Source organism: Carassius carassius, chromosome 49 (genome assembly GCF_963082965.1).
Source record: "Carassius carassius chromosome 49, fCarCar2.1, whole genome shotgun sequence".
Taxonomy (NCBI): Eukaryota; Metazoa; Chordata; class Actinopteri; order Cypriniformes; family Cyprinidae; genus Carassius; species Carassius carassius.
In genome coordinates this window covers 17,996,476-18,066,609 of record NC_081803.1, presented here as the reverse complement: position 1 = coordinate 18,066,609, position 70,134 = coordinate 17,996,476, and the positions used below count along the sequence as shown (strand labels likewise).

The 70,134-nt window shown below is 39.0% G+C and overlaps 1 protein-coding gene and 3 pseudogenes across 1 annotated transcript; all 4 read right to left on the bottom strand.

Moving 5' to 3' along the window:
- Positions 1-11,997: 11,997 nt before the first annotated feature.
- Positions 11,998-16,273, bottom strand: LOC132132385 (trace amine-associated receptor 13c-like; annotated as a pseudogene).
- A 21,875-nt stretch (positions 16,274-38,148) lies between these two features.
- On the bottom strand, positions 38,149-39,156 carry LOC132132795 (trace amine-associated receptor 13c-like). The gene has a single exon (XM_059545326.1). It carries the CDS (start codon positions 39,154-39,156, stop codon positions 38,149-38,151), a length of 1,008 nt encoding a protein of 335 aa, XP_059401309.1.
- Positions 39,157-42,373: 3,217 nt separating this feature from the next.
- LOC132132596 (trace amine-associated receptor 13c-like) lies at positions 42,374-43,435 on the bottom strand (annotated as a pseudogene).
- Positions 43,436-67,563: 24,128 nt separating this feature from the next.
- Positions 67,564-68,625, bottom strand: LOC132132560 (trace amine-associated receptor 13c-like; annotated as a pseudogene).
- Between the last annotated feature and the right edge of the window lie 1,509 nt (positions 68,626-70,134).

Sequence of the window (70,134 nt, the reverse complement as noted above, 5' to 3'; positions counted from 1 at the left end):
AGTTGCTTGCTGTGAGTAATCAACTCTTTTATAGGTCTGATACTTCTCTGTCATGTGATACTTTGCATGACAGCATGCACCTTTTACAAAGAAACATTACATGGATCGACCTGTCATAGTCAGAGTGCCTTTCATTTGACAAATTATTGACAAGTAGACATTCCTGAAAGTAGAATCCTACTGACAAGTGAGATACCACCTAAGATTTATAAGAAATAGTGTATCTATTCTTGTATTTTATGCTACAAGCAATGTCTGTATTTGGTATCTGAGAGATAACTGAGGGACCGACCCATGTCAGGATTAGGTTAGATTAGATTAGATTAGATTAGATTAGATTAGATTCAACTTTATTGTCATTATGCAGAGTTCAAGTACAGAGCTAATGATATGTAGTTAGCATCTAACCAGAAGTCCAAGAATATAGTTTTGTATATACATATAAGTGCAGAGTAAGTGAAGCTATGATTTACAGAATGTACAGTGGAGTTGCTATATACAGTATTAAGCAGAGTATGTACAGAATATACATGGGAATGCAATGTAGGATTATATATACATTATGAACAGCATCAACGTAAGACAGTGGTAATAAATACAGTTGGTTGAGTGTACAATAGTATTGTTAAACAATGTATTCTATGCAAAATAACAGTAGTGCAATTATATTTTTATAGAAATAGTCCTGGCCTGGAGACTCCGCAGTCTCCTCCCTGATGGCAGCAGACTGAAGAAGCTGTGTGATGGGTGTGTGGGATAACCTGCAGAGGGCTTTGCTGGTGAGAAGGGTTCCATAAATGTCCTGGAGGGAGGGGAGAGAGACACCAATGATCTTCTCAGCTGCTCTCACTATGAGTGGCAGATTCTTCCAGCACAGTGATGCAGCTTGTTAGATTTTTTTCGATGGTGCCTTTGTAGAAAGTGCACATGATGGGGGGCGGGGGTCTGGCTCTTCTCAGTTTGCGGAGGAAGTAAAGATGCTTCTGTGATTTCTTGGCCAGTACTGCGGTGTTGTCAGTCCAGGAGAGGTCCTCTGTGATGTGCATACCCAGGAACTTGGTGCTGCTCACTCTCTCCACAGTTGCACAGTTGATGATCAGAGGAGCATGCTGAGTGTGTGCTTTCCTGAAGTCAACAACCATCTCCTTCATCTTCTCCACATTCAGAGAGAGATTGTTGTCACTGGACCACCCGGCCAGCGGCTCCCCTCGCTCCTGAAGTTGGTCTCATCTTTGTTGCTAATAAGACCCACCACAGTCTTGTCATCCGCAAACTTAATGAAGAGGTTGGAGTTGTGTGACGGTGTGCAGTTGTGGGTCTGCAGAGTGAAGAGAAGGGGGCTCAGCACACATCCTTGGGGGGCCCTAGTGTTCAGTGTGATGGTGCTGGATGTGTTGCTGCTGACCTGTACTGCCTGAGGTCTTCCAGTCAGAAAGTCCAACAACCAGTGGTACAGCTAAGTGTTGAGTCCCAGCTAGACCAGTTTGTAAATGAGCTGTTGAGGTATGATTGTGTCAATATGTGTGATATTTGCATGCATTGATCCTGCTGAAGGATCTCCTCATGCTGTCTGGGGTCAGCATCATCGCCTGGTCACCGGGAGTAGGTGGAGTCTTCTGTGTAGTGGTGTTGTTTTGTTTCTCAAAGCGAGCGAAAAAGGTGTTCAGCTCGTTCAGCAGAGAGATGTTGCTGTCACAAGTCTGTGGTGGGGGCTTGTAGTCCGTAATGGTCTGTATCCCCTGCCACAGGCTCTGAGTTTCTCTGGTGTCGCTAATTTGATGGGCTATCTGCCTGGAGTGCTGTCTCTTAGCCTCTCTGATGCCGCGGGACAGGTTGTTCTCAGGCCCACCTCATCTCCAGCTCTGAAGGCAGCATTCCGTATCTTCAGGAGTCTATAGACCTCCCCTGTCATTCATGGCTTCTGGTTGGCCTGGACAGTGATGGTCTTTGTGACTGTTACATCATCAATACAATTGTTGATGTAGGCAATGACAGTCTCGGAGTACTCTGTGGTGTTATTGTATGTGACAGCCTGCTTGAACATATTCCAGTCACTTGTGTCAAAGCAGTCTATAAGAGCCTCTGACGACCCTTCCTGCCACACTTGTATCTGTTTTCAAACTGGTTTGGTGACTTTAAAGAGTGGTCTGTATGCAGGCATTAGCATGACAGTGATGTGGTCTGAGGCTCCTAGGTAAGAAAGGGGCAGGGTTTTGTAGGCTCCTCTCTGTGTGGTGTAAAAAAAAGTCTAAAATGTTATTACCTAAAGTCAATGTGTTGGTGTATTTTTTATACACACTCTTTAGGTCTGCATGGTTGAAATCCCCAGCTATGATGAGAAAAGCATCAGGGTGGGCTGTCTGCTGTTCACTGATGTGCTGGTACAGTTCATTTAGTGCATCATTCCTATTGCTGTTGATGTTGTTTGGAGTATATTGGAGTATATTCCCTCAACAGATAGAATGGCCGGCACTTAATAAATGTAAACTCCACCAGGGGTGAGCAGTGTTTGCAGACCACAACAGCATCGCAGCACCACACATCATTGATGTAAACACAAAGCCCGCTGCCACAGGTTTTTCCTTGAGAGCTCTTGTCTGCTTGATATCATGTCAGCTGATCGAACTGAATAGCACTGTCTGGAACGCTGTTGCTAAGCCATGTTTCTGTAAACACAAAAACACAACAGTCTCTTACAGTCCTCTGAGTTGAACGTAGTAGTCGGATGTAGTCCAGTTTATTGTCCAAACAGCATACGTTAGCCAGTACGATGGTGGGGATAGATGACTTGTGTGGGTTAGCCATTAGCCTAGCACGGATACCTCCGCACTTACCCCTCTTCTGCTTCCTCTCACGCCGATTGTGGCGCCTCCACTGTGGGCGAGATGCAGTAGAGTATGTCGGTGATGGTGTAGGCCTGCATGCAGTTTAACTCTAAAAATGCGGTTCTGCTGACATCCAGCAGAAACTCACGACTCTATGCGCACTTAAAGACAGGTAGAGGCGATGAAGACGTACTAAACACTGCGACTCACAAGACAAAAAACACAGATGTTCTCAAGAGGGATCATCAGAGCTCATCAGGGAGGGAGGCAGAACTTGAGGGGGGCACAGTGTTAGGTGGTTTGTAGTCTGTGATAGTTTGTATGTCTTGCCACATACACCCTGGGGTCTGAAGAATTTAAGTGTTCTTCAGTCTTCTTTTTGTGTGTGTGAGTCTGGCCTGGCAGATACCCTTCCTCAAGTTGGATCTGGCTGAGCTGTAAGCCTCCCAGTCTTCAGACCTGAAGGCTGCATCTCTTGCTTTGACGAGAAGGCGAACTGTTCATCCAGGGCTTCTGACTGGGGAAAAAAAATAAAAATTGTGTGGTCACTCTGTCCACACATTTGTTAATGTGTTCCAAGACAGAGTTGGCGTACGTGTCAATGTTGATCTGAGAGTTTGTGGTGGCCTGGGCAGAAAACTAACTTGAAGTGTGGAGTCAGCACCTTCCAGACAGATTTTAACAGTTCTTATTGATTTTTGTTTATTTCACACATTTGATAATCAGGGTATACTTGGGGAGCAGGAACAAAGAGAGGTGGTCAGACTGACCCAGGTGGGTGAGGGATGTGACTTTGTAGGCATCAGTCACATTAGTATATATGTGGTCCCATGTTTTATGTCCCCTTGTAGAGCAGGATACATTTTGGGGAAATTGAGGATGAACAGATCTTAAAGTGCAGTGATTAAAGTCCCCAGCAACAATAAATTCTCCATGTGGTTGCAAGGTTTGTACTTTGCTAATAGCAGCCCACAATTCTTTCATAGCCACATTAGCATTAGCATCCGGCGGTACATAAACTGCAGCAGCAACAATGCCAGTAAACTCATGTGGTAGATAGAATGGTTTGATAATCACTTGATAATCAGGAATTTCTGATCAGCAGAGCAGTAGGTATCAACAATGACAAAGTCTGTACTCCATGATTTATTTACATAAATGTATACTCCACCACCCTTTTTTATTTACCAGAAGTTGCTGCTACTCTGTCAACACTGAAGAAAGAGCATCCATCCATATGCACCACGCTGCTTGGGACATCATTACAGAGCCATGTTTCAGTGAAGACATTAAGAAGACATATAACATTGCAGTCCATAAGTCATTTCTGTGTAAGGGTCCAGACCTTTAGTTCGTCCATCTTGTTCATCAGAGACTGTACATTGCCAAGGAAGATGCTAGGCAGAGCTGGTCGATATGGGTTTAGCCTTAGCTTAGCACGCAGCCCTCCACGCTTTCTGCATCTTTGTTTGCGATCTAGATGCTGACGCTGACGCCGAACACTTCCGGTCGGTACAAGTGATCCACTTGTCCGCTGTGATCTCTGTAGCTCCGGCGGGAGTTCGCTGAAGTCAAAAGGATGATCTAAAACTATGTTGGAACACCATTTGTTGATGTCCAAAATTGACTGTTTACTATAGCTGTAGTTTGCATTACTGAATCGAGCACAAAGGGAATAACCAGGTAAATTAACACTATTTTCCGAAATCTGGTAAGACGCTGAGCCTCGCTATGTGTTCGCATTGCCATCTTGCCGCTGTCAGGAATGCAGTTTATTCAACTTCCAGAGAATAAATATGTATTTGTTTTTTAATGTTTAAATATATGAATATATTTCATAGAAAAAGTACCATCATTAACAATTCAACTGTAACTTATTTTATTCTGTGCTTCTCATTATAGCTGTATAAGACATCGTTTGTGCCTATAGGGCAAAGAAGGTCACTAAAGCACCGCATGTATCAACTTACTCTCATGAATGCTAAATACATTTATGATTGATTTTAAGGTTTATAGCAACATTAGTTGCTATAAACTATCAGTGAATCATGTGTAGAAGTTTGTATCAGTGCAGTGTGAGTGTATTTTTCTGTTCCGGTGATGTGCTGCTGCTCAAACTTGAAGGGGAAAAAATTATAATTTTGACCCAAAGACCCAACTGGCTGAGGTGCCAAAGCAGGTCCCTGTGCTCGCACAAGTGATCTTGTGACTTTGCTTGCAAAAGCCAATCGTTGAGATAGTTAAGGATGCAAAAACCCTGCTCTCTGAGGGGAACAAGAGCCCGGTGATTTTCAGGAAGACTGGTATGCAAGTCATTCTAACACAAATCACAAAAATAGTCTGTGGTGCAGAGGGATCAACAAATGAAAGTATGCATCATTCAGGTTGATAGCTGCAAACTAATTTTGGGGATGGATGCACCCGAAGACGCGTTTCTGTTTCAACATCTTGAACGGTAACTGGTGAAGGGCCTGGTTGAAGACACAGGTCCAAGATTGGTTGTAACCAACAGCCTTGGCGTGTTCCAGTCTTAAAACCTAATGCACAGATCTAATGTATAACATATAGTTTTTTGTGTTGTGTATACACTCAGTGCAGCCATGTTATAGTTCTGCTAATCTGCTGTGATCCTGCTATTGTCTAGAAATGTGTTAATTAATATAGAACAATGCCATATGTGGAATGCCATATATTCTGGGCCGTTTTTCTATGGTGCATCCCTACTCTTTAGAATCACTGACATCACTGTTGATGAGCCCCAATTGTTTGCTGTGAGTATTCAACTCTTTTAAAGGTCTGATACTTCTCTGTCATGTGATTCTTTGCATGACAGCATGCATCTTTTAAAAAGAAACATGACATGGGTTGACTTGTCATATAGACAGTTCCTTTCATTTGATAAATTAATTTAATAATATCAGACAGAACCAAATCATCTAAAGAAATCCACTTGTGTGGCTTTTTGATATTTCAGAATAATCGTGGTTTACACGATACAGAAAATCCACATATATGTATATAGCATTTAATATATATACTAGTTCATTTAAAAAAATCATTTATTTCAGTAATTCAACTCAAATTGTGAAACTCATGTATTAACTTTTTTCAGTGGTTTGAATATTCTAGCAGAGTGTTTTTTTAAACCTTCCCCCTTGCTGTTCCCATAGCGACACATCGGGCTTTATTCGCTTTTATTTAATTTTTCATTTTTTATTTAAAATATTCAAATTTGCATACCAGGTCATGAACAATCTGATATTCCGACTCACAAATATGTGTAAATGAGTGTGTTGGGTTGTTTAATCTTTTGATCGTGATCTGTAATGTGAGATGGGCGCCGCCATGTTTGTTCACGCTGCAGTTCAGTGAGTCCTGTCAGTCGGATTTACAGAATGTGAAATCATCAATTTCTCCCAAAATACAAGTAGTAACTGGCCGGTGAACTGGGTGAAGAATAGAGTGAACTTTATAGTTACTTACACCGTGTGTATCTGATATATACTGTGGCCGAGAGAGCTCAACGCGCTTCAACTGCAGAAAACACATGCAAATTGAAAAAACACTGTATGACAAATGGATTGCTTTTATTTAAAATATTCACAAATTTGCATACCAGGACATGACCAATCTGATATTCCGATTTATAAATATGTGTAAATGAGTGTGATTTGTTGTTTAAAACCCTTTCTAAATGATCTTGATCATGATCTGTAAGTCTTGTAGGCAGGGGCGTAGCACCAAATTTTGGGCCCTGGGTACAAACCATCTTGCTGGGCCCCCAATACCATAGTGATACCAATGGGTAAGGTATTGCATTTTTATCATAAAAACACTTAAAATGTAAACAAAATAGGCCACACTCTGATTAATATATTTTTGTTTTATTGTCGAAAGTACTACTTACTGAGATGACAAAAGGTCTAGCAGGTCCAAACCTGGACTAAATCAAATATACTGTAAAGCAGTTCTGAAAATGACCATACCAAATGAGAAAAACTTTGGTCTGAAACACAAACTAAATAATGTCAGTTTTTACTAAATGCCCATTGACGGGTCTTTGCATGCGCAAATTTGCTGATCAGGTCTTTAAAGTCCAGTTTTTTGCTAGCATTTGAACAATAGTTTTCCTGTGCTTATCAGTAAGAGTTGTTGGCCATAATCCTGGGTCCTCTGACAATCCCTCTCCAGTATCCCTAAGTCTCTCATTCTCTTCTCTTTCCTCTTCAGCTCTGTCCTCCTGCTCCTGACTACCTTCATCACATTCTTCACTTTCCCTCTGATCACTTATATGAATATCAACCTCATCTTCTATTTCTGCCTCTGCTACAAGAGGAAATAAGCAAAATGGGTACATTGTTATTGTACACATTTAAACTTTAAACTGTAAACTTTAAACTGTAATTAGTAATTACACTTTAAAGTTTAAATGTGTACAATAACAATGTACTAATTTTGCTTATTTCCTCTTAACACTTAATTACTAATTACTAAGTGTTAAAAAGCTCACCTTGTCTCACTGTCACACTCACATCCACCTCACTGTCACTGCTTTCACCTAGCCATGATGAGGGGCCTGCTGCTGCAGGGTCTGACTCGGAAACTGAAATATATGGCTTCAAATGGTTGCTTAAATATCCTTTATTGTCACAATACCTTTTTTTTTAAAGTGTAGGCTAAGTACAAGATAATTGATGATTATTTGTCTGTTTAAAATAAATGCAGACTAGACTATAGAATCACAGGGTAAACTAACCGCCAAACTAGACATTCAGTCTTTGAATTATGTTTTAAAATAAGTCATTTTTCAATCATTAAGATGTGCATTATTATACTGAGAACAATCCTGTACTTAATGTAAGAGCGTGTGCGAGCTAATTTGCATAACAATGCGGTAAAATAGGCGCTAACGATCTGTGTTTTCTCGGGTGTTAGATTTTGACAATGGAGGGAAATATACAGTGTTTTCATGTAAACTTCTGACTCTGAGAGTGGGGAGAACTGCAGCAGAAGAGGAGACAAGCGTTTAGGCAGCTGCCTGGAGTGGCAGTGTGTTGAGCTCCGTCTGCTTCTCACTCCCTGTTATTTACGTAAGGGATAATGTATAACGTTAGATTACATTATCCTCCGCTTCGTGTCGGGGTCCTGTTCAGCCTGTCGGGGTTGTTATTCGCTATAACGACCGCCTCTCTATACATTATCCCGCTTATTACATGGCTACCCACAAAATAAATAAATAATTTGCCACGAATTATTGATTTAAAAGGGAGTTTATTGATTTAAAAACAATTGTATTGCTTCCGCCAAAGAAAATAGTCCGTTCCGCGTCCATAGCAACGCGCTGTTTTTCATGGCAACGGTCTGTTATACTTCGCAGCGGTCTGTTATCAAGAAATAACCAGTGGTGTCAAAAGTATTGACATTCATTACTTAAGTAGAAGTATAGATACTAGGGTTTAAAAAGACTTTTGTAGAAGTTGAAGTATCAACTCAAGCTTTTTACTCAAGTAAAAGTGTAAAAATACTGGTTTAAAAAACTACTTAAAGTATAAAAGTAAAAGTAATGTAAGGGAAAAAAATGCCATTTAGAACAAAAGCTTAGGCCCCACCACAGTGGCCTATTGTGCACTACCCCACCTCCTCAAAAAAACATTATTCTAAAAGCCATAGGCCATAATGACTATAATGTTATATTAAAATGTTCATGTTGAAAAATTTGGGATGCACTAGGCTACCTGTTTCAGCCGCATATTACCCATTGAAAAAATGAACGTACTTTAGTACAATGCAAATACATTAAAGAACTAGAGATATGATGACTAGTTGCCTAGGGTGACCATATGAGCCATTTTCCCAGGACGCGTCCTTGCCAGAATTTCTATATTGCCTAAAACATCCAAAGTAGTTTGACCAATAACATGCAGGTATGTTACATAATCAACCAGTCGTGTCGTGTGATAAGGTGAGATCTACAGAGAACGATCAGAGTAATGCAAATACACGTACATGTTAGGTGTTTGTTCGTTCATTCAACTTGAAGCGTCGCTGCGCACCGATCATTGTATGACACCAAAGTACCAAGAGAGTGGTTTTAATGCATAAGGAGCCATCTGCTCTGCTCTCTATAGCTCTTATGAATGCCATACAATGATCGATCTGCAAAGCACAAACAGCCAAAATCTGGATATTTTAGGCAATATAAAAATCCTGGTAAGGACGTGTCCTGGGAAAATGGCTCATATGGTCACTCTATAGTTGCCTATAAGTATTGTTATAGTGCAAAAAGTCAAACTTCAGAGGCATGTCATCAATAACCTTTAATGGAATGTAAATGTACATCCAAGTTTAGCTGCAGGAATCTGCGAGGGCAATGGACAAGAACATTGGTGGAGGCTAAAAAACAATTAGTCTTGTATGGTTGTCTATATACAAGAAAGATTATAGTGCTGTCAAAGTGAATGATTAATCCAAGTGATTAATCAAAAACTAAAAATGAAAAAATAACTCATAATCCTGATACCTTCTTGATTGATAGCTTCCTGTATTTGCTATGTCCAGTCTGTGTGTGTGGGGGGGGGGGGGGGGTAACGAGTTACAAAGTTGGTATAGCCTACTTATCACAACATTGTCAATCGCGTCGTCAATCGCAAACGATAATTTATTAAAACGTCTCGCTACCGAACTACCTACAGTAGCTTAATTTGTGGAGGACGAAGAGAAAGCACCCATTTGGTAAATGAGCCAGTGAGAAATAATCCAGTGCCATTTTGATACTTTTAAAACGGTACCGGCGCCTAAACGGTGCCTGAAGCGATACTTTAAAAAAAAAGACCCACAAAAAAACTATGGATAACATTAAAGAACATTACAAATATTTAAAATAAATACATAGCTTTCACTTTGGATGCTCTTATTTCCCAAGTTATGCTTAATCTAAGGCTAATAAATGTATTTCATAATCTGGGTCATTATACTTAACACAAAAACCACACATAATGTTTCGACTGTATCTCTGTCACTCACTCTGATATTTAGTTAAGATGAGTGCTGTCTGTCTCTGTCTTTAATCAGTTCTGTGAATGACTGTATGCTCATTCTTTATAAAGTAGCAACAGTCGTTTGTAAAGTAGAGTACTGTGCAAAAGTCTAAGGCACATTAGTATTTTCACACCAAAAAAGGGTTTTAAGCCAGTTATTTATATCTTTTGCTGTAGTGTGTCAGTAGGAAATATCAGTTTGCCATTAATTTTATTAATAATCTAGTGCGATTTTGAATGCACAAGCAGTCTGACAACGGCGAAATGAATGTTTGGAAATTTAAACAGATATTTTATACTGAAACAGCAAAGTATATAAATAACTGGCCGAACACCATTCTTTAGTGAAAATACTAACGTGCCCAAGACTTTTGCACAGTAGCTGGTGTATGTATAAAGTACGTACGATTAAATTAAGTATATTTAAATAAGAGTGAGTGTTCGTTCATATGTGTTAAGGGCTAGATTTTTGCTGGAGGAAACAGCTGTTTAGTGATGAGCGGTGAACGCAGCGAAAACTTTACAGAAGATGAGAAACCGACTGCTCCCTCGTGACCTTTTGTAAACTGTATTTATGACAAAGAACTGCACAGATACGGATATTCTAACAATCTTTCGATAAACACATACCTTGTGTCCTCTGTGTTTGTTTCCGCTCGCACTGCTCCGCCGCGGTCTGCGGATTGAAGAGCGCGCTGAAAGACGGAGAGGAGACCGGTCTGACGCCGGTTTCATATGAAACTTAAGGGGACTGACTCTGAGGCGATCACAAATTTGTATACAGTTTATGGAGCTAAATGCTACAGCCCCGCTAAAAAAGCCTAGCGATGCCCGTGCTTCTTGTGTACATTTCGGAGAACCAGGACAAACATTTCAATCGAAACAGACCGCATTCTACATTGGAATTCAGCCAAGCCATGTAATAATCAGAAACATTGTTTGCTCGCTATGAAGGGTGTGATACTATAAAGTATTGGTATATTATTCATAAATGCAAACATAAATGTATGCTATTCTATCGGGAGTAGATATGTTAAAACAATGTCAATGCTTGATGATGCATTTGGAGCTCACCTCTCTTTTCAAAAAAATTTGTGAGCAACTGCTTGCCCTTCTCTCTTTATTCTGCTTCTGCTTCGTTTTTGAGCCCCTGATTTTCCTTTCTTAAGGAGAGACATGACTCTTCACGGCTCACTCCAGCTCCTGTCTCATCAACTGATTCAATCACCGCGGGTCCGCAGCAGAAGCACCTGACCTGCGGGTCGTACCATTTGCATTGATTCGAGAGGGGTGTGGGGCCCTGCACAGCATGCAAATGACTTTTTTATACCAAACCAGCGCCTAACTACAAGTTTAGTTTTGCACAGGAACTTTATTAGTTGTACATAAATGCTATAAAAATGTTAGTGCATGAATATGTATGTATAGAAAACTGACTTCTAAGGGCCCCCCCCCCCGGCCTCGGGCCCTGGGTACTCGGTACCCTTTACCCCCCCAGTCCGACGCCCCTGCTTGTAGGTGAAGCTCTATTGTAGGTAAAGGTGATTTTATTAAATGAAAAACATAAAGGAAAAAATGGAAAACTAAACAGGATGATGAAAGCATGAATCTCTTTGGTAATTTTGATTAGTGCTGACGGAGTGTATCATCTTTGGGGCCTTGGTTGCAGCAACATGGATACCACAGAGATGCCAGCGTTGGATTGTGTACATCAGTTTGAAAAAAATAAATGAAATCCTCACAAACATAAAATGTCTATAAAATGTACATATGTGATCATACTAATTCAAATATTCTAAACAGTTATGATGTGTTTTAATAATGTTATATAGCTAGTAAAATAAAACAAAGAGGATTCAGACATAGAATTCAGGTCAGCACACTAGGTCCATGTTAGAATTTGTGATATGGTGGAGGAGATTTTTTTTTTTTAAGACAACAGTCCATCAAAGCAGAAAAGAACTGTCACAGTTAATCTTAATGTCAGAGCTGATTTGCTTTCAGATTTCCTCCTCACTGAACCTGTCATTATACGTTTACCATTCCTTCACTTGCTGATGTGCAACATCCTCAGATACAAAGTAACTTTCACTATAGAAAGAAAAAAAAAAGAAAAAAAAAAATAAACTGGTGATTTACATATCCTCTGGGAAAAGACTGAAGTATTCTGATGATGGCTTAAATATTTTTAGAGTCATTATGTGTATAGCTGATTTTCTAAACCATTTATAAAACAGTGCATAAATAAGCGGATTCATACAGGAATTCATGTACAAAATCCAGCATGTTACATTAAATTCAACAGTTATTTCCTTCAGTAAGACTCACTATATAGTAACACATAAAGTAAACCATTACCACAATCCCCAAAGTTTTTGCTGCCTTTCTTTGTGATCTGTTGACACCTGTGACAGAATGTACAACCTTGGCCTGTTATTTTGCAACAAAGAAGATTTTCAAATATATAGACATTATTACATAAGAAGGGGCAACAAAAGTAACTATGAGGTCTGTGACAACATGTTCAAATTTGAAAGAAACTGAACAGTCTCCATTACACCTGTCTTGCGTCTCTGGATAGAATATAGAATTATATAAGATAATGAAAGCATATATGCTTGAACATAGCCAGTTTATAATAATACAAAAAACAGCTTTATCAGTTGTGACCCTTACTCTGTATCTCAAAGGGTCACTCACTGAATTGTAATGATCTATGGATATAAAAACTAAATTACCAAGGGTGCTGAAACTACGGAAGTTCTAAGCGGCCATGCTTTATAATTTTTTCCTTTTTGTTTTCTTGTTATAACGACTTAACTTTTTTCGTTATCTCGACATAAAGAAAGTCGTTTTCTCGTTATAACGACTTAATGTTCTCGTTATCTCGACATAACGAAAGTCGTTTTCTCGTTATAACGACTTAATTTTCTCTAATAAGTTACAAAACTGAGCCAGCAGGTGGCACTATAAACCTGAGTATAACTGATGGGGTGTTGTAGCTACACTGTCCACTTTACTGAACGCGGACCTTCCTCGTGATCGCTATAATTTGTGCAGTCTTGTTCATTACTGATATTTAATTAATTCATAAATGGTAAATGCTTTAATCAACATGATTATTTTGTGTATTAAGTTCTTGCTAGATGCATGAGTTTCACCAATGCGTTCTGGGTCATAAAATAACTGCTTATCAAAACCAAGGTTGATGTCACTGTATTCTGTTTGCACCTATATCTTTATTTGTGCTTCTTTTAGGCACATGATTAGGTAGTTAATTAGCAGAAATGTTCTGTGTATCTACAGTAGGACAGGATTTAACGATGTAGGCTATTTGTGATGTGCTTTTTTTCCTTATAATCTTTATTGTTAACCATATTGATGAGAAATGTGATTTATATGTAAAATGCATAGGCTAATTTAATTCAGTTTTGTTCTATAATGTTGTAATCATTTTTTTTTCTGCACACACACAGATACACTGCACATGAACGATCTTTTCAAACAGAAGCTTGTAATGCACATGATATCTGCCACAGCATATAATGACTTATAAAAATTACAAATTATATATAATTTTATTTCAAATAAATGGAAAATTAAAAGTGAGTTTAATCCAAGCAGCTCAACATCTTAGAATAGTTCTGCATCCTTCTGAAGGCACTCCGTCTGTGTTCGCGGTGTTGCCATTTAAACATGTTAATTACAAAAACAAAAAGTTTGGTGTACTGTCTCTGGAAAAATCAACAGTGATTGATCAGCCTTCATTTATGTACAGTATTGTAGACGTTATTACCTAGGCGAAGCAATATTTGCTGAAATATATGCTACAGTAAGAGCGCCTGCATGGTTGTCCATCAGATGCCTGTCAAAGTTGAGTTCGTTACTATAGCAACAGTAAAACTGTCATGTCGTTATAACGAGAAAACAAACTTTCGTTATGTCGAGATAACGAGAAGAATAAGTCGTTATAACGAGAAAACAACTTTCGTTATGTTGAGATAACGAGAAAATTAAGTCGTTATAACCAGTGTTGGGGAGTAACTAGTTACATGTAACGGCGTTACGTAATTTAATTACAAAATTATTGTAACTGTAATTAGTTACAGTTACTAAGAAAAAAATAGTAATTAAATTACAGTTACTTATGAAATTTTTAACGATTACAAAGGGGATTACATTTGAATACATACAGATTTAACTGATTTCTTTCCCAAATTACACTGACTATTATGAGACATACATCCTAATAATTTCCTGTATGCGGAAATACAGTCTAGTTCGTAGAATCCAGTCATAAAAACGTAATGCCTATAACGCGGACGGAATATGCCACATTTTGGATGACTAAATCAAAAGTAGGTCAGTACACTTGAATCAAAACATGACATCGACTAGTGTCTGTAAATATTAAGCACAAAAAATCCAATATATGACTTGCACATTTTGCGTGTTGGAAATCAGGCGCGGACTGGACACCGGGAGAACCGGGACAAATCCCGGTGGCCTGGCAGATGATTTGCCCCACTATTTTAATATTGTTATTGTATAATTGCACGCCGAATGTACTAAATCTCTAATAAGTCATGAAGTGTTAGTCATGACTCGCGCGCTCTCCGCGCCTCCGCCAAACGGTTTGGATCAGACTCAGAGTAATCAATGCGAGAGAGAGAGAGAGAGAGAGAGAGAGACTGAGAGAGAGAGAGACAGAGAGAGAGAGAGACAGAGAGAGAGAGACTGTGGAAGCGCACAGCTGGAGCAGAGAAGCAGAACTACTGTTCAGGGTTTCAGGTCAGTTTTATCTGTAAAGATGCTTTTTTTTTTTTTTAAATCAAGCAGCAGATCGTTGCTCATCAGTCATCACTCAAAATACTATATAAAGGTCATCATTAGTATCTGTTGTAATGTTACAGTAGTAATTTAGCTGAAAAAAAAATCAGATTTTTTTTTTATATAGATTTAGGGGGAGCTACGATAGACAACAACACAACCCTAACGAAAATTAACATTTTAAAATTTAACTATAAATCCAGAGAAAATTGTAACTATTGTTTAACTGTGGTAACCAAAAATGTAAAATTATTTTACAAATGTATTTATTTAAAAATAAATACAAATCCATTTGCAAAAAAAATAAAAAATAAAATAAAAAAAGGTTATTTTACTTTTATATAGGCTAATAAAAGCATGGTTAATTTTTGTAAGGGAAAAACATGACTCGTGTACAGTATTAGGATTTTTCAATAAAGATATTGTAGTATTGTAGAGTATTGTATTGTAAAGTATAGTTTTGTTCAATCTTGAGTATTAAAGTCATGAGAGAGATGGATAACAGGGCAAAATAAAAAGACTGAAGAGAAAAATAGAAGTGAAGGTGCAGTTCAGGAGAGAACTTTTAATTATTTTGCATGTCCCCAAATTAAAGATTTAAACCTTTTTTATGTCAGGTCCATACAAAAAATAGTTTTGTCCATTAATTTGTTTGTATGAGTTTGAATTTTCCTGTCTGAATTTTTTTCCCAGTCCGCCCCTCCTGTAAATTAATGGCAAAGACATGGTTTCATTTACTACACATAGGCCTACTGAAGCTCGCAGTGTTTTCAACCTCTGCTGCCTCAATATAGGAGTACACGAGCACATAAACATAATTTCTAGAACTGCTCTGTGTCACTTCATGTGCATTTTACTTATTTTGAGAAAACTATCATCATATACAGAGACAGCAGTTTAAAAAAAACACCAATGTTTCAGGAGTTTATTACACAGAATACGACACATGCTTATTAGATAACTGTATTTAAGTTGATGTATATGCTTTTATTTATTATTCTTTAATTTTCACAAATTTAGAAAAGTAATCAAAAAGTACTCAAAAGTAATTAGTTACATTACTTTAATAAAGTAATTGAAAAAGTTACACTACTATTACATTTTAAACAGGGTAACTTGTAATCTGTAACCTATTACATTTCCAAAGTAACCTTCCCAACACTGGTTATAACGAGAAAACAAAAAGGGAAAAAAATTATAATGCATGGCCGCTTAGAACTTCCATATGAAACAACCATAAAAGCAATGAATAAAACAAGAGAACAAAATGCCGCTCCAAAGTACCAGCATGATTCTATGAATGTGATGTCCATTATCGGTATAACAATCAGTCCCACGATTAGGTCTGCCACAGCCAGAGAGAGAATGAGCAGGTTGGTTGGAGTGTGGAGCTGGTCAAAGTGAGAGATGGAGATGATCACCAGCAGGTTCAGAAACACAGTGAACACTGATAATAAAAAATGAAAATTTTTAAAATAACATACTCCACTACATGTTTGATTTGTCTGAAACATGACAATTGTTGTTTGGAAAGCAATATTGGATTTCTTGACTGTCGTCCTCCATGATAGTCTGGTCAAATATTTTTACAATTGATTATATCCTCATTTGTAGCCTGCCTCTGTTGTTTACAGTGTTCCTCAAAGCTGTGGTACAATGTTTCAGTTGTCAGTTTGACTTTTTACTTTCTATCACTGATTGGATTCTAATTTATATGTACAGAAAACAAGGACATCCCATTAAATGTGAGGTTGGATTTTACGGAATTAAACCCACCTACTAAATAAATATTCATAACATTCAATGATGAATTAGATGGTGTCTATAATATAATATTTGTGAGTGGGCAAATATTTAATAAATACAAACACTGACATTTAATCTTAGTTTTTGTATTTAAAGCTTTTAATGGGACATCTTCTTACCTTTATGACCTTCTGAATATAAATGTCTCTGAGGCCATACCGGAGACTTTAAACATATAGGAACCACCCAGCCCTCTATCAGTTCTCAAGGATTCATTGAGTGAGGGCCTGGCACAAACGGGATGGAGGAGCTCGACAGGGTCTACAGTATGGACACTCTGGAGTGGTTTTAGCAAGCTGACACTAAACTGGGGCCTTTCAGTGCCTCTACCCATTTGAGGTGAGAACACAGGAGAATACCAGCTCCACATGAAAGATTTTAGCAAACGTGTTGTGGGTCGCCCAGATAGCTGGTCTAATAATATCTGTCAGTGAGGTGCCACGAGCCAGTGCCTAGGATGATGCAACACTAGTAGAGTAAGCTTGCAACCTGAGCGAGCAGGGCACACACTGTGCCTGATAAGCCAGGGGGATGGCATCCACAAACTGCTTTTAGACAGCCTTCCCCTTCTGCCGGCCACGTAACAGACAGAGAGCTAGTCTGAGGTCCTAAAACTTTGTGTCTGGTCTATGTAGCATCTCAAGGCTCAGACGGGACAGAGCAAAGCTAGGGCTGGGTCTGGCCTCCTCCAGGGGCAGCGCTTGCAGGCTTATCACCTGATGCCTAAAGGGAGTAGTTGGAACCTTGGGCACACAGCCGGGCTGGGGCCTCAGAATTAACTAGGAGTCAGCCAGCCCAAACTCTAGGCATGAATCGATGACCAAAAATGCATGCAGGTCCACTACCCTCTTGATGAAGACAAGTGCAAGCAGGAGCAGAGATTTCATTGAAAAAAAACTTTAGCTCAACTGACTGCAAAGGTTTAAATGGGCCCTGCTGTAGTGTTTTAAGCACCAGAGACAGGTCCCAAGAGGATATGGAGGGGAGCCATTGAGGATTTAACATACTTGCCCCCCAAGGAACCTGATGACCATGTCATGCTTCCCTACTGACTTCCATTCCACTGTGTCAAGGTTAGCAGCAATCGCATTGCTGCAAAAAGAAAAACATGACCCTAATCACGTTCCCACCCTGCTGCAGCTGTCATATGCCCCAGGAGCCTCTGAAATAGTTTCAGTGGATCCGCTGTCCTGCCCTTGAATAAATTCAAGCAGATCAGCAGATGTCTTAAGCAGAGGTTCCTCTCTGAGGCGTGTTGTCTGTTTGATCGAATCAAACTCCATACCGAGAAAAGAGATCCTCTGCATCTTGGAGAGTTTTCTTCTTTCCCAGTTGACCTGAAAAACAAAACTGGCTGAGGTGCCGGAGCACCAGGTCCCTGTGCTCACACAACTGATCCAGAGACTGTCCTAGTATAACGCCGGAGTGTAATATATTTTTGGCCATTTTTCTATGGTGCATCTCTACTCTTTAGGGTTACTGAAATCACTGTCACTGTTGATGAGCCCCCATTGTTTGTTGTGAGTATTCAACTCTTTTAAAGGTCTGATACTTCTCTGTACTTCTTTTTTGACAAATTAATTTAATAATGTCACCGGCCAACCTGTTGTTAGTGTTTTTCATTGTCTGAAGCATACATTGAAAAACACCAACAACATGTTGGCCGGCGACAGCCTATGATGTCACAACCGGTGCGACTATAATATAAATAGGTACCGGGAGAAGACGTCATTCTCTTCTTCGTCTTCATTGACTGTTTTGTGTGAAGCATACAGCATTTAGGAATGCATGTTTCTCGCCAGAGGCTTTGCTCTGATACCTGCAGTTCACATGGATCGCATACTGTGGGTGTGTGTGTGTGTGTGTAGTGAAGAGCAAGCGCAATCGCTCAGCTCGTGAGGGATTTGAATGTGCTCTGCTGCGCTCATTGTGATACATTTGAGAGACTACTGAGGGGATGTGAGTATTTCACCATTTACCCGAGTTTGTAGACAACATTTGCATCAGTGTGTTCACCTTTGGCGGGAGTAGCTATGCATTAGTTGCAGCAGTTTTGCTCATGCTTGATTTCTGTGGTAAGTGTTTACTCTCTCGCGGGAGCTGAATGTATGCTGTTCGTTGCATCTCGCTGAAAACATTGAAAAGATCTGACAGGGAAATGTCTCCCTATCAGTAATTTCCTTTTGTTTATGCTGCACTCTTGCTTGAAAAAAATGTTTAAAATAAAACATAAAAATTCTACATTCTAATCTGCATCCATGGATTCCAGCATACTAGATATGCCAACATCGAGGGGATGCGTGACAATCTTAAAATGTAAGTCTTTTAGGATACATCCCACCTTTTAAACTTCGATACCTCTGTCAAAACAGTGATTGAGAAGTTCAGAGAGGTGGATGCGTGCTCAGTGGCCTTCAAATCCTTCGTTCAACGAAGGTCCAGGTCTGAGCCCATACAACCCAGGTGTCATGGCCCTTCTCGATCTGAGGATCAGAAATGGGCACAGAAGTATAGTGTTATGACTCGTGCCCCTGCCCCGCCTGCGGGTAGAAGTAATCGCGTGTCAAAGAGAGGTAAGCAAGATAAAAAATGTGACCTAAACGATGCTTCAGCACTTTCTTTTGGATTAGAGTGATACTTGAATATCTACTAATTTCATTCAGGGGGTTGACATCTGCCTTATCTTCCCCTTCCTAATTCCACCATCTCTCCACCTGACTGAGGTTAGGTATATATATTTATTTGCAGTATTTTTCTGGGACCTGTGGGTTTCTGTCCTTTCTAAGGACCTTAGCTGGATTTTAGAACTGGGTGCTCGACTTGCTGTGATCCTTTACTTGTCGATACTTCACCAGCCAGTATGATAGTACTATAGATAGATTTGGTTCAGCACCTCTATGATGCTTGGGTAGCTTTAAGTTCACACGCTAAGCTCTGTGTACTTTCTGAATCCACATTGTGGTAAGTGTGCATGTTGAACACTTTGCACACTTTCTAAAACCCACATAGGTGATAAGCGTGCCGCAAGACTCTGCACACTTTCTGAAATCCTGTTTGGTAAGGGTTACGCACTCAGCTTCATTCCTTTTCTTTTAGTTGGTTAGATCTTGGTTCTTTGGGCTCCACTCAGTCAGTGTGTCTTTATTAATACACTTTAAGCATTGCTTCCCTCAACTCCCATGGGAATGGTAGAGTTGGTACTTAGTGCTCGCCATGGTTCTGGCCTGCACACCCCTCAGCATGGTGGCATGGGTATACCGTTCCCAATAGCGACCTCTAGAGGATACAGTTCAAAGTTACCTTGAAAGGGAACATCTCAGGTTACTTACAGAACCATGGTTAATTAAATAGTCACTGTGTCTTCTAGGTTTCTTGCCATGATTCGGACGTAAGCTTCAGATGAACAAGCAAATGACGGGTTCTCCCGGTGCCTATTTATACTATAGTCGCACTGGTAGTGACGTCATAGGCTGTCGGCGGCAAACATGTTGTTGGTGTCTTCAATGTATGCTTCAGACACGGGTCATGATGAGGCATTCCCCATAGCGACCCCTAGAGGACTTAGTGTCTTGTTCCCTACTCAGAGAATCATGGTTACATAAGTAACCTGAGACGCTTTCTAACTATATCTATCTTTACTATCACTGTTTCTACCAATTTAACAAATCCTTGCTGAATAATACAAATACTAACCCGCAGCCCTGCAGAGTTCAGCTCCAAACCTAATGAAAGGTTTGCCACCCCTGATTTAAAGTGATAAATATAGGAAGAAAATATCAAAGTCATTTATATATGCAAAACTTCCTGCTGCCAGCTGGTGGTGCTATGACTGTAACTGAGCGTTGGCATGTAGATGTCTTCAGACCAGGACTTTTGTCAAATCTGTGAAGTTTGGTGCAAATGTTAGTGTTCCCGTAGCTCAATTGGTAGAGCGTTGCACTATCAAACGCAAGGTTGGGGGTTTGATTCCCTGGGAACACATGGTATGTAAAAATTGATAGCCTGAATGCAATGTAAGTCGCTTTCGATAAAAGTGTCTGCTAAATGCATAAATTTAATTTTTACATTTTAATTTAAATTTCATTTTAAATTGAACATGGTATGTTTGAGTTAGTGTAAAGCATGACATTTCCTGTTGCCAGTATGTGGTGCTATGACTATAACCGAATATGATCATGTAGATGTCTTCAGGCAGGGACTCTTATCAAACATGTGAAGTTTGAGACAGATTGGACATTGTATGCATGAGTTACAACCAGTGCTCGAATTGAGGGGGGGCTGGGGGGATCCGGGACCCCCCATAAGGTATTAGGGACCCCCCATAAGAAGTAAAAAATAGAATTAGGGGGGTCCCTCGGATATTTTTATTTTAGTAAAAATAATAATGACAAATCAAAATAAATGCATGCAAAGGATACAGTAAATATCGTGAATTGATTATTTACAATAATTTATTTTAAGTGTGTTTATAGGCTAGTTGTCATGTCTCTTTAAAATGTAAACGGCCCGCCTAAAGAGCGCTGTGCGCGCGCATGACATCGTCGACAGGACTGTTTGTTTGGCGCTGCTCCGGTGAAGCTAATTTTAGCTTTTAAAATATGGAGAAAAATAAACCTCCACTCGCAGTCGGGAAGAGAAAGCTTCTTACTGACTTTTTTGAGGGGTAATTGTCTCTCGCTATATATCTTTCTACTTTATATCTAACAGTTATCCACTCCATGTCGGGGCTTTTATATTCCTAGCATATATTGGAAACATTTAGGCTTACGTTACTATTTTTTTTCATAATTAACAGTCCTGGTTCTACAGGAGTGCTAGTGCTAGAGATCTCGATGAAGATGGATAACAGATTTTTAGTAATTATAAAGGGAGCGCTCGTTGTGCGCTTTCTATGCTTTCTAATATCCATTCAGAATTTGTATTTATTTGTATATGACTTGTTTTTCATGCTGCTAGGACCAAAGGCTGTATAAACACGGCAAAGTTTTGGGAATTACATACGCATTTATGCGGGATTCACTCTTGAAATAGCAATGATTTATTTTGATTGCCATAGTATTGTTTGTTTATGAATAAAGCAGCCTTTTTCACTGAAATGGTTGAATAGTCTGCTGACTCACTCACTTATGACAGTGCTTTATCGCCACCTACTGGACGTAACTATTTAAAAATCGTATGTGCTGAAATAGTTGAAAAATCCCAACCAATGCACAGGCTGACAGCATGTTTTGCCACAATTTATAATAAACAAGTTTCATGCATTTAATCAAGTCTTTTGGAACAAACATTGTCACATCAATCATCCAGTTGTTTTTAGGGTAAATACTACATTGGTAAATAAAGCTAGAATCATTCTGTTGGATGTACACTATTCAAAAGTTCAAGAGTCTCTTCTGTTCACTAAGCCTGCATTGATTTGATCCAAAATACAGTAAGAACAGTAATATTATGAAATATTATTACAATGTAAAATAATAATACAATAAAATATAATTTATTTCTGTGATCAAAGCTGAATTTTCACCATCGTTACTCCAAGTGTTCATCACATGATCCTTCAGAAATCCTTCTAATATGATGATTTGATGCTCAACAAACATTTATGATTAATATCAATGTTGAAAACCGTTATTTACAGTATTTAAAAAAAAATTTAGTTTGATGAATAGAAAGTTTATCTGAAATATAAACTTTTGTAGCATTATACACTACCGTTCAAAAGCTTGTGGTTAGAATTTATAAAAAAATGTTGGGAAAGAAATTAATACTTTTATTCAGTATGGTTGCATTTAATTGATCAAAAGTGACAGTAAAGACGTATAATGTAACAGAAGATTCTGTTTCAAATAAATGCTGTTCTTTTGAACTTTCTATTCATCAAAAAATCCTGAAAAATAAAATGACTGACTGCTCTCTTTTCACTGCTTTCAGAGACATTATGAAATAATTATCCCTGTGCCACTGTTGAATCTGACAGTGATACCATCCAGTGAGTCTGGAAGCCATCTGATTATTTTCTACTGTTTTTGAGACATTTCAATGTATTTTGAAGTCACTTGCTTTTACGGGTGTTCAAGTGCCTTATATGTAGTGCCCTGGTATATTTGCCGTAGCTGCCCTTTTGAGTCTGCTGCTTTGTCACCCTCTAAATCCATAATACTCAAGTAAGTAATTTAAAAGAAGATATATATATATATATATATATATATATATATATATATATATATATATATATATATATATATATATATATATATATGTATGTATGTGAATTCAAGCGTTTTTAATAAATAGTATATATTTATGCATATTATGATCAAATATATTGTATATTTTGTATAAAGTGTATATTGCGAGACTAACCAACCCCCCGCCCAAATAAACTTGGGGACCCCCCATAAGACTTGACTCAATTCGAGCACTGGTTACAACAACTTCCTGTGTGATGACATTAATAGCATGCTTTAGCACTTAGTAAGTGTTGCTAGCTAGGTGGTGCTATGACAATATCTTGGCCTTGTGATGTGTTCAGGCCAGGACTCTAATCAAACATGCTAAGTTCGGGGCAGATTAGAGACTGCATACCTGAGTTATAGTAACTTCCTGTTTCGTTGAATTAATAGCATGCTTTAGTGTTGTTAACATACTTTACCATGTTTCTAGCATGTTGCTAGCTTATTTAACAATTCCTGATACTTTTTAACATATTTCTAAAAGTATAATACAATGTTAAAGATCACCTACTGTTGCCATCAGGTGGCGCTATGAGTATAACCGAATATGGACATGTAGATGTGTTCAGGCCAGGACTGATATCAAACTTGTTAAGTTTGGGGCAGCTTTGACATTGCATGCCTGAGTTACAGTAACTTTCTGTACCATTTCAGTCAGTCACTTTCGATGTCACGTCAGACCTAGTGGGTAACGCACTTCAGGTTGCACTACCACCTGTCGTGCTGCAAACGGCCATTTTCCCCTGTGCAGTACTTCACTTCATGGCGTCATATATTTCAGTGTTATTTTACTCTAGGGGTGTCCTTGATTGTGGCCAATGTGTATTAGAGAAAAACATTTATTTCATAATGATATTTCCCCCCATTTTAAATTGATGTTATCCAATGAAAGGTTAGATTTTTAAACATTTTTTTAAAAATAAAATATCTAAAGGATTAATAATGCAGATAAATTTTCAAAGGCTTCTTTTATCATATTTACCAAAGGTGTCCATATTTTTGGGCATGACTGTATATGCGAGTATGTGCAGGTGTGTCTGTATGCAGCGAATTTATATGTATGTGCGAGTGTGTGTAGGTGTATATGTATAGATCGAGTTTATAAATACAGTATACGCAATTGTCTGTAGGTGTATGCATGCCTCAAGTTTATATGTATACGGAAGTTATTCACAAGTGTATATGCATTCATTGCTAACATAATATGTATTGGTATTGATTTCATATAAATGTGTGCAGGTGTATTTCATGTATGTATTTTTGAACATCCAATAGTATGCATCTATATGTGAGTAATTTATAGGTGTATATGCACATGTTTTATGTATTGTGTATTTATGTATTCGTAAGCGAAGTTTGCTATAAATCCTATGTGCCGTCTCATACTGTGCAGCCTGCACACTGTGACTCTGTGTTGTTTCAAGCGCATCATTCTGCACATAAGCGCTCTGTGCCACTCTGTATTGGCGCCTTCAGTATTATAATACTTTTCTGCCCAATCAACCAACCAAGATTATTAAAACTCTTTTTTTTGTTCTGTCCTATCTATCATATGTGGCTGCCTTTATTATTGTGCTATACATTTAAACTAAATGTATTTTATATTTATATATGAGTGTATTTACTTTTTTTTTTTTTTTTTTTTTTTTATGAATGCATTTTACAACAATATAAAAAGCAATGTTTAACATTTTACCATATTTAAGACTTAATCACTCAATGTGATTTATTTGTAAATAAATATTTAACTAGATTTTATACAATTATTATTAACCTAATTTATAATAGTATATTTGTCAAAGATTATGATTACATATTTTTTCATTTGTTATTTTTCATTAAAATGACATTGACTATATGTAGTAGATTGTGCTTGACTATCGGGCGCCGTTTGTAAAGCTTAATAAAGTTAAATATAGATATTTTAAATAGTTAAATATAAATATTAAATGTTAATCCTAAATGTTAAATGTTAAATCTAAATGCTAAATCTAAATGTTAAATCTAAATCTAAATCTAAATGTTAAATCTAAATCTAAATCTAAAATCTAAATGTTAAATCTAAATCTAAATGTTAAATCTAAATCTAAATGTTAAATCTAAATGTTAAATCTAAATCTAAATGTTAAATCTAAATATTAAATCTAAATCTAAATCTTAAATCTAAATCTAAATGTAAAATCTAAATGTTAAATCTTATGGAATGCCAGAGTTGCAAATTTTAAAAATAAATAAATACATAAATAAATAAATATACAAATAAATGTAAATGAGAATAAATAAATACATAAATATATAAATAAATATACATAGAAAAGCAAAAAAACGAAAATAAATAATTATTTATACATTTATTTCCATATTTATGTATATATTAATTTTTCCCATATTTATTTATTTATTCTTTTATTTATTTATACATTTATTCATTTCTACGTTTATTTATACATTTATTTATTTTTACATTTATTTATACATTTATTTATTTCTTCATTTATTTCTTCCTACATTTCTTCCTGCGTAGGGTAATGACGAGGGCGTGGTTTACCTCAGACATAGCAATCGAGCTCAGAGTAAGCTAAGGCGAAGGGTTGAGGCCACAGTGATGCCTATTGTGTGGCGAAATACAATTAGTATAGCTCACTGACGTTTATACGGTCTGTGACTGCGAGGTATATGGTCAAAATCCTAAATCTTACTGTGTGACATGGATAGGCTACTCTTTCTTCCGGACATGGCCATAGAACATCGTTTGGTCTGGATTTGTAAAATGTCCTGGGCTAACAAACATGAAACAGGGACTCTGCAGTGCTTAATTTGTAAATTGCGAGGTCCCGGAACAAAGCGGGGTAACGGATGCCGGATGCATGTGATTACAGGAGGGAGAGGTGACGGAGCACTCGCGCAATCACATTAGTCAGCAGTTTAAGTGATTGACTGCATGCATCAGTTGCTTTTAGGGTCTGTATGTTCATGAATAACATGCAAATGCCATGCAATTTTAAAACAACAATTTCCAGGCCTAAAATGTTTTGAAAAAGTTGTGGAATTTTATTTTACAAATCTCTGTATAATAGAGTCCTAAATTTCGGTGGGGGACTGTGTAGCTATGCCGCATGGTTTTAATAATTCTCGCAGCTTTCAAGTTTATAATGAGGAAAATTCCTGCATTTATTCAACATAGCTTGTAGGTTTGAATAATAAAATTAATCCACGCAAAATGTAAGATTAAATAATTCATTCGAAACAAGTCTTCGAATCCATGAACTCTCTCGCGCGCTTCTCATCAGCGCATCTCGTCTGCACAGTGACCTGCAGCACGCGCCGACACAAGACTTCACTCGCATCTCGGGACAGCTGACAGAACAGTAACTTGACTAATCGGGTCATTGTTGCATTGTCACAAAAATGTATAATTTGCACACATTTTTCAGTATTTTAAGCCATATGGTACTCGCGCGCTCCGAAGGCTATATTATGTGCCCTCACAGTCACATCCAAAGTTCACGCGTATAAAGCCGCCTCGTGAGTAGCCTATTATAGGCCTATGAGTTATTTTTCGTAGTTTGTTGAGCTTAAGCAATCAAATACACACAATATGATGTCTGCTGTGGGTGTTGACAAATAAAACAATTTAATGACACACTCTATAGGCTACTTAAACACATGGGGAAAAAAATAAAGAAAAGGGGAAAAAATCAATAATTAAACAACACTGTGTCGTCAGTGTTGGTATTGTATCGGACACTTGCACTTAACATGAGGCTATATGAAAAACAAGCTCAAATGGAGTAAACAGGTTTTTGCTGGCGAATGAGGAGATCGCATCTGAGGCAAGTGCATCGCATTATACGCTTTCTTTCAGCAACTCTTACAGGTTATATAACATTTATTGTTGCTATATGGGTGATTTGTTTTTCTTGTTGTTTAATTCACTTGGCCAAAATCTCATGATATAAACGATTAAGCGCTTATGCACAGGACATTTAAAACGTACAAAAGTAGGCTATATTGGCTTGCGAAAAACCAGTCTTCAAACACACAAAAACATTAGCCTTTACAGACATAGTGTTTGAGTAAAGAAAATAAATAATAATAACCAATTATAATAGAGATATGAATTTTGGATAGTTTTTCACGGCACATCTGGCTATTCTCTGTCTGCCATATGGAAACGCCGTCCCTGGAGGAGGGGGATCCGCCAAAATGAGGTGCCGGATCGGATTTCGGAGGTTCCGGATCCGGCGTGTTGCGGCACAAATTAAGCCCTGGGACTCTGAGACTGAAGCGCTTGATATTTTCCATTTTTCGGTCAGAACTCACGGAAAGGAAGCAGGGCAGATTTAGGCTACAGTGAAGTCGACGCAAGCATACTGACCAATGCTTTTGAACATTTTTTTTATTCTATTAAGCGGTGGTAATCTTTAGCCTACCTCCATAACTCATGTCCAGGGGCAACCTTATTAAATGTCATGTTAATCCACATCGATAAATTCAGTTAGAGGATAAGACTGTAGGGCAGTTAGCCTACCACTAAAATCCAACCAGAGCTTCATCAGAGCCATCAATACAGAAGAGATCTTAATGCATTTACACAGCAATTAGCCTACACGTGCATAGAAATATTATGAAGTGTTTTACATTTTGAAGACATAAATATGACATGATGGAATCAATGAAGCGATAGACCTACGTTTAATATGAAACTAAAACAGACACCAGGTGGCAGAAAGACACTGTCTTAATGTGTGCGTTCAAGCCACTCGTTTGATTCCTTAAAATACACCGAATCAAAAACAACTCGACGCGTTGAAGCGGATCAGCTTTGGATTTGTTTCTGATCATTTCTATTTAGGCCTATGCGTTATTTAAATAATAATAATAATAATAATAATAATAATAATAAATAAATGACCAAATGTTAAAAAAGTTGGCAGAGAGGGGTCATGTTCAGGGAAACAACATAATTGTTGATAGACTATTTTTCGGGGACATGAGTTTAATGCGCAAACCTGCGTGACCATATAGCAACTATTCAGAAATGGAAATTACGAATGCATTAATATTTTGTTTTGAATTTAAGAAAAGTCGATTGAATACAGGTTTGTATCTCGTTATTATTTTCAGAATAGTAAAGTCTTTGTAACCAACCATAGTGATCAAATATCGAAGCTATTTATTGTTAAATTTTGTAAAAATTTCTGTAGGCCAAAAACTGCCAAAAACATAACTAAAAAATAGCTAGTAGCCTACATAACTTTTTAATTTGTATTATTATTATTATTATTTCTTTTTATTATTATTATTATTATTATTATTATTATTATTATTATTATTATTATTATTAGGCTATTGTTATCATCATCATCATCAGCTGGCAAACCATTATGGAGTTTATTTAAAGGAAATGATTGTGGCGGGTAGTTTGGTCAAACTATGGCAGCAACAATAAATGTTATACAACCCGAATTCCGGAAAAGTTGGGACCTTTTTTAAATTTTAATAAAATGAAAACTAAAGGAATTTCAAATCACATGAGCCAATATTTTATTCACAATAGAACATAGATAACGTAGCAAATGTTTAAACTGAGAAATTTTACACTTTTATCCACTTAATTAGCTCATTTAAAATGTAATGCCTGCTACAGGTCTCAAAAAAGTTGGCACGGGGGCAACAAATGGCTAAAAAAACAAGCAGTTTTGAAAAGATTCAGCTGGGAGAACATCTAGTGATTAATTAAGTTAATTGATATCAGGTCTAATAACATGATTAGCTATAAAAGCTTTGTCTTAGAGAAGCAGAGTCTCTCAGAAGTAAAGATGGGCAGAGGCTCTCCAATCTGTGAAAGACTGCGTAAAAAAATTGTGGAAAACTTTAAAAACAATGTTCCTCAACGTCAAATTGCAAAGGCTTTGCAAATCTCATCATCTACAGTGCATAACATCATCAAACGATTCAGAGAAACTGGAGAAATCTCTGTGCGTAAGGGACAAGGCCGGAGACCTTTATTGGATGCCCGTGGTCTTCGGGCTCTCAGACGACACTGCATCACTCATCGGCATGATTGTGTCAATGACATTACTAAATGGGCCCAGGAATACTTTCAGAAACCACTGTCGGTAAACACAATCCGCCGTGCCATCAGCAGATGCCAACTAAAGCTATATCATGCAAAAAGGAAGCCATATGTGAACATGGTCCAGAAGCGCCGTCGTGTCCTGTGGGCCAAGGCTCATTTAAAATGGACAATTTCAAAGTGGAATAGTGTTTTATGGTCAGACGAGTCCAAATGTGACATTCTTGTTGGAAATCACGGACGCCGTGTCCTCCGGGCTAAAGAGGAGGGAGACCTTCCAGCATGTTATCAGCGTTCAGTTCAAAAGCCAGCATCTCTGATGGTATGGGGGTGCATAAGTGCATACGGTATGGGCAGCTTGCATGTTTTGGAAGTCTCTGTGAATGCTGAAAGGTATATAAAGGTTTTAGAGCAACATATGCTTCCCACCAAACAACGTCTATTTCAGGGAAGGCCTTGTTTATTTCAGCAGGACAATGCAAAACCACATACTGCAGCTATAACAACAGCATGGCTTCGTCGTAGAAGCGTCAGGGTGCTAACCTGGCCTGCCTGCAGTCCAGATCTTTCACCTATAGAGAACTTTTGGCGCATCATTAAACGAAAAATACGTCAAAGGCGACCACGAACTCTTCAGCAGCTGGAAATCTATATAAGGCAAGAATGGGACCAAATTCCAACAGCAAAACTCCAGCAACTCATAGCCTCAATGCCCAGACGTCTTCAAACTGTTTTGAAAAGAAAAGGAGATGCTACACCATGGTAAACATGCCCCGTCCCAACTATTTTGAGACCTGAAGCAGAAATCAAAATTGAAATGAGCTCATTTTGTGCATAAAATTGTAAACTTTCTCAGTTTAAACATTTGCTATGTTATCTATGTTCTATTGTGAATAAAATATTGGCTCATGTGATTTGAAAGTCTTTTAGTTTTCATTTTATTCAAATTTAAAAAACATTCCAACTTTTCCGGAATTCGGGTTGTATAACCCGTAAGAGTTGATGAAAGCGTATAATGCGATGCACTTGCCTCAGATGCGATCTCCTCATTCGCCAGCAAAAACCTGTTTACTCCATTTGAGCTTGTATTTCATATAGCCTCATGTTAAGTGCAAGTGTCCGATACAATACCAACACTGACGACTCAGTGTTGTTTAATTATTGATTTTTTTCCCCTTTTCTTTATTTTTTTCCCCATGTGTTTAAGTATAGAGTGTGCCATTAAATTGTTTTGTTTTTCAACACCCACAACAGACATCATATTGTGTGTATTTGATTGCTTAAGCTTAACAAACTACGAAAAATAACTCATATAATAGGCTACTCGCGAGGCGGCTTTATATGCATGAACTTTGGATATGACTGTGAGGGCACATAATACAGCCTTCGGAGCGCGCGAGTACCATATGGCTTAAAATACTGAAAAATGTGTGCAAATTATACATTTTTGTGACAATGCAACAATGACCCGATTAGTCAAGTGACAGTTCTGTCAGCTGTCCCGAGATGCGAGTGAAGTCTTGTGTCGGCGCGTGCTGCTGGTCACTGTGCAGACGAGATGCGCTGATGAGAAGCGCGCGAGAGAGTTCATGGATTCGAAGACTGGTTTCGAATGAATTATTTAATCTTACATTTTGTGTGGACTAATTCTATTATTCAAACCTACAAGCTTTGTTGAATAAATGCAGGAATTTTCCTCATTATAAACTTGAAAGCCGCGAGAATTATTAAAACCATGCGACATAGATACACTGTCCCCCACCGAAATTTAGGACTCTATTATACAGAGATTTGTAAAATAAAATTCCACAACTTTTTCAAAACGTTTTTAGGCCTGCATGGCATTTCCATGTTATTCATGAACATACAGACCCTAAAAGCAACTGATGCATGCAGTCAATCACTTAAACTGCTGACCAATGTGATTGCGCGAGTGCTCCGTCACCTCTCCCTCCTGTAATCACATGTATCCGGCATCCGTTACCTCGCTTTGTTCCGGGACCTCGCAATTTACAAATTAAGCACTGCAGAGTCCCTGTTTCATGTTTGTTAGCCCAGGACATTTTACAAATCCAGACCAAACGATGTTCTACGGCCATGTCCGGAATAAAGAGTAGCCTATCCATGTCACACAGTAAGATTTAGGATTTTGACCATATACCTCGCAGTCACAGACCGTATCAACGTCAGTGAGCTATACTAATTGTATTTCGCCACACAATAGGCATCACTGTGGCCTCAACCCTTTGCCTTCGCTTACTCTGAGCTCGATTGCTATGTCTGAGGTAAACCATGCCCTCCTCATTACCCTACGCAGGAAGAAATGTAGGAAGAAATAAATGAATAAATAAATAAATGAATAAATAAATAAATGTATAAATAAATAAATGTATAAATAAATTAATGTAGAAATGAATAAATGTATAAATAAATAAAAGAATAAATAAATAAATATGGCAAAAAATAAATATATACATAAATATGGAAATAAATGTATAAATAATTATTTATTTTCGTTTTTTTGCTTTTCTATGTATATTTATTTATATATTTATGTATTTATTTATTCTTATTTACATTTATTTGTATATTTATTTATGTATTTATTTATTTTTAAAATTGGCAGCTCTGGCATTCCATAAAATCTAAATCTAAATGTTGAATCTAAATGTTTCGGGTGAAACTAAATATTTAGCTAATATGCAAATTCAAAATGCCGGAAGTGCCAAAATAAAAGCTCGATGAGGTCAGTGTGTGTTTATAGCATCGTGTTAAATAAGGAACGAATAAAAATCATCTCATCCGAGTAAATTGACTCTTGGACATGGATTATCGTGATAATCCATTTCAATCCATTGATGCGACTTATCAAAATTTATTTGACATGAACCAAGAGAAGACATGACCGTCTATGCTGCTCAATGCTCCTCTAGTTTTTATATTTTTAACTCCACTAATGTGATTTTTTTTTATATAGAATTAGAAAACCCCAAATCGTTATCTCTATAATATTTTTTCAATTATTTTATGTGATTTTTTTTTCTTGTATAGGATCTTATATGATATGAACACGTTACATTTTTATTTACTGTTTTATGGCGTTATGATTGTTATTGTTAAATACAACCGTCTTACCCTGATCTTTTATGTTATAAGTTTGGCAATAATAATAAAAAGAGGTACAGGTGCACTACCACTTCACAGCATCATTTGAAGACTTGTTTATTTAAGAAAGCTTTTGATTGATGGGTTTTTTCACTAGTGTCACTTTGATTTGACTTATGTATATACATTTTTATTGTTTTGTTCTACTTTTCTTGTGTACAGCACTTTGTGATTTTATCTGTGAAAAGCGCTTTAGAAATAAACTTTGCTTACTTACTTACTTACTTACTTACATCACTAACTCAACAGTCCAGTACAGTTTCTCTAAGCGACTCTGCAATGTCTGCACACGTCGAACAGCTGCTCGAAGATCTCACCTTTGGAGAAGACTGATGATTTTATACTCAAAAATGAAGATTACCCCATAATGAACGACATCCTTTGCCCAACCCAATACTTACATGCAATAATAATGATAAATGCCAACCAATAATTATATACATTTTTTTCCTTAAAATTTCATTTTAGTAAAAGAAGCTAAATGTATTTTCTGTCGTGACATAGCTATACATGAATATACACTAATGCAGTTGATGTGAATGCATAAGTTTTCAGTCAAGCAATTAATACACGAATAGATAAAATATTTATATTTTATTTACTGATAACAAGAAACATGTTTAAATGATTAAAAGAAAGTATAAATGTTAGCATCACAATAAATGCATACATGTACAAGTCAACAACACATGAAACAAAGCTTCATTCAAACTTACTGTTCTAACAATCATGTATTTACAGATGGTGAACCCCACATCTTACTATCATCTCAACACAGCTGTTCTGATTCTGCTGCTGCGCTGTGCTTCACAGTCTCACTCTTCTCAACGGGGATGTCGTTGAGCAACAGGATGAGGAAGACCATGATGTCGGCTCTCTGAACCACACAACCTTGAAGCGAGAGCAGAAGAACACGTGCAGAACAATCTGACTGCTGTCAAATCAAATCCTCGGTGTCTTTTGGTCTTTCTCTAGATGCTCTCGCTGCTCGGGCCACCGATGAGGAAGAGACCACAGCAGCATCTGGTCCTGATGAGACAGTAAGAGCTGGAGTGATGGAGCATCTCATCCATATCTCTGGACCAATTCCGGATGCTGCAGTGGACTTCTCCATCCTCAGTGCACACACCAGTCTGCAGACATTTTCATAACCTACACAAATACATACACACACACACACACACACACACACACACACACACACGCACACACGCACACACACATACACACACACAATATAAAAAGTCATTACTTTATTCTTTTGTTTCAGGTATTTCCTTTTTTTCCCCTTTCCTTGCAGGTCCTGCTCCACCACAAAAAATCTGCAGCAAATGCACAGAAATCAACAATAAGAAAAGTGCTGTTATAACTCTTTGAAATTACACTAATTAAAATGTTTCATTTATTTTTGTAGTGTACTTACACAAATCCTTTGATGGCAGCATTCCTTCATCAGTCACTCTACAGCAGATAAACATAATCTGTTCCTGTAACATCCAGACAAGAGTCAGTCTCTTCTGTGATTTATCTGTAATATACTGCATCTGCATGTTGAGTTAGTAAATGATGTATCTCACTTTTTATCCAAAACAAATGTTCCTAAAATTATCAATATTGCAAATGGACAAATAAAATAGATAACCTGCGTTAGTTACTGTATGTAGATTTGTTTGATTACATGACTTACACTCATCTAAAGCAGTGTTGACAACAATGAGTGAACTCAGATGCCTGTTTCATGTCTGTTAAATGTGCTCACCTGCAATACTTATCAAAGACTATCCTGTCAGATGATAGACATTTAGTAAAAGTCTTCAAGATGTATATATGGTTGTACTTAATGGAGCTCCCCTGTTAGTTATTGATTATAAAACGTGTTTTTACAGCACAATCACAAATATGCTATATTATGTAAGTAACAAACAGGGTTTAGATTAAGCTAGGATCAGGCCATGGCTCAATTAGTCTTGCCTGTGAAACCGGAGGATAGCGACTTTACACCTTAGATTTAATAGATTATTAACTCCAAAATCAATACCACTGTATGAAAATAACTTGTACTCTTAAATTTAAATAAATATTTCGTGAAAAAAATATATTCTCACCATTGTAACTCACAGCAAGCCGTCATATTCGTCTTCTTTCCAGTTTAACGACGGTTGGCATCCAGCTTATTGGCTCAATACCGCCCTCTTCTGTTCCGGAGTGTAGATCAGATAATATGTTTTCCTACTAAATGTACACATCACTGACATTGTTCCCTAACTTTAATATCTACATAGACTAGCGTACTTTTCAAATACAGTTTCTCCAAACGTGTTTATTATTTTAGGTAGTCATTATCAAGATAATCCATGTCCACGAGTCAATTTCCTCGGATGGGATGATTTATATTCGTTCCTTATTTAACACGATGCTATAAACACACACTGACCTCATCGAGCTTTTATTTTGGCACTTCCGGCATTTTGAATTTGCATATTAGCTAAATATTTAGTTTCAACCGAAACATTTAGATTCAACATTTAGATTTAGATTTAACATCAGTGTTGGGGGTAATGCATTACAAGTAGCGTGAGTTACGTAATCAGATTACTTTTTTCAAGTAACTAGTAAAGTAACGCATTACTTTTTAATTTACAAGCAAATATCTGAGTTACTTTTTCAAAAAAGTAACGCCAGTTACTTTGTATTCCCATTTTTTGACTGACAAGCCTCCTGTTCCCATATTGGGAGAAATCGGAAGTATGGAGGCATTGTGTGCGCTGTGTGAACATGTTACTGTAGTTCTAGACTAAATGTGAATGTGCATTAATTCATCCCACTCACAAAAAAACAAAAAACAACACAGATTTAGTATTCATCAAAATTAATCAAAACTGTGAAATGCAAACTCAGAATATGACGCAAACCTGCTATAACTAAATATATTAAATAACACAAATGTATCTATTCCCATTTTATTAACAGTGTCTTTGCTGCTAACCTTTAATGAACCAGTTCAACCATACTAATAATTAAGATGGGTATTTGGCAATAACGAAATTAAGATAAAGGCTCCGCCGGATTTGCTTCGCCACTAGCAGCTGACAATTAATAAAAGAATAATGCCCACATTAGCATATATACTCTGTCCACATTATGCATTTAAGACTCAATGAATATTTAGTTATCGTTTGAAAAACCTTTACTCACAGAGATTAGGCTAGGCCTACATGTTTTTGTGGAGGAAAATTATTGAATCCACTGTAGATGTCTTCAGCGTGTTCCTGCGCTCACTGATGGTGCGTCATAATTCACTCATTATAAACATGGTCAAAATTTTTCCACACCTCAGACTTTGCTTTAGTTGCTGGTGCAACCAAAACGTAATTACTAGAGGCAAGCCTCCGTTACACCTACTCAGCATCCATTTTCGCATCTTTCTCGTGCTAATCTAAACACATCACATGACCGCTCGTTTACCTTGCAAAGCGGAGCGCAAGCCAGAGCCCGGCCCGAGCCCGTGTAAGATGATATAAATTAAGCCCGAACGGGCCCGTCGGGTTTGGGCAAAGATCTTCAGCTCTAGTCCATAACAGTGTAAAACTTGTCACTTCCTGTTGCCAGCAGGTGACGTTATGATTATAACCAAATATGGGAATGTAGATGTCTTCAGGCAAGGACTCTTATCAAACATGTGAAGTTTGTGGCAGTTTGGGCACTGCATGCCTGAGTAACAGCAGTTTCCCATATCACTGCTTTAATAACATGCTTTAAATTATTTTCAATTCTTTCTGGCCTATTGGTAAAAAGTAGATAGATTTGTGTCTTGCAAGAGTTATTTTTGTTGGCCCGTGGACAACTTGTGTTAGATCAAACTATCTGTGATTTGTTTAAGCTTTTTTCTAGAGGGTTTGTCCTCCCAGTTAAAATCCCCCATAATGATAATTTCTTTATCAAGATTTAATTTATTTTAACATCTTTTCAGATATATCATAAAAGCTGTTATCTGCAGAGGGAGGTCTGTAAATTACAAGGACCAAGGACATTTGTGATGAAAGGTTATCTCATAGACCATCATGTTATTTGTGATAACATTGAGATCTAGACATTCTAATAGATTACAATTTGACCACAGGATTTTGAGACACTGTAATGTACTTATATAAACCATCACTTCTCCGTCCTTTGATCTCCCCTGTCTTTCCTGTAGTTATAACCAGGAACATTCAGAGCTGCTAACAGACTATTTTGATTTAGCCAGGTTTCAGATAAGCATAAATAGTCCAGGTTTGAATCCATTAACAAATGCTGTCTTTGCTCACTTTTAGACAGTGTTACGAACCCCTGTTATAAGATGCTCGTTGAGAAAGGGGTCCACAACATAAAAGGAGACATGAGGCCAACAACAATTTAACCATTTATTATAGGACTAATAAATGATTACTCAAACTCACATCTCTCATTCACCTCAGCTCTCCACATGTAACAATAATACTTAAACTATACCAAAGTCAAAGAATATACTTAACAGACACTGACAAATAGATCAAACCAAATAAACATAAAATAGAACACAGCTTTCTTGAAAGGTTGGCTGGACATCATGATGCGCACGGAATTCACAGCTGCATGATCTCATTCTTGTTCACACTTCTCTTATACTCTAGTTTGAGCCATCAGAGCAACAGGACACAGGTGTGCAGGGGCGGAGCCTAACACTCAGAAGAGAAAAGGACTAATCAGATCACAAACAAATACACACAACATACAGATACAACACTCAGAAGGCTTAGGCCATTACAACCATATGCTTCTAATGTTTGGCCACCCTTTGGTTTAGCCTTAGCGAAGCGAAGACGACTTACGGGAAAGGTTAGAATGTACAGGACTACACTGCAGTGCATCATACATTGGGCATACTTGACATTGGCCATACTCGTGGTGTGGTCCTGGGCATGGATGTATGTCTCCAGACAATATCAAACAGATTGTTATGATAAGTGTATTAGTTCATGGTAGACGTGAAGTTGTCTAGTTTTTTTGTCTGTTTATAAAGTACAGCCATGCTGCTGACACACTTTTTTTCATCAAAAGGTTTTTGCCTGTTGCCAGCATATTTTAGATCTAAATCAACTTTAGATGGTATGAAACCAACAAACAGACTTAAGACCTCTGACCACACCTGCCCCACCTGCCGCCATGTTTTTTTTCCCCTAAAGTTTTGATGTACCCGAGCAGAGGTCCAAGTAGTTTGGCCATTCATTCACACAAATATTCTGCTCCAGCTTTGAGCTCCTGCCCCTAATCGTGAAACTCTGAATTGTCCTTTTGGCCCCATCAAGGTGCCACTAACCCACAGCCAATCAACCCTATGATGTGTATGCTTTTCTGGATCATCCGTGTCTATAAAACTGTACATAATTTTAAGAAATTGATACAGTTTCGTTTAGAGGTAGGAGTGGGATTAACAACTCAAAATATATTTTTGGTGCTATATATTTTTATTTATATTATATTTATTATTAACATTTTAACATTTATTTTATAATTGTTACAATATAAATGTTATATAAAATGTAAATGACTATAAACTTTAATAAAATCAATTATACCCAAATTTAACTTTATGCAGATAAGCAAAACTAAATTAATCACCACACTGACCTTTAAATAAACTAATTGAACTTACATGCACACATCATTGTAAATGACAGTTAATAGAGCAGTTAAAACCTTTTTCAATAAAATTTTACTTCATAAACATCATTAAACAAATATTCAAATCCACACACTATTCAATGGTTTTATCATGGACCTTGATGACTCTGCTCTGTAGGCACAGTAAAAGAAAATATCTGCACTACATATTCAGTGGTCACTGGTTGCAAAAAGTGTGTCTGTGACTGTCCAGACCAATATATGATGCATATTTACAACACACATGGTGAATGAACATTAAACACATAAACACAACTATCCACATATTAACATGTTGCAATGTTAAAATCATCTAAGAAAAATAAAAATAAAAAAATGACAAGAACATAGAATAAAACACAAGAGTATCATGGTAAGTACTTGTTTATTTCTTCTGTTAATGAATGTCTCCACTTTAAATGTAAAACTAAAAACTAAGAATTTATGTTAACATTGGAAATTATGCTTTATCCACCAAAAAAAAAAAAACCTTAATAATCTTTAAAAATGTCCACAAGAGAGGATGCTGGGTCGAGTATTTTAAACGTTAAGATGTGTATAACTGTTATTTTAAACCAGCGGTAGAATAAGGCATAAATAAGAGGATTCAGACTGGAGTTAACATACAAAGTCCATAACAGAAATGTCACTGTGGCAGGAGAGATTACTGTAGTACTTGTTGCAGACAGTGTATAAGGAATATAGCAAAGCAGATAAACTGTCACAATGATTCCTAATGTCAGCGCAGCTTTGCTCTCAGATTTCCTCCTCACTGATCCTTCTGTTACACATTTACCACTCTTCATTAGAGTGTTTATAACTTTCACTTGCTGATGTGCAACATAGAAAATCCTCAAATATAAAGTTATAATCAAGGTACAAGGTATCAAGAAGGAAAAAAAAAGGTCAGTGAATTTCCAAGAAAAACTTATTACTAAATAGCATTTTCCATAGCACACATCTGATCTTAGGGAAGTTTCAAAATATCTGCCACCAACTAAATAGCCAATACTGTAGGTTGAGGAGAAAAACCAGCAGAGAAAGATGCTTATTAAGGTTTTAGTCACTGTCATTTTCTTTGGGTACAGTAAAGGGTGACACACAGCCACATAACGATCAACAGCAATAAAAACTAAATTACAAATAGATGTTGAGATGAGCAGTGCCATGATTATAATAAACACTTCACAGAAAGTGTCTCCAAAGTACCAACATGTCTCAATTAACTTGATGGCATCCACAGGCATGACAATAAGACCTACAAGCATATCAGTCACAGCCAGAGAGAGAATGATCAGGTTGGTTGGAGTGTGAAGCTTCTTGAAGTGAGAGATGGAGATGATCACCAGCAGGTTCATAAACACAGTCCATGCTGACAGCAATGAAAAAAATACATACATGATATTGTATTCATAACTTGAGCGCTTTTCCTTGATACATGATGAATTGATGCCAGGAAAGCAGTTTGGACTCACGTGATCCTCTGTCTCATAGACCATCTCCTCCTGTTAGGAGCTTGTTCTGCTCTCCTTAGTGTCCTTTCATTTATACAGTGTCTGGATCAGACTGACCAACCCATCTACCGCCCATTCTGATGCTGCATAATAATGTAATTATCTTCTTTTAATAATTCCAAACTTGATAGTCAAAATGCTGTACACAAGAGCCAAAAATCAAGGTATCGATCTAAATATTTTGCTTTTACATTATTATTATTTTTTTTATATATAGAGAGATTTGGTTTGGTCCACACACTGTATATAGCGTGACCCATTAAATATAACTATATAAAAAATAAAAATAAAAAATAAATTATAATAGTGATAATATTATTTTCTATATTTATACATATTATTTTTATTATATTTCCATTAATTTGATAAGATAATAAACCAAATAATAATGTGTGATAATACTATTTGAAATTAAAAGGTACTAAATATAAATACATTTATTTTTTAGTAAACTAAAAAAACAAAATGTTAATATTTACTACTATTTTTATTAGAATTTTCATAATTTTCAAATTTAAAATGAGCAGGCTTTTATTTTGGCGGGTTGCCGGTAAGTAAGTATATACGCTTCCGCTTTAAGCGTCGCTGAAGATTTAAATTTTAAATCACGAGGGCAGCATACGTACAGTGCTTTATCAATCGTTAGCTGGTTAGCTTGTCATTCACATTCCCATTTGCATTTCTATTCGCATCTATTACCGTTTCGTTTTTTCTCTCTTGTGACATTTTTCACGAGTGCATCAAGCAGTGGTAAGTCAGAATCATTCTTCAGTTACGGTGAGTAATGGCTTTTTCTCCTGCTATTGTTGTTTGCTCTGCTTGCCACATGTATAGTTTAGCTCTCTCTGTCATGTGATATATGGTTGCAGGGAAATAGTTAGGCTGACAGAGAAGGTTTCAGTATTAGAGACATGCATCCAAACTTTAATTGAGGACAGTAAGAATGTGAGGGCTGTAGATACAGCTTTGTATGCAACTAGCTCAGTCCTGTACATTGTTAGCTTAATTTTTTTTACTTATCCTGAATTAAACGTCTTAAGGGCCATTGTTACAGTTTGAATTGTTTGGGGATTCATATTTAGTGAAAATAACAGCAAAAATCATAAAAAAAGTAAAAAGGGGAGACTTGTAAAATAAATGGATCTCTAATAAACAATAGGATCTCTAATAAACAATAGTGTCAGAGTGGCATAAAGTAATGTGATTTTCTTTCTTTGGAGTATATTTTTACCTAATGGTCAAAAGGGAAAATGGATATGTTTTATCAGACAGGATTTCACATATGTTTTTGCAAAGCCTTGGCAGGTCAACATGTTTCCCGAAACCATGGTACATGTCACAGATTCCATGGTTCAAACTATGTTGGTTTGAGCTGTCGTTCTTCTTCTTCTTTGATCTAATGGCTGACTGGAGCCATGAGCACATACCACCACCTACAGTAATTTGGTTTTATTTTCTCTTTTCTTCGACTTGAATTATGCTTTTGAAATGACGTTATGTAAGAGTCGAGTAATAATGAATCATTCATTTGTTCTGCAATACATTATATACAATGTAAAAATGTGCCCTTTTCTGATCCCAATGTCAATAATTTCATAATTTCATATAAATACTATTTCTTATTTAATATTGATAGGCTACTTAAACAATTGAAAAAAAAGATGGGTTTTGAAAAAATGTGATGTAGTGTTGTGGACACATGTTGCTTATTTTGCTAAATTTTTCCTATTTAAGTCTCCTTGCCATCTCCTGCCATGTGTTAATGAAAATTACACGAAAACCCCAATTTTCAAAGCATGAAACTGCAGTTCCTTTGGAGGAGTAGGAAAATAATAAAGTCCAGCTATTTTCAAATAGCATTACAAATGCAGACAAATATAAAATCTGGGCAGAAATCACTCAAAAAATAAATGATGCTGGCTATGGGTACGAACAAATCCCAGAAGAAGTCAGGAATAAGTGGAGGGACTTTGCAAGTGTGACAAATCGGAGAGCTAAGACACGTAAGAGGGAAGCAAACAAGACTGATGGGGCACCAATTCAGTTCCCCCTCTCCCTACAGAGGAAGAGAAAGTTTTGGCTATCCTGGGGCCTGTTGCATTGGAAGGATCATTGGAGGTATAGATACATGTGCGTCAACCAGGCCTTTGCCTTCAAATTCAGGCCTCCAACATCAGGCCCCCTCCTGCCTGGCCCTTCAACATCAGGCCTTTTCACCCTGGGCCTCCAACATCAGATCCCCTCCAGTCTGGCCCTCCAACATCAGGCCCTCTCAAATCTGGTCCTTCAACATCAGATCCCCTCCAGTCTGGCCCTCCAACATCAGGCCCTCACCAGTCTGGCCCTTCAACATCAGACCCCCTCCTGCCTGGTCCTCTTACATCAGCCTTCACATCTTCAGAGGGCAATAAGAAGAAACAATGGTTTAAATCCAGTTGTTAGCTAAACAGCATTATTATGCTGTTTGAAATTTATGGAGGTGGTGGGTGATGGCCTGTTTGCCAGGTGGCTGAAGAGGGTGCATGGCTTTGGTGATAGCTGAATGCTGGGAGACAGAGGATATCTCCCCCATACCTCCTGCCACCGGTGCAGCATCCAGCCACCATTGCAGTTTAAACCATTTGTTTAATCTTACATAATTTCTGTAAAATATTTGGTTTATTTGCCGATATGCATTAAATAAACACTTAATAAAATTAAATAAAAATACTTTTGTAAACAGTGTATACTCATTGAGTACATTCATTTACTATAAAATATTATGATTTGAGTGAAAACTGTGCCAGCAAAACATCATCATTTGGACTACTTTTGCTACTGTTTCTGACCAATTTGTTATTACACTTGTCTGTTTTTCTATAAACCTGTACATATTTTTAAGAAATTGTTACAGTTAAATTTAGAGGTAGGAGTGGGATTAACAAATCAAAATATCTTTTTGATGATATATATATATATATATATATATATATTATAAATATTTTTTTTTTAACTTGTTGCAATGTTAAAAATCATCTCAGCCAAATAATAATAAAAAAGGCCATGACAAGAACATAAAATGAAACACAAGAGTTATCATGGTAAATACTTGTTTTATTTCTTCTTTTAATGAATGTCTCCATTTTAAATTTAAAACTCAAACTAAGACTTTAGAACTGTATGTTAACATTGGAAATTATGCTTTATCCTCCACAAAAAATAATTAATAATCTTTAAAAATGTCCACAAGAGAGGATGCTGGCTTGAGTATTTTAAACGTTAAGATGTGTTTTACTGATATTTTAAACCAGCGGTAGAATAAAGCATAAATAAGAGGATTCAGACTGGAGTTAACATACAAAGTCCATAATAGAAATGTTACTGTGGCAGGAGATATTACTGTAGTACTTGTTGCAGACAGTGTATAGGGAATATAGCAAAGCAGATAAACTGTCACAATGATTCCTAATGTCAGTGCAGCTTTGCTATCAGATTTCCTCCTCACTGATCCTTCTGTTACACATTTGCCACTCTTCATTAGGGTGTTTATAACTTTCACTTGCTGATGTGCAACATAGAAAATCCTCAAATATAAAGTTATAATCAAGGTACAAGGTAACAAGAAGGAAAAAAAAAGGTCAGTGAATTTCCAAGAAAAACTTATTACTAAATAGCATTTTCCATAGCACACATCTGATCTTTGGGAAGCTTCAAAATATCTGCCACTAACTAAATAGCCAATATTGTAGGTTGAGGAGAACAACCAGCAGAAACAGATGCTTATTAAAGTTTTAGTCACTGTTATTTTCTTTGGGTAGAGTAAAGGATGACACACAGCCACATAACGATCGACAGCAATTAAAACTAAATTACAAATAGATGTTGAGATGAGCAGTCCCATGATTATAATAAACACGTCACAGAAAGTGTATCCAAAGTACCAACATGTCTCAATTAGCTTGATGGCATCAACAGGCATGACAATAAGGCCTACAAGCATATCGGCCACAGCCAGAGAGACAATGATCAGGTTGGTTGGAGTGTGAAGCTTCTTGAAGTGAGAGATGGAGATGATCACCAGCAGGTTCAGAAACACAGTCCATGCTGACAGCAATGAAAAAAACACATACATGATATTGTATTCATAACTTGAGCGCTTTCCCTTGATACATGATGAGTTGACGGAGGGAAAGCAGTATTGAGTCTCATAATCCTCTGTCTCATAGACCATGAGTACATCTCCTCCTGTTAGGAGCTTGTTCTGCTCTGCTTACTGTCCTTTCATTTATACAGTGTCTGGATCAGACTGACCAACCCATCTACCGCCCACACTGATGCTGTATAATGATGTAATTATCTTCTTTTAATAATTCCAAACTTGATAGTCAAATTGCTGTGCACAAGAGCAAAAAAATCAAGGTATGGATCTACATATTTTGATTTTACATGATGCTATATCAACAGTGAAGTCCAAGAACATTGACCTGTAAAATACAACTTAAAAAGGAGCACAGCTACGTACAGTGATTGTTCAACCAGAATTGAAAATTCTCATTATACTTTTATATATAGATCAACCATTTTCAAAATTTCTTCTATTAAAGGAAGGTAAAGGGGGAGGTGTTGCTTCAGTTTATAACAATGTTTTCAGTATTTCTTAGAGGGTGGGCTTCAAGTATTTCTCGTTGAAGTAATGGTGCTTCATATAACATTATCCAGAGAAACAAGTGTTAATAATAAATCCCCTGTGATGTTTGTACTGGCTACTGTATGCAGGCCACCAGGGCACCATACAGATTTTATTAAAGAATTTGCTGATTTTATATCCGAGTTAGTGCTGGCTGGAGATAAAGTTTTAATTCTTGGTGATTTTAATATCCATGTTGATAATGAAAAAGATCCACTGAGATCAGCATTCACAGACATCTTGAACTCTATTGGTGTTAGACAACATATGTTAGGACCTACTCATTGTCAAAATCATATTCTAGATTTCATACTGTCACATGGAATTGATGTTGAAGGTGTTGAAATTATGCAGCCAAGCAATGATATTGCAGATCAATGTTTAGTTTTGTGCAAACTACATATAGCTAAAACTAAATTCTATTTCTTGTTACAAGTATGGTAGAACCATCACTTCTACCACACACACACACACACACACACACACACACACAAAACCTTTTTTAGGTAATCTTCCTGATTTATCCCAATTCCTTAGCATATCCAAAACCTCAGAACAACTTGCTGACGTAACAGAAACTATGGACTATCTCTTTTCTAGCATTTTACATACGGTTGCTCCTTTACGCTTAAAGTCTGACACCGTAGTATAATGAGCACACTCGCACCCTAAAGGGAGCAGCTGGAGGAAAACATGTAATTGTTGTTTGCAATTACATTGTATTTGTATAGATAGGAAAGTACCCTATCGTACAGAAGAGCTTTAAAAACTGCTAGATCAGTTGTTTGTTAGAGTGTTTTTCATTTGTGTTTGGTGTGCAAAAAAATGTAAACATTTTTTTTTTATTATTTAACAAAAAAATAAGCTTTATTAAATTAACTATGATTTATTCTGTTTCCATTTGGGGCCTAACAAATCTTTGTGGGGACTGGTCAAAAGGAAAAATGGATATGTTTTATCAGACATGATGTCACCTATCTTTTTGCAAAGCCTTCACTCAAAAAAAAAATATTTAGGTATTTCAATTTCATATAACATTTCCATCCATTTTGATTACATATTTTTAACCTAAACAAACTAATACACTTTATGTGATGCAAATTTGCCAACCTTATGTAAATGAAACAAATAAGTCATAAGATTTATGTAATACTACCAATAAATCCAATTTGTTTAAAATGAATAAGAAACATGTTTATTTGTTATTAGGTAATAAACCTAATGTATTTAAAGTGCATATATTTTATCAATAAATCCAAAGTATTCCATATATTTAAACCTACTTGTTAATTACAGTAATTTACTGGAAGCAGGGGTGCCAGTAAGGTACTGATAATTTATAGCTCTCAGACATTAATTTACAACTCTTAATTTTTTTACAGTGTTTTACCATAATCCTACCATGGAAATTAACTCCACTCCCACTGCTTCAAACAGTTTGAGTTTAAAAACTACACGGAGATTATAAAATCTCGCGAATGTGTTAGGTGTCACCCAGCCCGCAGCTCTACAGATGTCTGTAAGCGAGGCGCCATGCGCCAGCGCCCAGGAGGAAGCTACACTCCTAGTTGAGTGAGCTCTCACCCCTAGGGGGCATGGCAGGTCTTGAGCCTGAAAAGCCAGGACAATAGCATCCACTATCCAGTGGGACAACCTCTGCTTGGAGACAGCCTTTCCCTTCTGCTGGGCTCCGTAACAGACAAAGAGCTGGTCTGAGGTCCTAAGGCATTGAGTTCTGTCCAAGTAGGTGCGGAGCGCACGTACTGGACAGAGCAGCGCCAGGGCTGGGTCTGCCTCCTCCAGGGGCAGCGCTTGCAAGTTCACCACCTGATCCCTAAAAGGAGTGGTGGGAACTTTGGGCACGTACCCAGGCCGGGGTCTCAAGATAACGTGAGAGTTAGCCGGCCCGAATTCCAGGCACGCTTCGTCAACTGAAAATGCCTACAGGTCCCCGACCCTCTTCACCAAAGCCAAAGCCGTCAGGAGCGCAGTTTTCAATGATAAAAAATTTAGCTCAACTGAGAGCAAGGGTTCGAAGGGAGCCCTCTGCAGTGCTGATAGAACCACTGCGAGGTCCCAAGAGGGGACTTGCTGAGGGCGAGGCGGATTGAGCCTCCTTGCTCCTCTCAGGAACCTGATGATCAGATCGTGCCTCCCCAGAGACTTACCTTCAACAGGGTCATGGTGAGCCGAAATGGCGGCCACATAGACCTTGAGGGTGGAAGGAAACAGCCTTCGTTCCAACCCCTGTTCCAAAACACTGACCCAATCAGACATTTCCAGGGGTCCTCACACTGTGAAGAACACCAAGTGACGAAGAGGTTCCACTTCAAAGCATAGGCGTGTCTAGTGGACATGGCTCTAGCTGAAGTTATGGTAGCTACCACCTGTGGTGGCAAGGTACCTAAACCTTCCGTGACCCGTCCAGGACCCACACATGTAGGTTCCACATATCGGGACGTGGGTGCCAGAGGGTGCCCCGTCTCTGAGAAAGAAGGTCGTTCCTCAGAGGAATTGGCCAGGGAGGGGCTGTCGCGAGGAGTACAAGTTCGGGGAACCAGGTCCGGCCGGGCCAAAAAGGCACAACCATGAGGACCTGCTCCTCGTCCTTCCTGATCTTGCACAACGTCTGTGCAAGAAGGCTCACTGGGGGAAACGCATACTTGCGCAGGCCCAGCGGCCAGCTGTGTGCCAGGGCGTCCGTGCCAAGAGTGCCCTCGGTCAGGGGCAAAAACAACTGGCAGTGGGAATTTTCTGGAGAGGCAAACAGGTCTACCTGAGTGTCTCCGAATTGTTCCCAAATCAGCTGAACCGACTGGGGGTGGAGTCTCCATTCCCTGGGGTGAGACTGCTGCCGTGAGAGCTCGTCGGCTGCATGATTGAGCCTTCTCGGAATGTGAATGGCACGAAGCGACCTCAGATGCTTGTGCCTCCACAAGAGGAGATGGCGAGCGAGTTGCGACATGCGGCGGGAGTGTAGACCACCCTGGCTGTTGATGTATGCTACGGTCGCGTGAACATGGCGACCGAGTCTATTTCCATACCGAGAAAAGAGATCCTCTGCACAGGGGAGAGCTTGCTTTTTTCCCAGTTGAACTGAAGACCCAGTAGGGCAAGGTGTCTGAGCACCAGATCCCAGTGCTCGCACAACAGCTCTCGAGAGTGAGCTAGGATCAGCCAGTCGTTGAGGTAGTTGAGGATACGGACACCTTGTTCCCTGAGAGGAGCCAGGGCTCCCTCCGCGACCTTCGTAAAGACGCGGGGAGACAGGGCCAACCCGAATGGGAGAACCTTGTACTGATATGCCTGCCCCTCGAAAGCAGACTGAAGAAACGGTCTGTGTCGAGGAAGAATGGAAACATGAAAGTACGCGTACTTCAGGTCTATCGCTGCAAACCAATCCATCGGACGGATGCATTCGAAAATGCGCTTGGGCATTAGCATCTGTGCAGAGCTCGGTTCAAGGCACGCAAGTCCAGGATTGGCCGTAACCCACCTGTCTCCTTGGGTACTATGAAGTAAGAGCTGTAAAAGCCGGACTTCATGACGGCTGGAGGGACCGGCTCTATCGCGCCTGTGCCAGCAGGGTCGCGACCTCCGCACGCATGACAGGGGCATCTTTGCCCACCATCGTCGCATGGACAACCTGAAACCTTGGGGGACGCCAGGCGAACTGAATTGCGTAGCCGAGCCTGAGCGTCCGGATGAGCCAGCGGGAAGGCCTGGGGAGCTCTAGCCAGGCTCCCAGGAACCGAACCAGCGGGGTCAAGGGGACTACAGGCGTACTCACAGTGGGGCAGCGTGGTGGAGCAGACAACCCCAGCATGGGAGGCATAGCGTCCCTTAGCGGGGGCGGAGTGCGGGCAATCGTCTGACTCCAAGTAACAAAGAGGCGAAGCGTTCTTGAGCCGGCTTTGCATGGAAAATGGCAAGGAGAGAGGAGAACGAGAGCGGTGAGGAAGCACGTCGCCAACTGTTGTTCGTGGCCTCTTGGGACCCGGAGGTAGAGGAAACAGCTCTTTTAGTGAAGGTTTGGGTACCACCGGCCGCAAGGCCAGTGGCGGAAAAAAAAGAAAACGAGAACAAAGGATTCTTCCCCGGCCCTCCTCCGGGGGAAGGAGTGGTTCTGCTACCATCTCCTGATGAGCTGACGTCTCCAACTCCGGGTCGCCCGTCTCAGGAACGCCGCTTGGCCTGGCATTTGGCAGGCTTAGGGGCAGAGCCGATTAGGTTTACAATGTTTACAAACTCTGAGATTTTGGATATGTAGAATCATTCAAATGTACACTGCCTGGTCAAAAAAAATAAAAATAAAAAAAAATAAATAAATAAATATATATATATACACACAGCAAAATCCCCAGTGTTAATTTAACACTCTGAGTGTGGACACATATAAACACTGAAGCAGTGTTAAAAGTAACACTGAAGCAGAGTTGAAGTTAATGAGATAATTAAGAAGTTAATTGAGTTATGATTGACCATTATTGAAGACACCTGATGTTAACAAGCAGAATCACCAACCGAGAATCACAAATCAAAAAATCACAACTTGTGTGTCACCATTATAGTGGTCAGTGTTTGCTTTAGTTGGGATCTTGACCCTTCAGTTATAACATACAGACGGACCAGAGCCAAAGCAATCTTATGGTATAGATTGTGGCTTGGACTAATTGTCACGGGGTGACCTGAATGCCTGAGTTCGGGTTTCTTTACTGTGTACGTAAATTAGGTGGATAAAAAAGTGATCCAGCATTTTTGCCATAATATGAAATGTTTTTAAAAGTTAGTTCTACATAAGGAAAGCTTTCTTTAGTTTAGACACACAGACATCAAGAATCAGCGTGAGCATCACAACAATGGTGACCATCAAAAAAGCATGTTGTAGCCAATAAAAACTCATCCATGATTCCCATCATGCATTGCGGCATGAATAAATTATGAGCTGAACTGTTTTTTTTACTTTTTTATTATAACTATATTTTATTTTTGCTGCTTTTATGTGAATTTTTAGTATCTAGTTTTTTGATGTTCAGAGCAGATCTGTTTATCTGAATATGCTGTTTGTCACCGTTGTTGAGATTCATACGCTGATTTTTGTTATCTGTGTGTGCCTAAAACTAAAACTCTTTAATGACAAAAATAAAAAGCATAAGAGATGCCTACAAAATGTATAGAAAAAGCAGACTCTTTCGTTGTGGAATCAAAGTGGTTACAATTGATAATGATTGATGAGAAGAGACTGTAAATGAGTTCAGCGTTTAAGGCAAGCAATGATTACATTAAAACATAATTATCACCACCAAATGGTTTTTGTTCTTGGCTTGACACACAAATTTGAAAATTAAAAAGTTACAAGCCAAGATCCCAACTAAAGCAAACACTGACCACTATGATGGTGACACACAAATTGTGATTTTCTCGGTTGGTGATTCTGCCTGTTAACATCAGGTGTCTTCAATAATGGTCAATCATAACTCAATTAACTTCTTAATTATCTCATTAATTTTAACTCTGCTTCAGTGTTACTTTTAACACTGCTTCAGTGTTTATATGTGTCCACACTCAGAGTGTTAAATTAACACTGGGGATTTTGCTGTATATATATATATATATATATATATATATATATATATATATATATATATATATATATATATATATATATATATATATATATATTGGATGATTATTGCAGTGATTTTTTTGTTTACGTCTTGTAGTATGTTTGCCAATTATTATTTTAGCCCGAACTGAGGCAGTGTCTAGCTTTCCATTTCTTAATCAAGCGTGTTGGAGGATGTGCCAATGTGCACATTATTCCAGCATGGATTTTCATGCTGGAATCATTTTCATGTATGAATTGATCACCTGTCCTGAGCTTAACTTTACTGAATGTCTTGAGGATGTGCTGGAGTCACCTTTACAGACTAGCTAGACTCTTCCATTGTAAACACAACATCCAGGCCCCCAAAAAAAAGCAACTCTTGATGCAAATAAATGTTGTGATGTTGCGTAATGTTGTTTAAACAATGCCACAACCAAGCACAATGTTATGACAGATATAGGTGGTCCAATGAAATATTAAAGTGTGTGCAACTCTCTTTTTTGGCAGGCTATGTTAAGTCAACTTTAGCACATTCTGATGACTTTAAATAGGGATTAAGCCAGGACTCTGTGGAGGACAATCTTTCACAGTTTGAGCCTGATGAATCTTGACATTGTTATCCTGGAATATAGACATGGATACGACTTCCAACCTGGTTGTTGAAATACAAGGCTACACAATGCATCAGTTAGGGTTTAAATAATTGTTGTCAAACACACAACATGCCAGAAACATATTAATCACTTCAAGTACTGAGTCAATCCTTAAATAGCAATTATTTTCTCCTCATTTAAATCCAGACAGCTACCTTTTTGGCCTGTCAGTATAAAATAAGAATTAAATGTATAGCCTGTTGGAACTAGACCCAGCCAATCTTAAAAAACATGAGCACTTGTGTGGTTCCAGGACGGTCAAGTGGCTTGATATCACTTGCACTGCATATTAAAAAAAAAAAAAATGAAGAAATAAAGGGTATATGAACACTGAGTTCATTTTACAAGAAACCACTATTTCAGTATTTTACTTCAAAATGTCATATTTTTTTTAAATCTTTGAATCAATCTTTCTTTGTAATTATTTGTACTTAAACTTACTCTGCATTGCCATTTGTAACAGCTGCGAATGTGATATTATTTCTCAGATGAACTTTAGAGAACAAGCTTGTTAAGAAAATTGTTTTGAATTCAATGTACTTAAAACTTAAAGTTAAAGTTGATTGAACTTGTTAAACAGTTACCAATACTCAAGTTTTCATACTAACTTCTAGTGACCTAGAAGTTACCTACTAAGAGATACAGAGTTTTATCAGATCAAAAGTTAGATAATTTGCTGCATACTACACACTCATGGGCAAAGCGAAACTGTGATGTCAATAAGAGAATTAACATTGCTATCAATGTAAATATATCCATAACACATTTCTAATGTAAAAAGAGCAGGTTAACATACACTTACCACGTTCTTTAATACTGTCTGTATGTCTTCATTGGGGCATCACTTGAGCCCCTTGGGATGTAATTGCAGTTGATTTTAGTCTTCATTTTAAACATGCAGAACAACAAGATCCCAAAAAACACAACATTAGTCATTGATTTACTCAGAAATAAAGCTAAATCTCACTCAACTAATGCTGCAACTTTACAATAAACCCTGTCAATTAGTACATTGATTTGAAAAAAAAAAACCTTCTCCATTGCATGTAAAGCTGTTTTATAAATTGTATATGATATATTTTTAAATACATTTCTTATGATTTTATGTTTCTTCTCCAGTTTGCTGAAATACAAACATTTAAATGGTGGATGTCATTTCTTTTTATTTCATTACGCTACACTATATATTGAAGAAGAGGTTAAGTAAAACAAAAAATAATAATAAAATAAATATATATAATGAATGTCATCTAATTGCATATATTTAGCAGAATTACCCTTTTTATTTTATTTATTAAGTATAGTTAAGTAAAGAGTTTAGAGTTTATACTCACAAAAAGGCTTTTCAGGGACATTGTTTGACATCTTCAAACTCTGACTGAGCAATTACAAGAGATGTGATTCTGTTTCTCTCAACACTTCTGATGATGGTTCATGTTTATTTGCTGTGGTAGCTAGAAGTAAGGAGGAAGAGATGATCGGTTCATATGAGTTCTGCACTGCTGCTTGTACTGAGGCGCTAAAATCATTTTTCACCTTGCATTAAACAGCAAAATGTCTCTAGGTTACATATGTAACCCTAGTTCCCTATCTGTCGGTCACTACGAGTGATGTCGAACAACATATGGGGTCTCACTTGGGAGGCAGTCATCTTTGAATTTAAGAGAAAACGCCAATGAAAATTGGCTAGTGGATTAACACACCTGAGCCACTCCCCGAGCCACGGGTATAAATAGGGCAACAGGTGCATCCACTCATTAGATTTTTGCTTCGGAGCCGAGTAGTCGATGAGAGCAGTCACTACAAAGCCATTCATCTTTGTTTTAAAGAAGCTGTTCCTGGTCGGTGTGACGGCGCGGTACAGCGGTGTCCCTGTGACGGCGATTCCCCTGGGCGCTTCGGCTAAAAGAGACAGTTTTCTAAAAGAGCAAATCACAGGCGATTCGCGTCTTTTTCAAGATGCCGTTTCGTCCGTGTCCTTCTGGATGCTGTCGTTTCCTGTCTTCGGTGGACGGTCACGAGCGTTGTCTGCAGTGTCTGGGTGTCCAACACGCTGAGGCTGCACTCGTGGATGAATCATGCGTCTACTGTGGGCGTATGAACATGGCAGCGCTGCGATCGCGTCTCTCACTCCTCAAGGGGAGTGCAGCAGACCCCTCTGTCGCCACCCGTCCCGGTTTCTCTGGCTCGAGCAGAGGACCGCCGGCTGGCGCTCTGGGAGATCTGAGGGTTACAGTGAGAGCTTCTCCGCCGGGCCACTCCCCACGGACCTCTCACTCCTCCCGCAGCGCCTGTCCCGTGCAGCTGCCGATTGATTCTGCTGGGCCGTCTCACGGCGGTCTCAGCGTGTCTTTCGGTGCGCCGCCTGAAGATCAGATGTCGATCGCTGCATCGGGGGATGGGTTATCGACCTCTGAGGATGAGGATTCGGCGGGCTGCCCCCCTCGGGTGTTGTCGCTGCTGCCGAATCTGACTTGGAGCTGTCGGCCATGCTTGCCCGGGCAGCCGTGAGTATCGGGCTGGAGGTGACTACACCGCCCAGTCCCGAGCCCTTGCGGCTGGATGATTGGTTTCTCGGCGCGGGACGCGGCTCACAACCTCGTTCTGCTCCGGTGCCTTTCTTCCCGGAGGTGCATGAAGAGGTGACGAAGTCGTGGACGGCCCCTTTCACGGCCAGAAGCCGCTCGTCTCCCTCTTCCATCCTCACCACCCTCCATGGCGGGGCAGCCAGGGGGTACGTGGATGTTCCCCAGGTGGAGAGAGCGGTTGCGGTGCACCTGTGCCCACAAAACGCCGCCACTTGGAGGAATCGTCCGCGTCTCCCGTCCAAGGCCTGTAAACTGTCGGCCGCGCTCGCTGCCAAGGCTTACACTGCAGCGGGCCAAGCTGCCTCTGCCCTGCATGCCATGGCTATCCTGCAGGTACACCAAGCCAAGGTGCTCAAAGCAATCCACCAGGGTGGTACCGACCCGGGGTTGATGCTTTCTGGCAGACATCTGTCGAGCTGCGGGCTGGGCGACACCTAACACCTTTGCGAGGTTTTACAACCTCCGTGTGGAGCCAGTTTCTTCCCGTGTGTTGGGTAACAGGTAATTGGCGGGAAGGGCTGGCTGGGTGTCACGCTTGCTGCGCCATTCCCCCTAACACGGGGATGTGAGCGCCTTTCTTCTCCCAGTAGAGTTCCCCGGTTGGCGTACCCTGGTCGAGCATCCTCCAGCACCCTCGGCAGTCAGACTTGGTGGAGCAGTCTGTCGCCAGGCCCAGTACTGGCGTTGGCATGCCCGGAGTTCTGATCAGCCCCTGTACTGGGCTAGGTGTTCATATGGCTTGGTTCCCTGCGGGTAATCCCATATGGGTATTCTTCCACGGTAAGGTTTCCCTCTTGGCAAACCCGTGTCTTCCCTTGACAGACCCGTTCTGTCAGTCTCTTCTGGCAGCCGTTCCATCCCTACTCCAAGGTAGGACCTGCCTCAGAGACCCCTTCCATATGTAGTACTGCCCCCTGGGTCAGTCCATATCGGTATATCCACATGTCACCTCCCTACGGGTAGGATGTGGTCTCCGTAGCGACCTTTTCCTAGGCTCGCTTCCCCATTGTCTTGCCAAAGCTGAAAGAACAAATAGGGAAGATTTGAAGCAATCTTTCTCTGAAGGTTGAAATCCCATTAACTTATGTGGGCGGAACAGCAGCGTGGCCTTCTCCAGCAGCGATGTACTCACCCTTTGGCCCCTTCGGTACCAAGGTCAGTGAATTTGCACTGGGGCTTTGGGAAGGTTACGACCTTAAGCGTAGCTTTTGTGGCACGCCAGGGCTTGTCGACAATTGCAGCGCCACAGGGTTGTGACGATGTTCAGGTTGTGGCGTTTTCCATAGGACCCCATATGTCGTTCGACATAACTCGTAGTGACCGACAGATAGGGAATGTCTCGGTTACGTATGTAACCCTCGTTCCCTGATGGAGGGAACGGAGACGTTATGTCCCCATGCCACAGCCTTGAACCGTTCGCTGTTGCCGGGACACGTTCTCGGCTCCTCAGCGTAAAACCTAATGAGTGGATGCACCTGTCTCCCTATTTATACCCGTGGATCGGGGAGTGGCTCAGGTGTGTTAATCCACTAGCCAATTTTCATTGGCGTTTTCTCTTAAATTCAGAGATGATTGGCCTCCCAAGTGAGACCCCATATGTTGTTCGACATAACGTCTCCGTTCCCTCCATCAGGGAACGAGGGTTACGTACGTAACCGAGACGTTCCTCGAGGGAACGAGACGCTGCGTTGAAAACGCTTTGGGGAATGCATTTAGCTTGAGTGACTCTGAATATCATATCTAATCTGTCTTATAGAATAGCGTGACGTCACGGGCGGGGTGACATAAGCGACCAGGAAGTTATAAAGGCACGAGCCGTGCAGCTGGCGTCAGCTTCGAGTACCAGCAAGCGGGGGTATGGCCTCGAGACGCAGCGTCTCGTTCCCTCTAAGAACTAGGGCTACATACGTAACCTAGAGACGTTCCTCTTCAGGAACTCGAGCTGCATCGAAAACGCTTTGTGGAACAAGTACCAACGCTCCCAGACTACCAAACCCCTGCCTAGTGTGTATCCGAAGAGCACAGCTTAGGACGAGAGGACTGAAGCGCCTGGAGTGACTGGCATGTCTAAGACTTAGAATCTTGCAAAAGCAGAAGGCGTGTACCACCTCGCAGCATTGCAAATGTCCAGCATGGACACACCTGCTAGAAAGGCCTTGGAGGCCACCATACCCTGTGTAAAGTGAGCCTAGGCTCCCGGCAGCGGGGGACGACCCGAGGACTCATAGGTGGCGTTGATAGTCTCAACTACCCAATGACTAATAGTCTGCTTAGAAGCAGGAAAACCCCTCTTGGGGGGACCGTAGCATACAAGCAATTGGTCCATTCTTCTCCACAGGGCAGCTCTGTGGACATATGAGTCCATCGCTCGAACTGGACACATACAATTTAGCTTCTCTTGGTCGAGCTCCAAAAGGGAGGAGGACAGTAGGCCTGCAGGACTACAGGTTGTGGTGTGTCAGAGGGAACCTTAGGAACATATCCCACTTGAAGTCGTTTTGAAGATTACTAAAATTACTAGTGTTGTGTTTATGCCACTTAATTTTATTTCTATAAATTAATTGGAGACGGTAAACATCCCATGTTTGAAAAATGTGAACTTTTATACCGATATGCCTACTTTGCTCCATGATATGGAGAAGGCAATTGGTTGGCGGCGGGCCTTTCGCTGTTGAACGAGAGGGACGTGCACCTGCACCTGCGCCATGTCTATGGGTTTCACGTAGTGAAGCCACTACGGAGCGGATCTGGGAGCCGTTAATGGTTGGTGTGGATGAAATGTCGTCTGTTGGTCACGAGAGTCACACACCTGGGCTGTGTCTGTGGGTATCAAGTGCTGAGACCGCTGGAGAACGAACCAAAGATTTGGCTGTGTCGCTGAGAGGCTTTGAATGTTCCTCTTTATGGCCCGTTTGGATTGGTGATCCACCACAAAGGTTGTTTTGCCTTTTGGTCAGAGGATATGGAAAACTGACCCATTATGCTACATCTATTTGCAGCGGCAACAGTCCGAGCTGTGGCGTGGCGGTGAAGAGAAAATGGTTTGTGCTTTTGCTACTGCTTTCAGGTAACATTCATCCCAACCCAGGCCCAGAGTTGGCTCAGCTTCGAACACCAGAGGAACTAAAATCAAGTAATGGTATACGATTTTTCCATCTTAATGTGAGAAGTTTGGTAAATAAATTGGACGCAGTTCGAATCTGGGCAGATTCAACCGATGCTGATATCATAATTCTCACAGAGACTTGGCTGAAAAAATCAATTACAGATGATATGGTGCATATTAATGGTTATAATATTTTTAGAGCAGATCGTAATAAAAAAGGAGGAGGGGTTGCAATTTATATTAAAGTAAAAATGAATTGTATTTGTACCGAGTCAGTTAGTATTTTAAAATGTTTTGAACTTTTAGCTATTACATTTTTTTTACCTAATGGGTCTGACATGATGGTGGTCGGTTGTTACCGCCTGCTTTCAGTTTCAAGTGAGGCAATTTCATTGCTTACAGATATGTTGCACAGTTGGTCTAACTTTGGTTTTAATGGGAGATTTAAACTGGGACTGGTTGTCTCAGTCATCGGATTCATTTAAGGACATATGTAACTCCTTGTGTTTGGAACAATTGATAAGTTCACTTGGACTGGTCCAATTATAGATTTCTACGAAATAAGTTCACAAAATTGATAAAAAGTTCTAAAAGTCAATATTATCTTAATCTAATTAATAATAACATGAACGATCCTTCTAAATTTTGGAAATTAACAAAATCTCTTGTAGGAACAAATAAATTACTGACTTTCCTAAAGTTTTAAAAGTGGACCGGAGATTAATTACAAACAAGGCTGATATTGTTAATATTTTTAATAATCATTTTGTTTCAGCTAGTTTGATAACTGGTACCAATAATTCGTTGATCACTGATGAACAGGAAATTGATGAGAAGACAAATTATAATGAATCAGATTTATTTTCTTTTACTCCTATATTGCCCACCGAAGTTAATAAGTTACTTTCAAATTTAGACTGTAAGAAATCAGGTGGATTTGATAAAATTGAACCAGTTTTTTAAAAGTTTCTGCGGATATTATTGCTGAACCTATTGCATCAATTTTTAATTTAAGTCTATCCACTAATGTAATTCCAACATCTTGGAAATCAGCTATGCTTATGCCATTATTAAAAGGAGGAGATCCTTCTGATTTGAATAATTATCGCCCTATTTCTAAATTACCGGTTTTAGGAAAAGTTTTTGAATCTATAGTAAATGATCAAATGAAAGAATACCTTGCTAGTCGAAATATTTTAAACGCATTTCAGTCAGGATTTAGAGCGGGCCATAGTAAGATAACAGCTACTACACTTGTTACAAATGATTTAATCCTCGCTCTCGAAGAGAGACAGCATTGTGCGGCCTTGTTTGTTGATTTGACAAAAGCGTTTGACTTAGTGGATCATGGCTTACTGTTACAGAGTCTTAAAAGTATAGGCCTCTGTAACTCGGCCTTGAGTTGGTTTCAAAATTATTTATTTGATCGAACGCAATGTGTTGCTATAGATAATTATGTTTCATCCTTATTAACAGTTGAGAAGGGTGTCCCGCAAGGTTCTTTACTGGCACCACTTCTTTTTTCTATTTTTATAAATGAATTAGGGCAGGTAATAAAATCCGCAAAGTTACATTTTTATGCTGACGATACAATAATTTATTCAGCTGCAGCCTCTCTTTCACAAGCTATTGAAATTTTACAGGATTCTTTTAATACTTTTCAGCGTAATTTACTCCAATTAAAATTAATTTTAAATGGGAATAAAACTAAGTACATTGTTTTTTCACGTAATCGTTCCATGATCACTGCCCTGTCTATTCTTACTGTTGATGACGTGCATGTAGAGAGAGTAACAACATACAAATATCTGGGAATATGGATAGACGAGAAGTTGGCATTTGATGTTCATATTGATTACTTAGTAAAAAGATTAAAACCAAGATTGGGCTTTTTCTTTCGGCAAAAAAAATGTTTTTCCTTTGGAGCTAGAAAGAAAATTATTCATAGTACTTTTTTACCCATTTTAGATTATGGTGATGTTATTTATATGCATGCTTCTTTATATTTATTAAAAAGATTAGATTGCATTTATCATGCTGCGTTGCGTTTTATAACAAATGCTTGTTCACGTACACATCATTGTTTGTTATATAACCTTGTAGGCTGGACCTCCTTACATCAAAGAAGGAAATCACATATATTAGTATTTACAGTAAAGGCATTGCTGGGTATGCTGCCAAATTACATTACTAGGCTTTTATGCCTGTATAAAAAGAACTTTAGCACTAGATCATCGATTGGCATTAAATTAGAAGTACCTAGGATACACTCCGAACATGAAAAATCAGCTCCTACTCTGCTCCTTGGCTGTGGAATGAATTTCAGATTATTGCTCAACTAGAAAGAATTCCTTTTTTTGAATGTGTTTAAAAATATATTGCGATGTAAAATGAATGAAGTGTGTGGTGACATTTGATTAATGTTCTTGTATTTACCTTGTTTGTTTAGAAATTGTTTTATGTGTTTTGTAATTATGTGAAACTTTAATACGGCCATCTTGGCCAGGACTCCCTGGAAGAAGAGATTTCTTTTAATCTCAATGGGACCTTCCTGGAAAAATAAAGGTTAAATAAATAAAAAAATAAATGGCCAACAGAAAGGCGGTATTTAAGAGTCAGATGTCTGTCTTAGATATCTTGAATAGGCTCAAACGGAGATTTGCACAGAGCCTCTAACACCACAACCAAGTCCCACGGGGGAATACGGGACCGTACTGGAGGTCTCAGCCTCAGCGCACCGCGGAGGAAACGTGTAACTAAGGGGTGTCTTCCCAAAGACTGACCATCGAGAAGGGCATGGTAGGCCGCAATGGCCGCCACGTAAACCTTCAGCGTGGCGTGGGTCAACCCTGCAGAGAGCCTGGCCTGTAGAAACTCCAGAACTGTACCAACTGGGCAGTTTGCTGGGTCTAGCTGGCGGTCTCTGCACCATGAGGTGAAGAGTTTCCACCTCAGGGCATACAGTTTCCTCGTTGAGGGAGCTCTGGCTTGGAGGATGGTCTCAACAACCTCGGTTGAGAGACCGGATGCTATTAGTTTTGCCCCCTCAGGGGCCACAACCACAGCTTCCACAACTCCGGGCGAGGGTGAATTATCGTGCCCTGCGCCTGTGAGAGTACAGTAGGTCTGTCCTGATCGGTGTCTCCCATGGAGAGCTGACGAGGAGCGAGACCAGATCTGCGAACCATACTTGGCCCAGCCAAAATGAGGCTTCTAATAACGGACGGACCCCGTCCCGGTGTACTCTCGCCAGAACTCCCGGGAGCAGAACAATGGGGGAAAGGCGTACAGATGAAGCCTCGGCCAGGTCTCTACCATAGCATCCAGTCCCAGAGGAGCTGGATGAACTAGAGAACCAAAGGGGACATTGTGATGTCTTGAGTCGCAAAAAGGTCTACTTGAGCTCTGCCAAAAACCTCTCCATATCTGCTTCACCACCTCGGAGTGAGGCTTCCATTCCCTGGGCCTCTGCCCCTGCCTCGACAGTATGTCTGCTCCCATATTTAGTTTCCCAGGAAAATATACTGCTACAAGGGGTGCGAATGCAGACCTCCCTGGTGGTTGATATAAGAGACCACTGATGTGTTGTTGGTGTGCACCAACACATGATGACCCCTTAGGTCTGGGAGGAAGTGCTTCAGTGCACGATAAACTGCTAGCATCTCTAGACAATTGATATGCCATGTCAGATGGCGACCACTCCACAGACCAAGGGCAGGGTGGCTGCTCATGACTGCACCCCAACCAGTGAGGGATGCATCCATCGCTAGTATTACACAGCGACAAGGAGCTCCCAGCACCGGGCCCTGATTAAAGAACCAAGGTTTCTTCCACATTTCCAAGGCACGGAGGCAGCGCACTGCGACCTTGATAGTTCGAAGTGGATTGCCCCTTGGGGAAAATCCCTTGGTCCTGAGCCACCACTGTAGGGGTCTCATGTGCAGCAGGACAAAGGTATCATATTGGATGCAGCTGCCGTCAGACCCAACAATCTCTGAAATTGTTTGACAGTGAGTAACTGGCCTTCTTTGACTCTCTTGACTGAGATGAGGATTGACTCGATACGAGCAAGGGACAATAGTGCCTGCATCATGGTCAGAACGACATTTCAATGCCGAGCCGCAACCTTCTCTGACTGAGCTAAAATCAACCAATCGTCGATATAGTGGAGAATGTGGATGCCCTGCTTCGCACCTGAAAGCGAACCTCAGGAACTTCCTGTGTTGTGGAAGGATGGATATGTGGAAGTATGCATCTTTGAGATCTAGTGTGACAAACCAGTCCTCGGACCTGATCTAAGCTGCAACATGCGTGATCGTGAGCATTTTGAACTTCAGTTTCATAACTGATCGATTTAAGACCCGCAGATCTATGATCGGATGCAACCCCCCATCCTTCTTTGGAACTATGAAATACCAGCTGTAGAACCTGGACTCCCTGTCTTGAGGAGGTACCACCTCGATGGCCTTCCCCCTAATAGGGTTTTCACTCCTTGTTCCATAACCAGAGCCTGCTCGGGGCAAACTAACATCGGAGTAACCCTGTTGAATCTTGGCGGTGGAGGGCCGAACTGAATACGGTAGCATTTTTCTACTGTGCGCATGAACCATTGAGATACATTTGGCAGTAGTTTCCATGCTGCTAAATAATCTATCAAGGGAATCAGTCTCTCGAGACTGACCTCCGGTGTAAGAGGCCCCCGAAGGGGCGGCGAGCATCTCAGCTCCGCTACACACGCGGGCGGAAAATACTGAGGACATTGCTCGCTGGAGGCCGCTGCGCCCTGGAACTCTGGCAGGGTTGGCAGACCGGCCCCCAGAGGGCACTGAGGTGAGACGGGCACCATGTAATGCGTTGTACAACCGCTCTACCCCAGTAGGGGCCGCCCTCTGCAGTCGTGACCGAAACGTGTCAGGACTACTTAGCCGAGAGCCTCCCAGCCTGAAGTACGGCCCTCAGATCCGCCTTAGGCTGGGAAAACCCTGGTTCAGAGCGTTGCTATGCGTTGCAATGCTCTGACGATAGACTGAGAGGGCTGCTCCCGCCCAGCAGCACCTCTAGTATACATTCATGGCCAAAAGTTTTGAGAATTACATAAATATTAGTTTTCAAAAAGTTTGCTGCGAAACTGCTTTTAGATAATTGTTTCAGTTGTTTCTGTGATGTACTGAAATATAATTACAAGCACGTCATACGTTTCAAAGGCTTTTATCGACAATTACATGACATTTATGCAAAAATTCAGTATTTGCAGTGTTGGCCCTTCTTTTTCAGGACCTCTGCAATTCGACTGGGCATGCTCTCAATGAACTTCTGGACCAAATCCTGACTGATAGCAACCCATTCTTTCATAATCACTTCTTGGAGTTTGTCAGAATTAGTGGGTTTTTGTTTGTCCACCCGCCTCTTGAGGATTGACCACAAATTCTCAATGGGATTAAGATCTGGGGAGTTTCCAGGCCATAGACCCAAAATGTCAACATTCTGGTCCCCGAGCCACGTAGTTATCACATTTGCCTTATGGCACGGTGCTCCATCGTGCTGGAAAATGCATTGTTCGTCACCAAACTGTTGTTGGATTGTTGGTAGAAGTTGCAGTTGGAGGGTGTTTTGTACCATTCTTTATTCATGGCTGTGTTTTTGGGCAGAATTGTGAGTGAGCCCACTCCCTTGGATGAGAAGCAACCCCCCACATGAATGGTGTTAGGATGCTTTACTGTTGGCAGTACACAGGACTGATTGTAGCGCTCACCTTTTCTTCTCCGGACAAGCCTTTTTCCAGATGCCCCAAACAATCGGAAAGGGGCTTCATCTGAGAATATGACTTTGACCCAGTCCTCAGCAGTCCATTCACTATACTTTCTGCAGAAGATCAATCTGTCCCTGATGTTTTTTTTTTAAAAAGAAGTGGCTTCTTTGCTGCCCTTCTTGACACCAGGCCATCTTTCAAAAGTCTTCGCCTCACAGTGCGTGCAGATGCGCTCACACCTGCCTGCTGCCATTCCTGAGCAAGCTCTGCACTGGTGGCACTCCGATCCCGCAGCTGAATCCTCTTTAGGAGACGATCCTGGCGCTTGCTGGACTTTCTTGGACGCCCTGAAGCCTTCTTTACAAGAATTTAACCTCTTTCTTTGAAGTTCTTGATGATCCTATAAATTGTTGATTTAGGTGCAATCTTAGTAGCCACAATATCCTTGCCTGTGAAGCCATTTTTATGCAATGCAATGATGGCTGCACGCGTTTCTTTGCAGGTCACCATGATTGACAATAGAAGAATAATGATTTCAAGCATCACCCTCCTTTTAACATGTCAAGTCTGCCATTCTAACCCAATCAGCCTGACATAATAATCTCCAGCCTTGTGCTCATCAACATTCTCACCTGAGTTAACAAGATGATTACTGAAATGATCTCAGCAGGTCCTTTAATGGCAGCAATGAAATGCAGTGGAAAGGTTTTTTTGGGATTAAGTTAATTTTCATGGCAAAGAAGGACTATGCAATTCATCTGATCACTCTTAATAACATTCTGGAGTATATGCAAATTGCTATTATAAAAACTTAAGCAGCAACTTTTCCAATTTCCAATATTTATGTAATTCTCAAAACTTTTGGCCACGACTTTATATAATTTCTCAGAGTGAGATAAATGTCATTATATTCCTCAGAATTTAATGCAAACAAACAATCAGACGAGTAAACATGGTCTGCCTTGTTGATATAATTCATATCTAACTTCTCATAGTCAGATAGATACTGAATTTAATTTAATCAGACGAGTAAAGACGGTCTGGTTTTGGTAAGATTAGCATCAAAACTAAAAATTATGTAATATACGCGTTGCCTCGGCAACACACGAGCCGCTTAGTCACACAAACAATATTAATCTCCTCGGAGATAAGTAGCTGCAGCTGCGAGTTCACAGAGGGGGAAGGAACTGCTGCGCATGCTTCCAAACCTCGAGAATGAACTCTAGATCTAGGGAACACGGGTGGAGATAGGCAGAGCCGTCTTCAACCCGTCCCCAGATATGCGAGAAGCACAGTCAGCCCCCTTATTTTTCCGGAGAGCTGATTGCGTGGGCTGTGCTCCTCATTAATGCTGCTCGTTATAAAGATAGGCATAATATGCTTGTGAAACTGATGCTTGTACAACTGTTGTCTGTGCAACTGATGTTTATGCAGCTTATGTTTGTGCAACTGCGAGCTCATTGACGCCCTCCGTTTCAATATCCTCGGAGAAAGAAAGGCAGGGCGTCACGGCCGTCACTCGGGGGGAAGGACTGCAACAATCGGGCTTCCGAAACCCGGAGATCGGGCAGATCTGGCGGGTGAGGTAGGAGACAGGGATGCGCCTGTCTCCATACCCTCCTGCAGATCTTGCGAAACCAGCGAGTGCAGGCGCCGCTCTGCCTCGGCGAAAGCGGGACCAACACCGCGAGGAACGCTGGCGAAGACTCCCTCTCGAGAAGAGTCCTCCGGGATCTAAGCGTCCACACCGGCTTGTACCAGTGCAGGCAGTCGGCTCCCTCAAGAGCCGAAACAGCGTGCCTCGATCCTAGACAGACGGCGCACAGACCATGTATCCCCACTCGTGATGAACACACAATCTGAAATGCGATCTTGATTCGCCTTTCAGATGTCTCGTCTTAGCTTTGCTCTTTGACTATTGCTTACTCTTTGAGGAGCTAATAGTGACAAACAACAATAAATAAGACTGACAAGACAGAATGACATGCACACACAGAGCACTTGCTGAAGTACGCAAAGCTGACGCCAGCTGTGCAGCTCGTGCCTTAGCTTCCTGGTCGCTTACATCACCCCGCCTGTGACGTCACGCTCTTCTATAAGACAGATTAGATATGATATGATATAAGAGTCGCTCATGCTAAACACGTTCCCAAAAGCGTTTTCAACACGGCTCGAGTTCCTGAAGAGGAACTGTAACTGTTTAACTTTAGTGAAACAATTGGCAGAATCTGATATCTGACACTTTGTTTCATAACACAAGTAATAAAACTGACTGTGATTTATAATGTAGTATTAACTTTTGTTCATGCATCAAGTGAAAACAGCATCTAGCAATTCTTAGGATTTACACTGAGATAACTGTAACAATGAGAAATTATTAAAATCGAAAATCAGATTTCAACCCAGCCCTAATTAGTAGCATTAGTTAGCTAGTGAAATAAATAAACAGTCTGTGCGTTGATATTAGTATATATCAACTGCACTAATAATACATGTATATATAATGAAATCTACTGTATCAAATAATATACATGGAGTACATATAAGATATATCTTATCTTGCAAATAGAAGATGATCCAGGCTGCTCCGATTCAAAATGGTAAGGTGATTCAGAACGCTTCTTCTGGCACTGCTTTTTTTTTTTTACTTTTTTTTGCACGTGCACTACCAAAGCCGCTTTACACAGCTCACTGTGCAGTACAGTCACCTATGGTAAATTATTCCTTTTGTATGTAAACCAGTCTGATACAATTTTATTAATTGCATCTGACTTGTTTCAGAGCCAGCTGTATTTAAATCCTATACATAATGTTTAACTGATTAAATGTGTTGGCAGGTCAACATGAACTTTATTATTAGTACAATCAAATGATTTATCACATCCAAAATAAAAGGTTTTGTTTACATAATATTTGTATGTTTAATGTGTATATTTATTACGAATATATAAATGCACACACTTATATATTAATATAAAATATTAATATTTATATATATAATATTAATTATATTTGATTTGTAAAATATATACATGCATGTCTGTGTATTACTCAACAGTCTTCATCTCCATTCTAAGCTGTGTCTGTCAATAGGGTGAAGTGAATGAGAAATATGTGCTTTTATCGAATGGTTCGGGATAGAATTTTCAGCCATTAACAACTTCAATTCTGCTCTTTTCCTTACACAAAACTATTGTATTCTGCCAGAGAAAACTGTGACTGCATCACATCATCATTTGGACTAATTTTGGTACACTTGTCTGTTTTTCTATAAACCTGTACATATTTTTAAGAAATTGTTACAGTTAAGTTTAGAGGTAGGAGTGGGAATAACAACTCAAAATATATTTTTGGTGCTATATATTTTAACTTATATTCTATTTATTATGAACATTTTAACATTTATTTTATAATTATTAAAATATAAATGTTATATAAAATGTAAATTACTATAAACTTTATTAAAATCAATTATACCCAAATTTAACTTTACGCAGATAACCAAAACTAAATTAATCACCACACTGGCCTTAAAATAGACTAATTGAACTTACAAGCACATATCATTGTAAATGACAGGTAATACAGCAGTCAAAACCTTTTTCAATAAAATGTAACTTCATGCACATCATTAAACAAATATCCAAATCCACACACTATTCAATGGTTTTATCATGGACCTTGATGACTCTGCTCTGTAGGCACAGTAAAAGAAAATATCTGCACTACATATTCAGTGGTCACATTGTTGAATAAAATGTGTCTGTGACTGTCCAGACCAATATACAGTGTTGGGGAGTAACTAGTTACATGTAACGGCGTTACGTAATTTAATTACAAAATAAATGTAACAGTAATCAGTTACAGTTACTAAGAAAAAATGAGTAATTAAATTACAGTTACTTATGAAAATTGTAACGATTACAAAGAGGATTACATTTGAATATTTACAAAAATCCACATACAGCTTATTTCTTTCCCAAATTGCACTAAGACATATGGCCCATAATCTCCGAGACGCGGAAAACACATTCGTAGAATCCAGTCATAAAAATGGAATTCAGCCTATAACGCGGACGCAATATGCCACATTTTGGACGAATAAATCAAAAGTAGGTCAGTACACTTGAATCAAAACCCGATATGGACTGATGTCTGTGAATATTAAGCCGCAAAAAGACTGAATATGAATCCTGCACGTTCTGCGTGTCTGTGGAAATCAGGCGCTGACTGGACATCGGGAGAACCGGGACTATTCCCGGTGGCCTGGCAGACGATTTGGACTTCTACTTTAATATTGTTATTGTATAATTGCAGGCCGAATATACTAAAGCGATTATTTCCGAATCCGCCATTCGATAATTAAATCTCTAATAAATCATGAATCGGTTAGTCGTGACTGGCAATGGTTGGGCTCCCGCGCTCTCCGCGCCTCCGCCGAACGGTTTGGATCAGACTCCGAGTAATCAATGCGAGAGAGAGAGACCGGAGTGAACTGTGTAAGCGCACAGCTGGAGCAGAGAAGCGACACTTCTGTTCAGGGTTTCAGGTGCAGGTCAGTTTCATCTGTAAATATGCTAATGTAGTTTTGTCTTTGTTTACTTAGTCAAGCAGCAGCAACAGCACATTGCTCACACTCACTCAAAATACTGTATAGCTAAACGACGTCATTATTATCTATTGTAATGTTACAGTAGTAAGTTAGCAGACAAATCATCATATTTTATCATAGGTATAGGGGGAGCTAGTGCATACAAAAACACAACGCTTAGGAAAATTAATGTAGCCTATGGTATGGCACTAACCGTGGTTTAACTATGGAATTTGTAGTAAAAATAAATACAAGTGGTAATTCATTTGCCAAAAAAACAAAATTGCACTTACAAAACATGGTAAAAGTCAAATAAAAATCTTCAGTATTAAAGTCATGAGAGAGATGGGTGGATAATGGAAGTGAAGGTGCAGTTCAGGAGAGAACTCAAATCTTTTTTCAGGTCCAAAAAAAAAATAGGGTTGTCCATGTTTCAGAATGGGTTGTGGGTGTATGAGTGTGAGATTTCCCAGCCTATTTTTTTTCCCAGTCCGCCCCTCATGGAAATTAATCTCTAGAACAGTCACTTCATGAGCATTTTTTACTTATTTTGAGAAACTATCATCATATCATATACAAAGAGACAGCAGTGTTTCAAAAAGACACCAATGTTTCAGGAGTTTAGTACACAAAATAGGACACATGCTTATTAGATAACCGTATTTGAGTTGATGTATATGCTTTTATTTTTTTATTAACTATTTTTCCCCAAACCATTGTTAGATGCAGTTAGATGCCTGTAGTTATGCAAAGATTTGGTTTCAAAAACAGTATCTATAAACTGTTTCTTTTGATTTTAAATCTGCTTTGAACTTCAGATCAATCTCTAAGTAAAAGGCAGTACTAAAGTCTGATTGTGTGGTGGATGTGTTCAAATGTGATCATCTTAATTCAGGTGATGAAGGATGGTGAAAGTCTGACAGTATTGAGCACTACTGTAAGGTTAAACCTGCATGGTGTAAAATGGTTGAAGATGATTAACAGTTGCAAATTAACATTCATTAGAAATTTATAAAAGTAATCAAAATGTACTCAAAAGTAATTAGTTACATTACTTTATTAAAGTAATTAAAAAAGTTACACTACTATTACATTTTAAATAGGGTAACTTGTAATCTGTAACCTATTACATTTCCAAAGTAACCTTCCCAACACTGCCAATATATGATACATATTTACATCACACATGGTGAATGTACATTAAACAAATAAAAAAACTATCCACATGTTAACATGTTGCAATTTAAAAAATCATCTCAGCCAAAAAAAAAAAAAAAGGTCATGACAAGACCATAGAATGAAACACAAGAGTTATCATGGTAAGTACTTGTTTATTTGAATGTCTCCACTTTAAGTTTAAAACTCAAACTAAGACTTTAGAACTGTATGTTAACATTGGAAATTATGCTTTATCCTACACAAAAATCATTATTAATCTTTAAAAATGTCCACAAGAGAGGATGCTGGGTCGAGTATTTTAAATGTTAAGATGTGTTTTACTGATATTTTAAACCAGCGGTAAAATAAAGCATAGATAAGAGGATTCAGACCAGAGTTAACATACAAAGTCCATAATAGAAATGTTACTGTGGCAGAAGATGTTACTGTAGTACCTGTTACAGACAATATATAGTAGGGAATATAGCAAAGCAGATAAACTGTCACAATTATTCCTAATGTCAGAGCAGCTTTGCTCTCAGATTTCCTCCTCACTGATCCTTCTGTTACACATTTACCACTCTTCATCAGGGAGTTTATAACTTTCACTTGCTGATGTACAACATAGAAAATCCTCAAATATAAAGTTATGATCATGGTACAAGGTAACAAGAAGGAAAAGAAAAGGTCATTGAATGTCCCAGAAAAACTTATTACTAAATAGCATTTTCCATAACACCCATCTGATCTTTGGGAAGCTGCAAAATATCTGCCACTTACTAAATAGCCAATATTGTAATTTGAGGAGAACAACCAGCAGAGACAGATGCTTATTAAAGTTTTAGTCACTGTTATTTTCTTTGGGTACAGTAAAGGATGACACACAGCCATATAACGATCAACAGCAATTAGAACTAAATTACAAATAGATGTTGAGGTGAGCAGTCCCATGATTATAATAAACACGTCACAGAAAGTGTCTCCAAAGTACCAACATGTCTCAGTTAGCTTGATGGCATCCACAGGCATGACAATAAGGCCTACAAGCATATCAGCTGCTGCCAGAGAGAGAATGATCAGGTTGGTTGGAGTGTGAAGCTTCTTGAAGTGAGAGATGGAGATGATCACCAGCAGGTTCAGAAACACAGTCCACGCTGACAGCAATGAAAAAAATACATACATGATATTGTATTCATAACTTGAGCGCTTTCCCTTGATACAAGATGAGTTGATGGAGGGAAAGCAGTATTGAATCTCATGATCCTCTGTCTCATAGACCATGAGTAAATCTTCTCCTGTTCTGAGTTTTTTCTGCTCTTCTTACTGTCCTTTCATTTATACAGTGTCTAGATCAGATTGACCAACCCATCTACCGCCCACAGTGATGCTGTATAATGATGCAATTGTCTTCTTTTAATAATTCCAAACTTGGTAGTCAAATTGCTGTGCACAAGAGCCATAAATCAAGGTAAGGATGTAAATATTTTGCTTTTACATGATGCCATATCCACAGTGAAGTACAAGAACTTTGACTAGTAAAATAAAAAGTGATAGTACACCCAGGATTGTATTGTCATCATACTTTTACATATATATCAACCATTTTCAAAATATCTTCTGTTATATTACACAAAAGAAAGAAACCACATAAATGTGAGTAAATCATGACAATATTCTTTATTGGATGGATTGTTCCTTTAAAGCTCTCTGTAAAAATGGCTCACAAAAGAGAAGTTTGTACAAATAAAATCTCTAAGATTTGTTTGCAGATTTCTTTAAAGATGTAAGTGCATTGTGTAAATTGTGTGATAAGTGATGATCCTCTGTGCTTCAATTCTTTTTTTTTTTGGAGATTTGGTTTGGTCAACACACTGTATATAGCATGACCTATATATATATATATAATTATTATTATTATTAGTGATAATAATATTTTTTATATTAATATATATTATTTTTATTATATTTTTCATTAATTTGATAAAATAATAAGCTAAATCATAATGTGTGATAATACTATTTAAAATTAAAAGGTAGTATTAAATATAAATATAATTAAATAATACGCTTTTATTATTGTTATTATTTTGAAAGGCTGTTGCTCACTGGCTCTGAAAACACATACAGACAAACCTATATATAAATATAAATATAAACTTAATTCCCACCATATATCTGATATTGGATATGTCACGAGCATTAGCTGAAGTGCCCATGAACTTCAGTAGAGGGCACTCAACTCAGGACCATTCCACCCATCAACCACCGGATGTCACCATATCATCACTTGGACACTAGCACCTCTCATACTGTTACACCACACCCGAACTACATCTCCCATGAGCCACCGGATCACAATCACCTTGCCACACCTGCAGCTCATTCATCAGCCCATTTCCTTGCCACACCTGCACCTCATTTACACACACATATAAGCTCCACAATCACTCTCACTCTCTGCAGAGTCTTGTTTAGCCTGTCTACCATTTCCGAGCGTTTTCCCTTGTTTGTTTGTTTGTTTAATCATTGGAGATTTTAATATCCATGTTGATATGATTTTAATATGCATCGGGATCAGCTTTCAAAGACATTTTGAATGCTATTGGGGTAAGACAACACGAGTTTAGGACTTACTCATTGTCTAAATCATGCTCTAGATTTAATAGTTACGGGCCAGACGAGCCCACCAGGGCATAGCAGATGGAACTGGAGCCCACCAGGGTGGAGCAGAGGACCACCACAGCCTAGCAGATGGGACAAAAGCCCACCAGGGCGGAGCAGATGGAAGTCTTTCTATTCCGGAGAGGGAGGCCATGGAGAAATACATTTCTGATTCCTTGGCAT

What these genes read in the sequence shown, in the direction of transcription:
- LOC132132795 (XM_059545326.1), bottom strand. Translation starts at nt 39,156, where the DNA reads ATGGTCTATGAGACAGAGGATCACGTGAGTCCAAACTGCTTTCCTGGC.